General features: G+C 44.5%; 3 protein-coding genes, 1 long non-coding RNA gene and 1 pseudogene across 6 annotated transcripts; 3 read left to right on the forward strand and 2 right to left on the reverse strand.

Annotated features, from left to right (window-relative positions):
* Window positions 1–14,146: 14,146 nt before the first annotated feature.
* Window positions 14,147–14,847, forward strand: LOC123076708 (defensin J1-1-like). Its single transcript, XM_044498822.1, has 2 exons — window positions 14,147–14,242; window positions 14,448–14,847. The coding sequence occupies exons 1-2, from the start codon at window positions 14,176–14,178 to the stop codon at window positions 14,723–14,725; spliced, it is 345 nt and encodes a 114-aa protein (XP_044354757.1). The 5' UTR covers window positions 14,147–14,175; the 3' UTR covers window positions 14,726–14,847.
* A 1,742-nt stretch (window positions 14,848–16,589) lies between these two features.
* LOC123076490 (transmembrane protein 120 homolog) lies at window positions 16,590–19,173 on the forward strand (annotated as a pseudogene).
* A 26,191-nt stretch (window positions 19,174–45,364) lies between these two features.
* Window positions 45,365–51,050, forward strand: LOC123080439 (uncharacterized). Its single transcript, XM_044503366.1, has 13 exons — window positions 45,365–45,703; window positions 46,531–46,714; window positions 46,792–46,860; window positions 46,971–47,069; window positions 47,817–47,896; window positions 47,973–48,255; window positions 48,380–48,778; window positions 48,905–49,566; window positions 49,912–49,996; window positions 50,078–50,129; window positions 50,223–50,272; window positions 50,341–50,388; window positions 50,468–51,050. Exons 1-13 carry the CDS (start codon window positions 45,435–45,437, stop codon window positions 50,642–50,644), a joined length of 2,457 nt encoding a protein of 818 aa, XP_044359301.1. The 5' UTR covers window positions 45,365–45,434; the 3' UTR covers window positions 50,645–51,050.
* A 1,188-nt stretch (window positions 51,051–52,238) lies between these two features.
* Window positions 52,239–55,111, reverse strand: LOC123080440 (uncharacterized). 3 transcript variants are annotated; one of them, XR_006438428.1, is made up of 6 exons: window positions 54,855–55,111; window positions 54,611–54,770; window positions 53,849–54,268; window positions 53,117–53,760; window positions 52,790–53,029; window positions 52,239–52,718 (listed from the first exon to the last, which is right to left on the reverse strand). It is a non-coding gene; the product is annotated as an uncharacterized lncRNA (long non-coding RNA). The 3 variants fall into 3 exon arrangements; XR_006438426.1 differs by having other exon boundaries at window positions 54,611–54,761; window positions 54,831–55,092; XR_006438427.1 differs by having other exon boundaries at window positions 54,831–55,087.
* A 10,748-nt stretch (window positions 55,112–65,859) lies between these two features.
* On the reverse strand, window positions 65,860–67,458 carry LOC123075373 (3-ketoacyl-CoA synthase 5-like). The gene has a single exon (XM_044497997.1). It carries the CDS (start codon window positions 67,452–67,454, stop codon window positions 65,985–65,987), a length of 1,470 nt encoding a protein of 489 aa, XP_044353932.1. The 5' UTR covers window positions 67,455–67,458; the 3' UTR covers window positions 65,860–65,984.
* Between the last annotated feature and the right edge of the window lie 4,631 nt (window positions 67,459–72,089).

Raw genomic sequence — 72,089 nt, forward strand, 5'->3', positions numbered from 1 at the left:
GTTAGAGCTATTAGGGAATGCCTCCATGAACTGCTCCTTGTCCTTGCGGTTGCGAACTGCCAAGATATGCTCAGCCAGATGGCGGTGATACTCAAGCCTGTATCATGTTGCCGCAGCTGGCCTCCCCCATATGCTCTACTGATCTTCTTCCCTCTCTCTGCAAGTCTCCCATGTACACCTCCTCTTCTGCATCTACAACCTATCCAGGGTCCATGCCCACTGAGCTACGGATCTAGGGATTTCTCTGGCAGCTGTGGGAAGGAGAAGGTAGGGGCTTGAGTTACAATAGGGTTACTAGCTTAGGGTGGGATTTATAGGTGGACACTGGGTGCTGGTAGGCAGGCTGCAAGTTTGGATAACGGCCCGGTTCCAGGCCCACCTTGGATAAGTGAAACATTTAGCCCAACTGTCAAATAAAATAGCACAAGAGCACAACAACACTTATTCACTGTAATAAAACAACTATAGAACTAATAAAGCAACTAGAACTAATAAAACAGTTCTTCACTGCTTTACTTAAGATAGGTTCTGAACACTGCATCATTTAACATAACCATAACTTATACATTGGCACCTCCGTTCACTCCAGTTACCATAACTTAAGCAGTTCATATAGTGCTGCACAAAATATACAACTACCACCATCAACTTGCAAGGTATGTTATATATAGTAGGCCAACTTACTTACTTATCAACCATAGTCTGATGTTCATGACTCTATTATGGCCTTGATTTGCTCAAGTTTTTCCTTGCTCCCATGGCCAGCATTGAGCAGATCAGCTACAACTTTCTCTAGCTCATTCTTCTCTTGTGCAAGAAGATCCCTATCCACCTTGATCTCTTTCATAGACTTCCTAGTATTGTGAATTATGTATGCCTGGGCCTGAAGGATACACCTCGGCTCCTTTGCAAGCCTAAGCTTCTCCATCTTCATCTTCATCTCTAGCTCTTCCTTCTGCTACTCAAATTTCTCAGCATCCATTGCTTTTTGGTAGTCAATCTTGCCAAGACCATCCTGCCAGTCAAACATCTTGCTAACATCATCAACCATTTTATGATACTCAGTGCAGAGATTATCATACTCCTTCTTCAACTTCGCAACCTCATCCTCATATGCCGCTTGTCTTGAATCCTGCCAAGGTTTTGCTCATGGAACATTTCCCACAGCTTGATGAGGCAGTTCTTAAGTACATTAGGCCAAACAGGATCAACCCGCTGAACTACACCACAGTTCACACCTCCATGTTCAATCAAACAAAAGTTATAAATTCAGAAATAACTTAAGTTTGATCAGACAACACATACTTAAGAAAATGCATAAATTCAGTACTAAATTCAGTTAAAACAGAGTTAATATACAAGGAGGAGATGTACAAATTCAGAAATCTATGCAATTCAATACAGTTAATATACAGAGGATATATAGACATTTATAACTCAATCCAGTGCCAACTATTTTGAAATAAAGATAGATAGCATTTCTGCACTACTATAGCTACAAAGATAGAGCATTTCTGCTATGTACTTAATGCAAACAGAAACCAACACTTAGCATAATTGAATCACGGACTTCCTGCAAACTTCAAACCACTACACAATAACTAAATCCATCCAGCAGAACTGAATCCACTAAGCATAACTGATAACCACAAAGCATAAATGAATCACTGACTTCATATATGAAGTAGAAAACCACTCTCTGCAAATAAGAACATTGACTTCACCTAACAATGAGCTACTGATTTACTACATTACTAACCTGAATAGGGCATCCGTAGAACCTCCTCCTAGTGTTAGCACCTTCAAAAGCAACACACTTCCTAGGCTTCATCTGGTGCAGAGTGCACTTGGCAACTTCCTCCATGGGAGCACCCCACCACAGTGGCTCAGGGACGGTGTCAGGTGTGTCTTACATGCAGTACAAGGTAAGACAGACAACCAATGCATCCAATAAATCCATACATATGTGCAGTTCTTCAAACCTAATTCCCAAACCGATTGAACCCTAACCCTAACCCTAAATAATGACAGAGGCAGGAGGATGAGGCTTACAAAGTACTCCATATCCATCAGGTTGCCCCCCATGCTGTCGTCGTCGGAGCTCTCATCCCCATCATTCCAATAAGGCATCCTGGCCAGCGACGAGGAAGGGAGGTGGTCGGCGATGATGGCGAGCTCTCAGGCAGGGGAACAGAGCGAGGGGGGAGAGAGTGGGAGTTGATGGGAGAGAGTGAGGCGGATCGGATAAGGCACCTGGTCGGGACGGCTAGTTCACCCTAAGAGTCGTCCGCGCGCGCGCCGTCAGCCTCTGGCCGACAAAACCCTGACGGGCAGGCCCCACGTGTCATAAACACACTTAAACTATAACCGTTCGACCACTTGGGTTTTTTGGAAAAGCCCACCACTTTTGTGATAGTTTTTTGAAAATTAAAAAAAAGCGGTAGTTTTTTGGAACGATAGCTCATAATGTGGTAGTTTTTCGCTATTCACTCGAGGGATCAGGGGCGCTCGTCCTTGCTGATGGCAGACACCCCCTGCAGCGTTAGGCGAAAGAGGATCAGGATTAGGGGAAGGAGCGGATAGGTTGGAGAAGGCAGCGAACCAACGTGTGTGTGTGGTGAAACCGACTCTGTGTATGATTCTTTCCATTACAGATGGGGCCTGGAGCACCGCCTAAAGCCTCGATCAACCACAGGGCAGTAATTTGTGGGAGCTTAGTAACTCTAGCGATTAGGAAGATGAATTCGAGGGAATACAGCTCTGTTTGCATTGATTTCTTGCGATGACTATCCATGGTGGGAATAACATAGATGACACCTAAGCAAAAAATATGATGTGACAGCTAATTAATAAGGAGAGAGACAAATTAAGTAACATAGCTAGTTAGTTACACTATGAATAACATCACACATACCAAGACAAGATGAGTCTACAAATCTAATAAATAAAGTGTGGCATGACACCACACACATGTTACTCTCCACTATAGAGGTAGCAACATAGGCTTGTAACATATGCATGTTTCTAGTCTAAGTTACTCCCCACTACGGGAGCAGCGTACAAACACATGGTGAGAAAAGCAGAAGAATGGAGCGGTGGTGGGCGCTAGACCTGCAGGCTTGCTCGCGATGGCGGGGGCACACCATAGGCAACAAGAGTTGAACGGCGGGCACAGGACACCAAAAGCCAGGCTCACCCCACCAGCGCAGCCGCCATGGTGAACGAACCTGCCGACGCCAACATTGACTCTGTGTTGTGGACGGAGGCGAGATTGCCAGGCGGTTCATGGAGGTTGCCTCCAAACTTGCCGATGACCTCCAATGGCGGCGTGGGTGGGGGATGCGGGGATGACGGCACTAGGCGGCGGTGTGGGTGGGGGATCCAGAGCGACAGCACTGGGAGGAGGTGGTGCCTATTCTAGCGCGCCGATGACGGTGATGGGGAATTGGGGATGGTAAGTGCGGCGGCTGGGGAAAGGAAAGGTGGGGACTGCATCTGGCGAAGGGGAAATAAATTAGGGTTGTGTGGTGCTTCCAGTGACTTTTATCGTTTCGCGTCTCCCCAGGCTCGCGCGCTTTTTGGGCTCAAATTTTTTGAGCCCACCAACGTGCATACGAACAATGATTCTGCCCTCATTTACTTTTCAGGGCAGATGGGTTGACCGTAAAGATGCCGGCAGATAGACTACCCTTCAAGGTTTACTATTGCCGGCAGATAGGATGCCCTATAATTATTTTTCCTGGCAGATGAATCTTTGCCGGAAGTACAAGTGCGGATTCTTAACCTTTCCCGGCACTTGATTGCCCCTAAAGTTTTGTCATGGTGTAGTGCAAGTAGTATAAATGTGGATGCTCCACGTTCCACTTGCATCAGGGAATCCTACAACCATGATGGAAACCATCCTTTTTGTTCCTTTAATTGCTACCGTTTCCAATTCTGAAGATATGTAGATGACTAGATGTGTGTCCCAATCTCCTCTATCATCTCCCCTAGTTTCTCTAATCTTTCCCTTCACCATTCTCACAAGAACCCTCCTCGAAGAAATGGTGATCCATGGACGCCAGTGCTCGATCCCGGTGGCGCAGCATCCCCATCCGAACCCTTGCGCCCGAAGGTCTTCCTTCATCCCGTAAATCCATTCAGATAAGAAAGAACATGATACATTGACTACACACGGATAATTTCACATCTGCTTTGACTCTGTCCATTCGAGTTCATCGCATTGTCCCATCGCTCTCTGGGAGTGTTGTTCCAGACCCTTTCACATCGGCCCTAGTGGCGTACCCTTTGTAATTGTTACCGCTGAATCGGTGAACCTGTCTCCGACACTCCTCCCAGTCGTCGTAGAGTCCGGGAACCTTACCCTTGTACACGACATACCACGGCATCGCTATGCAGTAGCCAAACGAAACGTTAGTACCAATTCACAGACAATACATAAGCAATATATAAGTATGCAACAGAACGATCGGAAGAGAAAAGCAAGACATTAATAGCATCGATTACATCTAAGTTGAACGACTCTCGAAACCAAAGAGACATACTACAAGTTCATTAAAGTTTAATTACAACATGAGCCAATCGATGTTTCAGAACTAGACATAGCATCACTGCTTTCGACTCGACTCAAGGGACCGGAGCATGGATGAAGCCGCCGTCTATCGTGGGAGTCATGAAACAACGGGCGTTGTCAGCCTGCATTTGTAGGATTGTGTCGATGTCACTGTTGGACGGTTGATTTCTGAGGTAGAACTGCCCCGAGGTACGAAGGACATCTTGATGGATGATTTCCGCAAACTCCGACTGGATGCGAAAGAATTCTTGTCTGATGTCCGCGTCCTGGATTGCCGACACGCTCGCGGCCCAATCTTTGAGTCTACTCGGTAGCAGAAGTTGATGATGGTCCCGTACGATCGCCCACATGTGATGGATGGCGTAGTAGGCACCCTTCTGACCGCCAGGCGGCTGCTTGACGCAGCAGAACGTCGTATTGTGAAGGTGCCTCCAGATTTGACGTAGCCGGGGAGAACATCATCAAGAACCTTCTTGACATTTGTGTAGTCTACGTTCGACTGACGGTCCGGGTCGAAATACGTGGCCATGGAATATTTGGGGCTTAGGAGGATGAGCGTGCAATGTGTGTCACTGCAGAAAACACGGAATGTTAAAAGAAAAACGATCGAAATCTAAGAATTCATATGTTACGGGGCGGTTGAGGGGAGGAATTACTCGGGAAAGTAAGGCACGCGGGAGTGTAGTCATTTCCGGTCTTCTTGGCCTTTTTGCCTTTGCGACGACTTTCCGTGTCCTGCTTCGCCTCATCATCATCATCATATATAGCGTGAAGCTCCTGCCTGATGCCCATTGATTTCAAGTCTGCCCTTGCTTTCGGCCCATCTTTGGTCCTCTCTGGCATGTTGAGCAGGGTACCAAGCAGACTCTCGCACACGTTCTTCGTGATATGCATGACATCAAGGCTGTGAGGCACACGGTGGATCTTCCAGTACGGCAAGTCCTAGAAAACAGACCTCGTTTTCCATACCTTCAGCAGCGGCTCTGGCGCCTTTCGCTTCTTTCCCGGCTCTGGCGCCTTTTGCTTCTTTCCCGGCAGTGGGCAGTCTTTCCAATTTTTCAACAGCTCGTCTATTTCCTCGCCGCTCCTCGTACGCGGGCGTCCTCGGGGTTCGGTTTCACCATCGAATAGATCCTTGCGTTTTCTCCACGGGTCAACGTCGCGAAGCCACCTTCGATGTCCCATAAACACGGTTTTCGAAGACCCGGGATCTCTATCTAGCTGGCGATACGTTGTGTCATCCATGCACCTGACGCATCCAGAAAATCCGTGGACCACCTGCCCCGCGACATATCCGTAACCGAGATAGTCGTGCACCGTCGTGAGCAGCGCGGCTCTCATAGGGAAATATTCTTTCTTTGCGGCGTCCCACGTATTGGCTGGCGTTTTCCACAGCGTGTCAAGCTCCTCTTTGAGCAGCCCCAGATACAGATTGATGTCGTTCCCTGGTTGTTTCGGTCCTTCAATTAGCATACTCATGTGAATGTACTTCCTCTTCATGCACAACCAGGGGGGGAGGTTGTACATCCACACAAACACAGGCCAGGTGCTATGTGTGCTTCTCTGGCTGCCAAACGGATTGACTCCATCGGTGCTCGCGCCCAGCACGATGTTCCTTGGATCGTTCCCAAATTCTAGGTCTTCGAAGTTCAATGCTTGCCACTGGCTCGCATCCTTAGGGTGACTCAGCATCTTGTCTTTTTTATCTATCTCCGGATCATTTGCGTCATCTTCTCGCTTCTTCTCCTCCCTATCCGCGTGCCAACGCAGGAGCTTTGCTACCTTAGGGTCCGCGAAATACCGCTGCAGACGAGGAGTGATCGGAAAGTACCACACCACTTTTCGAGGAGCTTTCTTCCTCTTCTTGTATCGAGTGACGCCGCACACCGGACATATGGTAGACTCCGCGTGGTCGTCCCGATAAATGATGCAATTGTTCATGCACACATGGTATTTCACGTGCGGTAAATCCAGAGGACACACGATTTTCTTCGCCTCCTCCAAACTGGTCGGGCACTTGTTCCCCTTGGGAAGACGTTCGTGCCAGAATGACATGTTCTCGTCGAAGCATGCGTCGGTCATTTTGTGTTTTACCTTCATCTCCAGAGCCATGAGCGTTACTTTCAGGCGGGTATCCTCGGGCCTGCATCCTTCATACAATGGAGTAACCGCGTCTAACTCAAGTTAATCCACATTGGCTTTCTCTCGGGCGGCAGCTCTTGCGTTATCCGTCTGCTTGAGAAGCAGCTCTTGAATATGAGGGTCCTGCACCCAGCCCATCGATGGTCCAGCGTCGTCTGCTCCGCCGGCATCATCATCTTCATGATCATGCCCGTCGTCTGCTCCGGCATCTTCCTCATCATCATGTCCTGCATCTTCTACATGATGACTGTGTACAGCATCACCGTCGTGATCATCTCCTGGGGATTCTTCGTCTTCTCGCCCGCCCGAGCCGCGGTGGTTGTCTTGCTGCCCTTCCTCATTTCTTGCCCGGCCCCCATGGACGACTTCGTAGTCATCTTCATCACCTTGCCACCGATAGCCATCCATGAAACCACGCAAGAGCAGGTGGTCCCGCACCTGCCCGGATTCCGGGTCCGCAATAAGGCTCTTCAGCTTGCATCTTCGACACGGACATCTTATCTCCGTCTCGTTCTTTTGAAGCATCTCGGCCTTCGCGGACCTCAAAAACCTATTCACGATGCCTTTGGTCATCATGCGGACCATGGTCGCCTGCGGGGTAGAGCAAAACGATATTTTAGAACCAAGAAAAAATTTGGCATGACTTTCCCTAAAAATAGGACCAAAAAGAATGCTTAATGCCAAAATTCTCGCCGAAACGGAAATGAATCAACATTCCGGCAAAATATTGGCACCTATCGCATTTCAAATACCGGTACACCTCCAAACACAAACACATATGCAACACCACAAACATATGCAACACCACGAACATACATAGATCTAGCTAGGCCATAAAAAGTGCATGTGCACATTGTTGTAGGGAGAACAACATAAATATAGCTTCCCCCCTTACTTACCTATCAAAACAAGGTAATTTAACCACTTAAATTGAATCAATCTATGGTGGAAATGAGGTGAAAAAGAGGAGGCACCCGAGACAAGGAGGAGGTGGAGAGAATGAAGTGGGGAGAAAGTGAGTGTGGGTAGGAGAGGCTGTCCAAAATATCTTGTTGCTGCCCACTTACTAATGGCGCACCAACTCTAAATGCGCCATTAGTAATCCAGGTTACTAATGGCGCACCTTGTGGTGGTGCGCCATTAGTAGTTTTGCAAAAAAAACATACTAATGGCGCACTGTTCCACAGTGCGCCATTACTAGTTTAAACTAGTAACGGCGCACGGTGGAAAAGTGTGCCATTAGTAGTTTTGCAAAAAAGGGAATAAAAAATATAATAGAAAAAACAACATTAGTGGCGCACTTTCCGGCAGGTGCGCCATTACTAGTTCAACTAGTAATGGCGCACTGTGTCTGGATGCGCCATTAGTATGTTTGGACAGGCGCACTAGTTAAAAAAAATTGATACTAATGGCGCACCCTGGGCCAGGTGCGCCATTAGTAGTTTCAACTCTAATGGCGTATCAGAAGGTGGTGCGCCATTAGTATATACTAATGGCGCACCGCTTGTCTGGTGCGCCATTAGTGTCAATCCCATCTATAGCCCTTTTCTAGTAGTGTTATTTTGGTAATGTTGTTATTGTTAATTGTCCTATGTTAAGATTGTGTATAGATTTTGGTGAGTTGTTTCCATGCTTAGGACTTTGTAGAACTATTTGAAGCTTCGCTTGATTTCTTGAGTTATGGAATACTTCATGTTTGATTATTGTTTCGCATGAAGATATCTTAGTTATGTTTTACATATTCATTTTTATCCATGTTGCATGTGTTTATTATATTAAAATCATGCCATGCTCTTGGTTGTTGTTTATCCAAACTCTATGTGTTATCTAGTTGATGTTAGGTATTAAACTAAGCACCAATGTTTGTTGCGTATATTGCATTGCTTAGCTAGTTTTTATAGTATTGATTTAGCTCACTCGAATAAAATGTTTGCTACCAGGTGATATGGTAGTTGCACATACTTATTTGTTTAACCATTATAAACTTTAGAGTTATCTAAGTGTTTATTTGTTGTTGATTAACAATTAATCATACCATATCTATGATAGTTGTGTAGGTATTTATTATGTGTGTTTTTGCATAGTTTTCTTTATGCTAGATGTCAAATGAAATGCCTTTTTGTTTTGGAACTAGTACATTGTAGTTACTTACTGCATAGAATATTATTGGCTAGTTGGTCCTCTTCTTTTGTAGATGTTTATTATCCAAGATACATGGTTGGATGCATCATGTCATGGTTAATAGTTGTATTGCTATATATAAGTTATTCTTGTGGCATAGAACTTAGTTTATTACGTATTGATAATTATCATGTGTGTTTATTTACATTACCTTATTACCATGCCATGTTAGCAATCACCTAAAATAGAGTCTTCTTTATTGAATGTCCCCCATGTGTTATAACATTGCTAGTATGTACGATATGACGACACATATTGTTAGCCTTTACTGGGAGAGATACATGTTAGTAGTTTCTCGATCTCATATTTATATAAATAGGATTTTCTTTGCTTCATTGATATCATGCCATGATGTTGTGTGGTTGTATAAGTAGAATGCATAGTGTGAGTGTACCAATTCATGTCTAGCATGATGCCTAAGTTCACTACTACATAACCGAATACTACTGACCCCTCATTACTGACCAGCCTTTGGCCAGGCACTACTAGAAATAAGTTTTTTCTTCACACGGGGTGTGAACTCTTGACAGCTACAACGACACCGTCAAGAATCATACACTATTTCCTCTCGGGGTGGCCTAAGTTGACGGTCGTGGGCTAACCATAATTTTTTTGTCTTTCCTCATGTTGATAGTGTGCACGTCAAGAAAGGACTGGCCTAACATCAGATACATCACCGTCAAGAATCGCTAATTTTTTCTTCCGAAACACGCATGAGATTTGCGTGTTGATTCATTAACGTTGAGGAAAACAGTACGGGGTAAGATTTACAAGGAGATAAGCTCAACTATCCACCACCACCGACGCCCTAGGCTATTGCTCACTGACCCCTATCATCTGCCTATTCCTATCACGATCCTTCCAAGCGTTCTTCCAAGCTTGTCATTCCGATAGAATTTTTCCTACTGCCTCTGTCTTCAGCGCTGAAACATTGTCAACAGTTCTACTGTTGTGTTCCTTCCAAATGAAGAACATGACAAGATTAATAAGTGCATTCCTTTCCTTTCTTAGCTTGCCTGGTGTGGAGCTGTGCACCAGTTCCCACCATTAATTCCACGATGTTGGAGTCCAGCAGGGGGTAGGCAGCGCTAGTCCGAGAGCTTGAGCCACCAAGTGCCAGACCATATGGGAGAAAGAGCATTGAACTAGTAGGTGGTTCAGTGATTGATGGATTCGTTCTGCTGTGCACATGCTAATGAGCCAGGGATGAAAATTTTAGCTATAGTGCACTTTGTCTAGCACTTGACCGTGTAGAATCTACTACCCCTATGAAGTGCGGAGAAATGCGGAGATCCAAAACCGCGTCCTATCCATCTATTAATCCTAGTACGGTCCAGTGACGTCGTTAAATGTGTTTAATCTAAAACGCATGTTTAGCAACCGCCACACTAACCAAGACCATGTCCCCCGGTATACACAACCCCTATAGATAGGAAGGTAACAATGGCGTGGGGTAAACGGGCCGCGCGACTGCTACTTAGTAGTAGCGCGGGTAAAAACTGTGTGCTATTACTAGAGAATAGTAGTAGCGCGGGCCTACCATCCCCCGCTATTACTAAGCGATCCTGACCGTGTTCCCCGAGACAGGTCATAGTAGTAGCAAGGGGTATAAAAGCCACGCTACTACTAAGTTGATAGTAGTAACGCGGGTGGACCACCCCGCGCTACTACTATGTATAGACGGGGTCAGCTAGTGTACCCCGCTTACTAGCAGCATGGCACCCGTGCCCCGCGCTACAACTAATCAGCATGCGCTACCATCGCACCGCACCGCAACTAAGTATGGGTTCTCTCCCCTCTCCCTTGTCCCTCTCCTCCCTTGATAATTTTTTGTTTTTGAAATGGTCAAACTTAACTACAAAAAGATTAAGATAGTATATCTATAAGCTACAATTATGAATTACTAAGTCAATACAGAAACGTACCTTCTCTTGACATTGTTAAAATTTTGTTTTATTTTCTCTTTTGCACGATCAATCTCATCATAGATGAACGGCATTGCTGGCTTCTCATCTGAATCAACCAATCGAAGAACTTTTATAATTGGGAGTGCAGCCTTCAGACATGTGGCAACATTAGGCCAAACCCCACGGATATCCAAAACAATTCCTTGAACGACCTTCCCTTCTGCAGAATTAAATCTACTACCGCTCCACTTTGTTGAAGTGAACATATTGATCAATGCGCCCTTGTGCTCATGCAGACAACCCAAAGTCAAATAGGCAGTAGCAAATTTTGTCACTGCTGGCCTAACCAAATCCTCCCCTCCAGTGAATTCTCTCAACCAAGTAAGAACCATTGTTCTAGAATAATTATAGGTGTTGATTTTTCTGCCCTTTGTAATTGTTGTCTGATGCATCTTAATTTTCTTTTCAAAATCCTCAAGAATTAAATCAATACAATGAGCTGCAGATGGAGTCCAACATATTTTTTCCTCTTTTCCATCAATAGCTCACCAGCTGCTTTATAGTTAGTGGCATTGTCCGTTCCAATTTGAACAACATTATCTTCTCCTACTTCCTCAATAATATCATCTAACATTTCAAACACTTTGTCCGCTTTCTTGGAAATGTCAGAAGTGCCGATTGAGGCGGAAAGATAGTACCTTTGGGGCTATTCACTAAAAAGTTGCAGATGGACCTTTTCTTTTAGGAAAATTTTATTTTTTGCCACTCTAGATTTTGCCAATTTTCCTTATGCCACTCTAGATTTTGACATTTCACTTCTGCCACTCTTAGTTTTTGACAATTATCACAATTGCCATTCCCGTGGCAAAAGCAAAAAATTTAGAGTGGCAATTGTGATAATTGTCAAAAGCTAAAAGTGGCAAAAATGAAATAAAATTATTTTGCTTTTGCCACAGAATGGCAATTGTGATAACTGTCAAAAACTAAGAGTGGCAAAAGTGAAATGTCGAAATCTAGAGTGGCATAAGGAAAATTGGCAAAATCTAGAGTGGCAAAAACAAAATTTTCCCTCTTCTTTTTATCTATCCATCCATCAGACATAATTGTATATACTGTCTTTTTCCACTCTTATTTGTATTCAGTGAGCAAATTCATTGTTCTCTTAACTTCCAGCTTAAGAAATTTTACCCTCGCTTCATGAGGCACACATCTCCGCGACAAAATGTCAACACCCACAACAATAGATGAGCTCACTCACACACAAAAACTCGAGTCATCTTCCATCTTTCTTGCAATGTACTTGCACTGTGAACAACAGATAATCCTGTTATTGTTCGAAGTGGGCATCGCATACTCGAGTCTTATAGTCTTTTTTAGTGTGTTGATATTTGAAAGGGGAACAAGGCAATGTGTTGCACTCCTGATGTTGTTAGTGTACTATATTTTATTGTTAATCATGCTATGTTTCAAACTCATTTTTATTCTGCTCATATGATATTGCTCATCTTTTGTTTTCTGTTCTGATGCCTCACGTATTTACAGTAGCAATGTTCAAAAATTTATGATTCTTGAACATGGTCAGGGACTCAGGGCAATGGATAAAATCTAGATGCTAAGTTGACTTTTTCCCGTGGATTTGCTTATCGTGAAGATGCACAAAGGGTTAATAGCTCAAGCATTGGATGCTGGCAAAAAAAAAAGTTCCTTCACCAAAGGAAGAAAGTAATTCCACCGATTCGGAAGCTGTTACAGATACTGAAAACTTTGAAATTAGTGACGACGACGATGATCGTAATCACAAGCATCGAAGACCACTGCCATGTTCCTGCATTTTAGTGTTATCTCAGTCGCAGCATTGAAATAGTATGATCTATTACTTCACATTTTTTGTATCATGAGGACCACTGCCACGTTGTGCCAATATAACCGTAGCCTTGAAAGGTACTCCCTCCGTTTTTATTTACTCTGCATATTACTTTTGGTCAAAGTCAAGCTTTACAAACTTTGACAGAGTTTATAGACAAAAATATTAACATATACAATAACAAATCAATACCATTAGATTCGTTGTTGAATGTACTTCCACATCGTATAGATTTGTTGTGCTAAATATTTATATTCTTTCATATAAATTTGGTCAAACTTTACAAAGTTTGACTTCAGTCAACTCTAATATGCGGAGTAAAAAACGGAGGGAGTATCCTCTTAAGTGCTGTTACCATTGATGATTTGAGACGCAATTAATGTTCTTCCCACTACGTCCAAAATCCTAACTGAGTGTCGGATTTAGATCCCACTATGATGTAACACTTGCTTGCCTGGACAATTTTCTGTACCGCAGCATTTTATTTTTATTTTTTTAATTCCTAATTAGTTAGTAGTAGCGTGGGAAAAAACTGTGCGCTACTAGTATTTAGGATACTAGTAGCGTGTGGTATTATAGATGCATTACTACTATTTTGCGCTACTACTAACATTATAGTAGGAGCGCATGGTGGCATCTGCACTACTACTAACTTTTTAGCTGTAACGTCGTAGTAGTAGCACGTGGACCCATACTACTAGCCAAATTACCCATGCTACTAATACCCTTTTTCATAGTAGTGTGGTCTCCCTCGCCGCGCGCATCGTGAGAGGAGATGGGCAAATAGGGAGCGGGAAAGTGGAGGTCCATGGCCATGGGGCCGAAACCCAACAGGCGATGGCGCTGGCGATCTGCCTCGATGTGGCAGGCGGTGGCGTGATCCGTCCGTTCCGCCGTGCGGCCCGACGCCCGACGGCTTCCTCACTACGACAACGTCCTCGTGGGAGTGGGGCGCGGTGTTATACAAGCACATGGCGGTGCGGCTACATGTGGTCTTCCTTGGGTCCACGCCGTGCCGGACACTGCCGATCGCCCTCAATCCGAGTCCGTTGCATTTATACACGAGATATAAATACATGTATATCTGGCATTTTGATATCATGTATTTGTAGTGTTAAAGCACTTGCATTTATAAGATACCAGTATATCCAACACTTTGATATCATGTATTTGCAATATTAAAGCACTTGCATTTATACACAAGATAGAAATGCATGTATATCTGACATTTTGATATCACGTATTTGCAGTATTAAAACACTTTCATTTATACATGAGATAAAAATACATGTATATCCAACACTTTGATATCACGTATTTGTAGTATTAAAGCACTTGCATTTATACAAGAGATAGAAATACATGTATATCTGACATTTGTATTCCCACATCGACCCATCTTGGACATTCAATGCAAGATCAAACGAACATCTATATAAAGAGCAAGCACATCGGTTACCATCAATCCCATCAAAGCACTAATAAAGAAAAGATTAATCGTCTTAGCTATGGCGTTCAATAGAGCACAACTGTTGCTTGCTGCCTTCACTCTGGGTTTGCTCCTCGTGTCCCACAGTAAGTTCAAATACTATCGTAAGCTCAGCTAAAAAAAATACTATTGTAAGCTCATCTCACTAGCTCCAATCTATACATATCATAAGCTCATGGCTACACAATTATATGAAGTTTCTATCAGTGTAAACATTTGGCCGATTGACCATGGTGGTATCATGCAATTACATATAGTAATAAATTCTTGGGTGTTAAATTTTGTATGCAGGTGCAGAGGCTTACCATGGGTTTTGTCACTCCATTAGCAAGACTTACAAAAGAATATGCACTGACAAGGAGGACTGCTCGAAGGCGTGCATACGCGAGAACTTCTATGATGGCTTCTGCTCCGACATTGAGATTGATCATCACGTGTGCGTCTGCCGCACAGAGTGCATGAATGCACTGCCGCCACAATATAACGTACCAGAGTTGGCGCCATCCAAAGGGCGATCAGAAGCAAAAGTCATGCCCGCAAGAAAAGTCTCCATAGGCATGTACAATTGATTGAGTGGTTAATTTTTACGTTTCAGTAGGAATGTTCAGTTTGTAAGATGAATCACCGAAGAGTAATAATAAGAAGGAAAAACATCTTCAATTTAAGTCGTTGCTTAAGTGAACTGTGGTTGGTTTTTATAATCTCCTTTGTTGTCATGTTTTGAAGTCATTATTACTTTGGTCATCTCTACATCTGCTACAAACACAAGCTAGTACTCAATCCAACAATAAACACCAACATGAAAGCCTTTAGGAACCGGACTCAAATCAACGAAACTATCAAACTGAAATTATGTTGTCAGTCCAACTATTCGTTGATTCTCACAATTCAATAGTAAAGATAGTTTGAACAAGGTGGGCGATTGATTTGTAAAAGGAGATCTCGGTTTTGGTCATCTCCACAACGAGGATGCCTTGTGGGGTGGGGGTGGGGGTGGGATAGTGGGGGTGAGAGTGAACTTAACTATCGTATCATTAGGGGATGTTTGTTTGAGTGTAACTTTCTGTCGGGACCCGGGGTCTACGCACGTAGATCTAGCATGTAACAAATCATATAAGCAACACGAGACCTCACACACCATTCAGAACTGCTGCCACCTTACCTTGGTCGGACCGTTTGCGTCTTTTGTCTCGAACTTATATGAATATGTCGCTAGCAAATACATGACAAAGTTTCCAGTTCGACATGGTTAGTTGTAAACCAGGACGGGCTCAATCATAAAGAGGTTGAAGCAGTGCCACTGTAGAGCACATGTTGCTCGAACACTGTGTTCGTGAGCCACAGAGAACTACAAGGGCTCATCGAAGCACAACAATACATTACTCTATAAGAAAGAGTGCCAGCGAGTGTACAACTAGGTGTCGAACCCCACACATACCGTGCATTTCAATAATCATACACACATTATGCACGTGATGTGTTGATACAACAAGGTATCATAACATAACTCTACGACTCAAAAGTATTTATTCAAAGCTCTGAAGAGCCATACATAACAGAGTATTACAAGCAGGGGTCACATGATCCAACACTCAAGCATTCAAGCAACAAGGAAAGCAAATATGTCTAAGTACAGACAAGTTTAACAAATGGCTTAAGAAGCCTTGAACTAAACAAACAACCCAGGCACCAGATTGCCACCCTCGGACCTCCAAGCTACTCGGCGATGTCAACAACGAACTCCACGTAGAAACCGCCATTGAGTTTAGTGGTCTCCTCTACAACAATATTGAACATATAAACCTTGAAGAACTGCTAGACAGGACCGAGCCATCCACGTCGCCCTATAAACTCTGGTGCCACCGCCTGTTAATTCCGTGCCCCGCCGAGGGCATATTCGTCATTTCGCATACAGGAGTATAAAAGGCAGCCGCTCCGGTGGAGATAACCTACCCTTCTGCCCATCCCGCACTCACGCCGCGCCTGTCTCCTCTCTCTCCCGACCGCGCCCGCCTCCCTGCCCCGCCGGCGTCGTCTCCTCCACCCGGCCAGCCGCCGCCGCACCTCCTCCACCCGACCAACCGCCGCCACTCGCGCCCGTCTCCTCCGGCCAGCCTCCGCCCGCAAATCGTGCTAGCGAGACGAGCAGAGACCCCGCCTCCCCCCCGCCCCCCGCCTCCTCTCCTGCCGCCGCCACCTCCTCCCCGCGACCCCGCCTCCTCCCCTGCCGCTGCCGCCTCCTGGGCCTCGCCCTCCCCGGCTCCCCGTGACTCCCGCCTCCCCCCTGCCACCGCCTCCAGCCCAATCCCCTCACAGGCGCCGCCCCGACCTCCTCTTTCCCTCAACTCCCCCAACGCCGCCACTTGTGCTTGGCAGAAGGAGTGGCTGCGGTGATGGCAGATGTGTGAGGAGGACGGGGAGGAGGCCGTGGTCATGGCGGCGCGATGGATATCGTGTTCGGGCGGCGCGGTTGGTCGAGGCGGAAGTGCCAGCGCGCGGGGTCGCAGTCGAGCTGGGCGTGAGGAGAGGGAGGAGAGGGATGGGAAGAGTGGGAGGCGCAAGGACAGCGGCGCTCGCCATCTCATTCCCCATCTCTTCTCGTTGCACGTCCCCCGTGAGTTCCTCTTTCTAATCCCCTTCCTCTCCACAAGTTATCTTTTTACTTTCTGAAATATGTATGTTCGCTCATTGGGCGGCCATGGATGCTAGAGATGGAGGCCCGGCTCATTGGACAAGATGCGATGCCCCATCTTCAGCTTGCAGGTTGCTGATTTTGGTCCTCTCCTCTTGCTGGTTTGCTTTGATTAGTAAAACAAGCTGCACAACATGTGTTTGTGAAGATGTTTCTCACGGATGAAACCTTTTTTATGCCTAGATCTGCCTTCTTTCTTAGGAGCATATGCTTGCTGAGACATTACGGTCCAAATTTCATAAATAAGGTCGTGCATTTTTCTGCTTGGGTTCATTTCAATATCTGGAACGTGTGTTCCTTGTGTATGCACACTATTAGTCTTGAATCTCTACCAACCGAATTTAGGACTTGGTATCTAATATAGGAAGGGTAATTTGTTCCCAATCTAGGCCTCGGATGCACAACTTCTCCATCTTGCTCATTTTCTTATGTTCTGGTTTGTGTTATGTTGCCATATGTGCAGGTCGAGGAGGACCAATCCTAGACAGCCACGTGGCTGCATTTCTCCCAAGCAAAGGAAACGGTCAGTTACATTTTGTTTCCTCCCTGCCCCCCATTTTGTCTGGGCTGAAGTTTAGTTGTTTCTTTATGAGTTGGGGTTGAAGCCCACTATGTCTGAACCTTTAGGGAAGTTCCTTAAGAAATTTGTTGGCCCTGTGAATGTGTGGGTGGCAAGGAAGGAGGATAAGCTCAAAGTGAAGGACGAGTACATCAATTATATGGTAATAATCTTATGTTTTTCTTTTAGCTATTGTGTGTGTATTTTGTTTTTCTGGCATGGCATCACAAACTGAATAAATTAAAAATATCTGCGTATATTCTTCACGACCTCTGATATGATGATTAATGCATTCTGAACTCTAATGATTTTTGTGGTGAAACATAAACTTCTAATGGTTGTTCCTATTTGTGTTGCATAAATTTTGGTTTATGTTAGGCATTTATAAAAGCGATATGGCCTAGGTCACTCTTGCCCTGACACTGCTGACAAGTATGTAAGCTAAATTTGAACTATCAAGATTATACGTCTGTATGTTCAAGCTCAGAGTCATGCAAGATTATACGTCTGTATGTTCAAGCTCAGAGTCATGCAAACTGAAAATCTCCTGCCTGTTTTGCATGTGATAAAGTTGGCTTAGTTGATACAGACAAATACAATGTTGGACTGTACGCTGGTAATTATGTTTCAATGTTCTGTAAGGTTACTATGCATGTTCAGTTCAAATTGTATTTTGTTAGTGAAATATTGCAAGCTCGCTAACATTTTTTATCTTCCAAATCTTTAAACCATGCCATGCCTGACGATCTAGATGGTTTAACCTTTTCTATTGGCAGGATAGGTCTGCCTATATGTTCCTGCTGTTTCCATCCACTCTCCTCTTACTGAGATGGTGGGTGTGGATGGGTGCCTTCCAGCATTGACAGTTCAGGTGTACCAGGTATTTGTTGAGTACTTTCACATACCCTGAGTATATTTCCTCTTCTCATCACTTCATTGTCCAATAGAATTGATCAAAAGACTATGTTTCCACATTGCAGGCTTGGTTATTATTCCTCTACACAAGTTTTGCTTTGCAGGAGAATGTGTTGCTTGTAAATGGAAGAGATATCCGTCCTTGGTAAGGATCAAAACTTTCATCACTTGATATATAAAATTGTAGACTGCAGCATTCAAGCAATTCTATTTTTGAAACTTGTCCAGTCAAGTGTGCTCAAATTTTAATAAATGTCTTTATTTGGCTCTCAAATCTGGCATCGACGCATCTGTTTGTTTTGTTCCGGCAAGGCCGTGTTTAGTTTGTTCTCTAGCTCTGGCAAAATCAATTTCTTCTCCAAAGCATGCCCATCTGATCATAATGTGCTGCTATATTTTCAGGTGGATATACCATCACTATTTAGCAATGCTAATGGCTCTTGTTAGCCTTACTTGGGAGATAAAGGGATAGCCTGATTGCTCGAGTAAGCAGGTATATGATATTTTTATAGAAGTTGGTATGTTGCTTTGCTGTTAATCCCAAATTTTAAAGACTATAAACTCACAGTCTGGCATTTTTGCAGAGTGGGGTACAACTTTTCTTGCGTTGGGCAATCATGCAAGGAATTGCAATGCATCTACATAATAGGTACCAGCGTCAAAGATTACGCACCCAAATTGCTCTGGGAAAGGTGAGGCCTTCCTTTGATTTAACAAGTTCAGGTTGCTTTTCATCCTGTGAAGATTTGTCCTTCCCTAACATTCTTCAGTTTCCGGTGTTTACAGTTGTTGAGGAAAATTTTGTTACTCACTTTTTCAGGTATGATCTTTTGATAGTAGATTTCATTTAGGGTTATACCATAATCAATTTGTTGAAGGACCGAAATAACCTATATTTCCATAGAGATTGTGTGGTAGCTTAAATTGAACCATTGTTTTCTGTTTTCGTTCACTCATGCAATATTACAATTTTTTTCAATGAGTCGTATTGACCAATGTGGAAAATCTATGACTTTGCAATGCCGTATGATTCTTCTCTTGCCTTGTGGTTACTTCTTTGCCGAGTAGGCAGTTAAATCGCCGAAAGAAATTCTTGGTGAGCTTTCCCACCACTTGTTTGTTGTAATGTCTTGCTCAAAGTAGAATTCCTTACTAATTTGCAGATTTCCCTCAAATGATTAAATGATTCTCCCCTAACATAAATGTGCCGACAAAAAATGTTCTTTTCCACTTCACTACTTTGTAGATGTTGAGGTATGGCCTTGGAAGGTAGGGAGAGGCTTAAAAGATGTAACGACAATTGAGCTGTCCGTTTAGTGAATTCGGTACTGCTGTTCCATGGAATGTCCAGTGGGATGTTTGAATTTTATGGTTATTTTTTTTGCCATGTTGAATAGCCGATGCAGTGCATCAGTATTTTCCATCTACTAAAATTTTGCTTTATCGTTATGCATGCTTGTTGATGTTCTGCTCGATTTTGTGTTTGGATTATAAATGTGACGTTTCTAAGCTGTTAAGGTAAAGTTGCCTTGATTTAAGTTTGTGTCCAGAATACATGGTTGCTTTACTGAAGATGTATCACATATGCTACATATTACTGTGTCCAGTACAGTTTTCCTGTAGCAAAGCTTGTTAGGCAATTCCAAAAATTGACTTCCAATACAGGATTTATTTTGTCTTTTCTTGAGGTCAGTGCATATTGCACACTTCTATGTAGTGTCTCCGACAAAGGTGTGGAAACATGCATTGACCATTTTCTGGACATAATATTCCTGTCAGATGCTTCATATACAGAATATGCTTCATGCTGAGATGATTTTTCATACAGGTGCACGCTTAAAAATTCAGAGTTGTTACATGCTTGAACCATCCAGGGCATCGAAGTTCAGTCAAACCATCAAGGTACCAAAATGAATCTTCTGCTATCATTTTTGTTATTCCTAAACCTGTAGTTACGGAGATCCATGAGTTTCATAGAACATATAAACACTGGTGGGCAACCCGCCGTTCTGGGGGCCTTCCCGCGCGCACGATCGCTAGCCGTTCGATCAGCTTCTTCGATCGTTTTTCACCCTCGATTTTTACTATTCACTTCTATCTTTTGTTACAACTTTGACTGCTTTACCGGGTGGCTGCCATTGGGCCCATAAAATCATTGGTCCACGCAGCAGCGGAGTGCTCGTCAACTCGGTCTGTGACAAGCAGCAGCAGCAGCATCATGGTCTACCCCCTTCCACCCTCTCTCAATTTCCTCTCTTCGCTTCCCTGACCACGTCTCATCTCTGTTGGGTCAAGGTTGGGTTGGAGCTACAGCGGCCAGCCACCAGGACGACGCTGACGGCCAAAGAAAGCTCCTTCCCCATCGCTGACAGCCAAAACCGCTCTTGTGCTTATCAAGGTCCCTTTCACCTCTCTAACCTCTGTGTTAAGTCCGTCTGGTTCTAGGCCGATTAAGGTTTTTCGTTTTGTTTTTGCTTCCACTCTGTTTGATTTAAGCGTGGTGGTCAGATCCTCTTCAGATGTCCAGTAGAGACACCTACCCATTTCTTCTCTTTTTTCTCTTGAGAGGAGAGGAGAGGATGCTAACTAGCGAAGTACTATACTACTATATTTCAAACCATAATAAGGTCCTTCGGCAAAAACAAAACAAGATTTGCAGCATCGCAGTAGCAAAATTCCAGCATCCACTAGCCACACAAAAAAGTATGTGTCCAGTGGTAATATAACGAGAGAGGAATTCAAGGATTAGTTTATTATTAACCTATGTAGTGTATGCACTGGTAGTTGATGGAGTTTCAAGCAACAAGCATGGAGCACCTTCTTCTTTCTATCATGTCACTTACCTGATAATTTGGTAATTCTCTCTGTAATGTCATTCATATACCTGATAAATCCAATTTCTTTGGGGCTCTCTGTCATTCATATGTTCAGTGATGCAATATGAATTATTATGTAGAGGTTACTCCAGTCCTCACTATTCTTCTATTTGTCTCTGTTTAGTGTTTTTACTTTTTTTTATCAGCGGCATAATAGATAACCATATCTACATTTGTCTCTGTTTTCTGTCAGGTTAGTCAATGTATAGGACTGCGCTTTTGTGTGTCCTTTTCTTCAAGCTGTCATTCAAGAGAAGAGAGGAGCAAGGCCTTGATCCAGACTCGGGAGGAGGAGGAGACAAGGAGCAACACCTATTTTTATTGTCCGTCAAGCCCCATTATACTTTGCGGTTCCAGCCACCTAGTCACTAACTTGAATGAGTAAGTAGACCATTATATATGATGGTCTTGCTTCCTTTTGTGATCATGTATCTATGTTAGATCCGGTGAGAAAAGGCGGCTTCCAAGCAGAGGATGCGGCAGTGTTGGCCACGTTTGGTTTTCATAAGCTAATAATGTATCCCTTCCTGTCTACTTCCTTTGTGCACAACATTGTAACTAAGCATCTATGTACCAGCAGTAAAGACTTGGGTGTCTGAATATTCTCACAATAGTTGTCTCCCTCTCGCCCTTTGCGCCATTGGCACAACGAGTCATCTAGTATTAAGAAAACGTCAGCACAAAGGTACTCAACAAGACTTACATCCGAACTATCTACTCGTGCATTTAGGTATCAATGAAAGGGGTTGTGGGTTTTGTTGCAGAAATATCAGCTTTGACTCTTGGCTAACATGAACTATGACTCAGGAACACAGTGTTCAAGCAACATGTGCCAAATAGGTGACACTCTTGGCTAACCAGTAGTTTGATCAAGGTAAGAGAGCGCACAAGAGTCCTTCATCTAGCTAGTCACCACATCAAAACACTACCCTGGATTATCTCTTGTCTTTCCTACAAGGCAATCCAAAGTACTCACACTTATCTGGACCATTTTAAAGTGTCTGATAAAGTTTTCGATGAACAGTATAAGTCTCCAAGTAGTCCTTATCCATGGACATGGCTATTCAAATAGATTGATAACCCTACAGGGGTATACTTCTTCACACATGTGTCCACCACTTACCACTATGTACTCGGTGCTACTTGTGAGTTGCGTTGGGATTTCCTCGAAGAAAAGAGGATGATGCAGTTCAGTAAAGATAAATATTTCCCTCAGTTAAGAACCAAGGTTATCAATCCAGTAGCAGAACCACGTAACACCTCATGAACATCACCTACACACAAAATAACAAATACATGCACCCAACGCAAACAAGGGGTTGTCAACCCCTTGGTGGTTAATTGCAAGGATCAAATCTCGTAGTGATAGATAGATTAAAAAACACAAAATAAAATAAAAGTAAATAAAGTGCAACAAGGTATTTTTGGATTTTAATATATGATAAAGATAGACCCGGGGGCCATAGTTTTCAGTAGAGGCTTCTCTCTTGAACATAGCATACGGTGGTAATCAAATTACTGTTGGGCAATTAATAGAAAAGCACATAGTTATGATGATATCCAAGGCAATGATATATATAGGCATCACGTCCGAGACAAGTAGACCGACTCCTGCCTGCATCTACTACTATTACTCCACACATCGACCACTATCTAGCATGCATCTAGAGTATTAAGTTGATAAAGAACGGAGTAACGCCTTAAGGAAGATGACATGATGTAGATAAAACCCAATTAATATGAATAAACCCCATCTTTTTATCCTTAATGGAAACGATACAAGTATGTTTCATGTCCCTTTTCGTCACTGGAATTGAGCAACGTAGGATCGAACCCATCACAAAACACCTCTCCCATTGCAAGATAAATAAATCTAGTTGGCAAACCAAACGGATAGATCTGAGAGAAATATAAAGCTATAACAATCATGCATAAAAGAGTTCAGAGAAGACTCAAATAATATTCATGGATTATCTAATCACAAACCCCCAATTCATTGGATCCCAACCAGCACACCGCAAAAAAAGGATTACATCGAATAGATCTCAAAGAACATTGAGGAGAACATTGTATTGAAGATCAAAGAGAGAGAAGAAGTCATCTAACTACTAGCTATGGACCCATAGGTCTGTGGTAAACTACTCACACATCATCGAAAGGGCAGCAAGGTTGATGTAGAGGCCTTTCGTGATAGATTCCCCCGTCGGCGAAGTACCAAAAAAGGTCTCCAGATGGGATCTCCGAAGAACAAAAACTTGCGGCAGTGAAAAAAGTATTTGGGGTGGCTCTCTAATGTATTGGGAATATTTTTGAATTTATAGAGCTGAAATTGGGTCAGGAGGTGCCACGAGGGGCCCACAAGCCCAGGGGCGCCCCGCGGGCCATGCCTAGCAGGCTTCTCGCTGCCTCGTGGTACTTCAGGTCTTCTCCCAAAACTTCTAGGGTCCCTTCTAGTCCAAAAAAATCGTCAAAAAGTTTCATAGCATTTGGACTCCGTTTGGTTCTGATTTTCTGAAAAACTAAAAACAAGCAAAAAAAACAGCAACTAGCACTGGGCACTAGGTTAATAGGTTAGTCCCAAAAAATGATATATAATTGCATACAATTGCATAATAAACATCCAAGATTGATATTATAATAGCACGGAACAATAAAAAATTATACATACGTTGGAGACTTATCAGCATCTAATTCTGCTCGTCCTCGAGTAGCTAAATGATAAAAACAGAATTTTTGATGTGGAATGCTACCTATCATATTCATAATTTAATCTCTTTTGTGGCATGAATATTAAGATCCGAATGATTCAAAGCAATAGTCTATAGTTTGACATAAGGACATAAATGCTCAGGCATACCAACAAACAATCATGCCTTTCAAAATATCAATGCTAAAGAACGTTCCTTACAAAATCATATAGCCTTGTCATGCTCCATCTTCTTAACACAAAATAAAAATCATGCACTACCCCAGTGTCAGCCAAGCAATTGGTTCATACTTTTTAACGCGCTTTAACTTTTTCAACCCTCACGCAATACATGAGCGTAAGCCATGGATATAGCAATATGGATGGAATAGAGTGTGGTGGTAGATATGATATGGAAAAGACAAAAAAAGAGAAAGTATCACATCGATGAGGCTATCGACGGGCTATGGAGATGCCCATCAATTGATGTCAATGAAAGAAGCACTACTGGAATCTGGCATTTTGCCGTCTGCCTCCTCTTTGTCGTCTGCCAGTTAACGGCAAAGAGGCTCTTTGCCGTCCGCTTTGTATAAGCGGACGGCAAAGGTCCAGCAGGCGGACGGCAAAGAAAGGGCCCAGCTAACGGCCGTCTCCCCCTTCTGCTATGCGCACCCTTTGCCGTCCGCTAGCGAACGGCAAAGAACTTGCCCCCTCTCTGTCTCTCCGGCCCCACCCCCCCTCTCTCCCCTCTCTCTCACTCCACCCCGCGCCCCCAACTCACCCGCGCCCGCGCCCGCACCGCCACCGCCGAGCGCCGCCGCCCCACCCCACCGTGGCACCACCCCGCCACCTCGGAGCCCTGCGGCCCCGTCGGCACCACCGCCCGGTGCCCCCTCTGCCCGGCCAGCGCCGCCCCGCCGCCGCCCGGACACTGCCGCCGCCCCACCCCGCCGCAGCACCACCCCGCCGCCCCGGAGCCCCCGGTGCCCCCTCCGCCCGGCCAGCGCCACCCCGCCGCCCCGGAGCCCTGCGGCCCCGTCGCCACCACCGCCCGGCGCCCCCTCCGCCCGGCCAGCGCCCCTCCGCCGTCGAGCAACCCCACCGCCTGGCGCCCCTGGGCCCTGCCGGCCTGCCGCAAGCCGTCCCACCCCTGCCGCAGGTGAGCCCCGGCCGCACCCCTCTTCTCCTCTTTTTTCTGTTTTTTTCTTCTGTTTTTTTAGTTTAGATTACTTTTAATTTTGTTTTAGATTTAGTTTAGTTTAGATTACTTTTAGTTTGGTTTTATATTTAGTTTAGTTTAGATTACTTTTAGTTTGGTCTTAGGTTTAGTTTAGTTTAGGTTTATGTTTAGTCATGAAAAAAACTAAGAATAATTAGAAGAAGAGGAGGAGAAGAAGAATAGCTAGGTTTAGGTGTAGTTTTTTCCTGTTTTGTTTTAGGTTAATTAGTGATAGGTTTAAGAAGGGGAAAAGGAGAAGAAGAAGAAGAAGAAGAAGAAGAAGAAGAAGAAGAAGAAGGAGGAGGAGGAGGAGGAGGAGGAGGAGGAGGAGAAAGAAGAAGAAGAAGAAGAAGAAGAAGAAGAAGACGAAGAAGAAGAAGAAGAAGAAGAAGAAGAAAGAGGAGAGGAGGAGGAGAAGAAGAAGAAAGCTAGAGGAGAGGAGGAGAAGAAGAAGACCACAGACACCCCGACCCCGACCCCGACCCCGACCCCGACCACTGACACCCCGACACCTGACACCCCGACCACCGACACCCCGACACCCTGAGACCCCGACAATCGACACCCCGACCCCCCGCACCCCGACCCACACCCCGACCCCGACCCTGACACCCCGACCCCGACACGACACCCCGGCACGACACCCCGACCCCGACACCCTGACACCACACCCCGACCCCGACCCCGACCACCGACACCTGACACCCCGACCCCGACCACCGACACCCCGACACCTGACACCCCGACCACCGACACCCCGACCACCGACACCTCGACACCCTGAGACCCCGACAATCGACACCCCGACCCCCCCACCCCGACCCTGACCCCCGACACCCTGACACCACACCCCGACACCCTGACAGCACACCCCGACCCCGACACCCCGACACCCTGACACCCCGATCGACCCCGGACATGATGATGATACAAAAACATCATATATATTTTTGTTGATCGGGTGTATTTTATTATGTTCATGATGATGGTACACTTAAATTATATACATATTATTATGTTCATGTTAGGTATCCAAATTTTTTATGTTGTACTAATTTCGTTTACTTTTTGTCATTGCAGGTGTTAACAGGATGGTGGGCAAGGGTCCAGAGCGCCCCGAGCCTCCTGCGAGCGCTACTGGGAGGGGTGGTTCCATTATTCCAGCCCAGCCCCTCCGAAGAGCGCTGCTAGACAGTATGCAGACAGCTGCGGCGGGCGCTTCTTCTTCGGCTGGGAGAGGTCGGGGGAGGACGAAGAAGGCTGGTAGAGGTGGACGTGGCAGCGGGAGAGGTAGGAAGGCTGCTACGCCTTCCTTGCCGCCACCCTCAGCTGATTCACCCGACCATAGGACTGCTCCATCTGACGTGGACCCGTCTCGGACTCCGGTCCATGAGCCTCCGGTCGCTGATCCTTCGCCCCACCAGACTCGGGTCGCCGATCCTTCGCCCCACCAGACTCGTGTCGCCGATCCTTCGCCCCACATGAGTCCGGTCCCAGAGTCTTCGTCCCAGAAGACTCCGGTCACGGGGTCTTCGTCCCAGAAGACTCCGATCCCGTAGTCTTCTTCCCATGAGACTCCGGAGGCTAGTGGCCCGGAGGATGGTAGCGAGGACACCTTTTTAGATGATAGCTACAGCGACGACGAGCTGGTTGAGAAGGGCAAGAAGGTCTACAAGCGTGGTTGTACAAAGCTCTCGCCCGTGCCGACGACCCCCGACCAGAGGTGGTTGATTGCGCCTAAAGGGTTGAAGTAAGTGCATTTACTATTTTTTAACCTTTTGCCTTCATGTTCCTTCAAATTAATATCTAATCGTTGGCCTTGTCATACTGCAGGGGCTAGGTACACCCTCGTGGTGTCCGCAGGCCCAACCAGGTCCTTGGTGTGCTTTGCCGGCAGCACTTCCCTGGGTGGGTCACGTTGCCCGGTGAGGGTCAGGTTGCACAGCTAGCACTGACCTGGGAGCTGTACTCGGTTGCCCCGGCCCCGCCGGAGGAGAGGGTCGACGGTGTCTTGTGCGAGACGGTGGCCGACATTGTGTTCCGTCGGTTTTGGGGAATTTATCCTTTACAAAATTAAAAATCAACACTACCTAGTGATTGTACTAATCAGTGTTGTCTTGTTTGATTGCAGACCTTCTATAGGGTTTCAGAGGGAGAGCAGGAGGCCGCGTGTATGGTTGTCGAAACCGAGTGCAAGCGCCTACTTCAGAACTTACGGCACGAGGCTCGGGTGCAGGCCGTTTGAGACTACTACGCCTCGAAGGGTATTAGAGGGCCAAGAAGAAGTGTCGCGGCAAGTTTCTGAGTAAGGAGAAGTACATGCAGGTAATTACCTATTCTTAAGGCCTTGAAATTAGTTTTCTTGATTTGATTTGTAGGCGTAGCGCTGAAATTTCTCTTGACTCACTTAGGTGCCCCCGAGATGGTGTGTGGATAAGATGGACTGTTGGGAGGCGTTGGTGGATGCGTGGTGCTCTCCCCAATGGCTAGTCGAACACCATAGGGCCAAGGATAAGCGCGACCAAATGGAAGGTGTGCCACACCATCAAGGGAGCTCCAACCTGTTTGAGTACGGGGATAACTGGGTATGTGGTTTGCTATATGATTCATGCAATTTCATTCTTCATGCTAGCATTTATCCTTCCAAGATGACTTAATATGCTTAGTTAGTTAAAAAAAGGCATAACTACCTTGGATAGTTCATTTATGACATATTTAGCTCTAAAATGACATAATAACCTTTAGATAGCTCTATAAAATGACTTAATATGCTTTAGTTAGTTAAAAATGGCATAACTACCTTCGATAGCTCAATAACGACCTAATTAAACTAATCTTAGCTAGTTCATTCATGACATAATTAGCTCTAAAATGACATAATAACCTTAGATAGCTCTATAAAATGACTTAATATGCTTTAGTTAGTTAAAAATGGCATAACTACCTTTGATAGCTCAATAATGACCTAAACTAATCTTAGCTAGTTCATTCATGACATAATTAGCTCTAAAATGGCATAATAACCTTAGATAGCTCTATAGAATGCCTAAATATGTTATAGTTAGCCAAAAAATGGCATAACTACCTTGGATAGCTCAATAATGACATAATTAGCATACTTTGGTAAAAAAAATGGCATAATAATCTTAGTTACCTCGAAAATGACCTAAACTTAGCTTATTTTCCTCGAAAATGACATAATAACCTTTCTTAGCTCCAAAATGACCTATTTACATAGCAATATCATTCTTCATGCTAGCTTGAGCCCTTAACTAATATTTTGTTCCTCTCTCTCAGGCGCACCACCACAAGAAGCCTGTGCCAAATCTGTTCGACCTCTATGGCATGGCCCATATGGCCCCGTACAAGAAGGCCAAGCCATTCACGGAGTCTGACCTAGATCATCCAGAGAGCTTCACCAACATCTCCTCCCACCACAAGCTTGTGAAGTACAGAGACGAGGGGAAGGCGAGGAAAGGGGAGGACTTTAACCCGAGCCAGGATCCTTTTGATACAGAGCTGGTGATGATATCTAGTGGCGGGAGGTCCCATGGCTCTCAAGCCATTGGTGATGGACTGATACGTTGTCCTAGGACTCTCCCGCAGATCAAGAAGCGCCTGAGTAGCTCTGATCCTGAGATAGCGCCTCGTGCACGGCCCGCGGAGCTCGCCATGGCGGTTAGTTATACGGACTCTCTCACCTTTCCTCCATTACATTGTGTGTGCATCCGTCGACGATTACAATGCTAACGAGGAGTGGTGTGTTGCAGGCATTGGTTGAGAAAGAGAGATTGAAGACCCAGGCGCTTTTGGAGGAGGCAAAAAGGGAGGCGGTGGAGAGGGAGAGGGAGATGGAGGAGAGGATGGCTAAGCTGTTGGAGGAGGAGAGGAACCGGAACGAGGTGTCTAACCGGGCCCTATACGAGCTCATCGTGGTACGGTTCTCGTGCATATTAGCCCAATCATGCACGTAATGTTCGCATTACTAACTAATATGACTGACTCGTGAGAACCAAATGTGCAGACCATGTGCGAGAAAAACGGTCAGGCCCCTCCGCCGATGCCCCAGATTGCTCCGGCGACCACGCTGAGTTTGATTTGAATGGTCCTTAGTTACTACTATTCACATTTCAGTTTGCATCATGCTAACGAGACATTATTGGAAATGATCTTTGGTTCAGCATGGCTCCCGACAAGCATCGACCAATCCTTCTGCGTCTGCCAATGCCGGAACCCCGACCGGTCCTTCACCTCCGTCTGCCACTGGCGCAGCCCCGACCATTCCTACACCTCCGTGACAACGGTATTTTTCTTCTTATTTAGCCTGTTTAGTCCATTTTTACATAATTTAGCCTATTTAGTCCACAAATGACATAATAAGATGAAGAAAATCAAGGAAGAGGAAGGAAAGAAGGAATAGGAAGAAAAGAAGAAGAGAAGAAGAAGAAGAAAAGAAGAAGAAGAAGAAGAAGTTTCTTCTTCTTCTTCTTCTTTTCCTCCTCTTACTTATTTTTATTCGTAAATGGCATAATAACCTTGCTAACCTCATAAATGTCATATACTTAGCTTGTTGTCCTCTAAAATGACACAATAAGCTTAGTTAGGTCAAAAATGGCATAATTAGCTACGTTAGCTCAAAATGGCATTTTTCTTCTTATTTAGCCTATTTAGTCCATTTTTGACATAATTTAGCCTATTTAGTCCACAAATGACATAATAAGATGAAGAAAATCAAGGAAGAGGAAGAAAAGAAGGAATAGGAAGAACTCCTTCTTCTTCTTCTTCTAGTTTTCTTCTTCTTCTAACTTTCTTGTTTCCCATTTTGCAGATTTAATTCACTATATGGAAGCTTGCATGGATGGAGTGCTTGTTTCCCTGTTCTTCTTTGCGTTTGTATCGATGAATAATGTGGAACTTGTTATATGGATGCATGGAACAATGTGTTGGATGAGCATTGTGATATTACTGTAAGATGTATGGATGGAACTGTGTTTCTTATGTATGTATGTTGTCATGGATGGAGCTATGTGTTGGATACATCATATGTCTGTTGTGCCTATGATATATATATATATATATATATATATATATATATATATGTGTGTGTGTGTGTGAATTCCTGTGAAATTAAATGGATATAAATAAAAACAGGGGATATATAGCCTCTTTGCCGTCCGCTAGCAAACGGCAAAGAGGACATGTGGCAGCTACCTGTAGAAACTGGGAACACTGGCTGCCTATTTGGTCAGTTTGTCGTTTGCTGGCGGACGGCAAAGACCTTTGAATCTTTGCCGTCTGCTGGCAGACGGCATAGCTGGCCACATTGCAGCTTCCCAGTGTTGGCCTAGTTGAGCTCTTTGCCGTCTGTCAGCGTATGGCAAAGAGCGACGTTAACCCCCTAACGGCTCTGACCCCACCCCACTGTCGTCCATTGTCTTTGCCGTCTGCTGGCCTCGGATGGCGGACGACAAAGAAGGCCTTTGCTGGCACGTGTTAAGACGGACAGTTTGCCGTCTGCTGCCAGACAGCAAAGAAGTTTGCCGTCCGGGATATATGCCTTTGCTGTCTGCCATGGCAGACGGCAAAGAATATGATTCCAGTAGTGGAGTAGGGATTGCCATGCAATATATGCACTAAGAGTTATAAGTGTATTAAAGCTCAAAAAGAAAACTAAGTGGGTGTGCATGCAACTTGCTTGCTCTTGAAGACCTCGGGCAATTGAGGAAGCCCATCATAGGAATATACAAGCCAAGTTCTATAATGAAAACTTCCCACTAGTATATGAAAATAAAAGCATAGGAGACTGTCTATATGAAAAACATAGTGCTACGTTGAAGCACAAGTGTGGAAAGGATAGTAACATTGCCCCTTATCTCTTTTTCTCTCATTTTCTATTCTCTCTCTCTTTTGTTGGGCTCTTTTTGGCATCTTTTTTTCTTTTTTTCGTCCAGAGTCTCATCCCGACTTGTGGGGGAATCATTGTCTCCATCATCCTTTCCTCACTTGGGACAATGCTCTAATAATGAATATGATGATCATCACACTTCTATTTACTTATAACTCAAAAAATTACAACTCGATACTCTATATGAATGCCTCTGGCGGTGTACCAGGATGTGCAATGATCTAGCATAACATGTATAAAAATGATGAACGGTGGCTGAGCCACAAATATTATGTCAGCTATATGATCATGCAAAGCAATATGACAATAATGATGTGTGTCATAAAAACGGAACGGTGGAAGCTGCATGGTAATATATCTCGGAATGGCTATGGAAATGCCATAATAGGTAGGTATGGTGGTTGTTTTGAGGAAGATATAAGGATGCATATGTGTGATAGAGTGTATCATATCACGGCGTTTGGATGCAACGACGAAGTTTGCACCACATCTCAAGGTGAGAAAGGGTGATACGTTTCCAACGTATCTATAATTTTTTATTATTCCATGTTATTATATTATCAATCTTGGATGCTTTATATACATTTACAAGCAACTTTATATCATTTTCTAGGACTAACCTACTAACTTAGTGCCCAGTGCCAGTTGTTGTTTTTGCTTATTTTTTACTTTGCAGAATATCAATACCAAACGAAGTCCAAATGCCACGAAACTTTTTGGATTTTTTTCTGGTAATAAGAGACTCTGGAAGCTTCTGGAGGCCATGAGAAGATGGAAGAGGGGCCCACTAGGCACCAGGGCACTCCAGGGGCCTCTAGCGCGCCCTGGTGGGTAGTGGGGCCCACGAGCATCGTTTTGACCTACCTTTGCCTCTATAAATACTCTGAAATCCCAAAACCCTCAGGAGACTCCACGAAATACTTTTTCTGCCGCCACAAGTTCCAGAACCACGAGATCCAATCTAGAGGCCTTTTCCAGCACTCTGCCGGAGGGCAAAACGATCATGGACGGGTTCTTCATCATCCTTGCTGCCCCTCCGATGATGCGTGAGTACTTTACCACAGACCTACGGGTATGTAGTTAGTAACTAGATGGCTTCTTCTCTCTTTTTGATCTTCAATACAATGTTCTCCTCGGTGCTCTTGGAGATCTATTTGATGTAATGACTTTTTGCGGTGTGTTTGTTGGGATCCAATGAATTGTGAGTTTATGATCAGATCTATCCATGAATATTATTTTGGTTTTCTTTGAACTCTTTTATGCATGATTGTTATAGCCTCGTATTTCTTCTCCGAATTATTGGTTTGGTTTGAACTAGATTGATTTTTCTTGCCATGGCAAGAGGTGCTTTATGATGGGTTCGATCTTGCAGTGCTCAATCTCAGTGACAGAAAGAGACATGACACGCATGTATCGTTGCTATTAAGGGTAACAAGATGGGGGTTTATTTCATACGTGAGTTTATCTTGTCTACATCATGTCCTCTTGCTTAAAGCATTACTCCGTTCTTCCATGAACTTAATACACTAGATGCATGCTGGATAGCGGTCGATGTGTGGACTAATAGTAGTAGATGCAGGTAGGAGTCGGTCTACTAATCTTAGACGTGATGCCTATATACATGATCATTGCCTTGGATATTGTCATAATTATTTGCTTTTCTATCAATTGCCCAACAGTAATTTGTTTACCCACCGTATGCTATTTTCTCGAGAGAAGCCTGTGACGCCCCCGATTTGACCGTACACTAATCATGCACGCAAATGTGTACGATCAAGATCAGGGACTCACGGGAAGATATCACAACACAACTCTACAACATAAGTAAGTCATACAAGCATCATAATACAAGCCAGGGGCCTCGAGGGCTCGAATACAAGTGCTCGATCATAGACGAGTCAGCGGAAGCAACAATATCTGAGTACAGACATAAGTTAAACAAGTTTGCCTTAAGAAGGCTAGCACAAAAGTAGCAACGATCGAAAAGGCAAGGCCTCCTGCCTGGGACCTCCTAACTACTCCTCGAAGCCGAACTCCATGTAGCATCATCCTCGGGATCTCTAGCTCCTGGACTCCAGCATCTGGTTGCGACAATCCGGTATAGAAAAAGGGAAAATAGGGAGAAAAGCAACCGTGAGTACTCATCCAAAGTACTCGCAAGCAAGGAGCTACACTACATATGCATGGGTATATGTGTAAAGGGCCATATCAGTGGACTGAACTGCAGAATGCCAGAATAAAAGGGGGATAGCTAGTCCTGTCGAAGACTACGCTTCTGGCCATCTCCATCTTGCAGCATGTAGAAGAGAGTAGATTGAAGTCCTCCAAGTAGCATCGCATAGCATAATCCTACCCGGCGATCCCCTCCTCGTCACCCTGTTAGAGAGCGATCACCGGGTTATATCTGGCACTTGGAAGGGTGTGTTTTATTAAGTATCCAGTTCTAGTTGTCATAAGGTCAAGGTACAACTCCGGGTCGTCCTTTTACCGAGGGACACGGCTATTCGAATAGATAAACTTCCCTGCAGGGGTGCACCACATAACCCAACACGCTCGATCCCATTTGGCCGGACACACTTTTCTGGGTCATGCCCGGCCTCGTAAGATCAACACGTCGCAGCCCCACCTAGGCTCAACAGAGAGGTCAGCACGCCGGTCTAACCCTATGCGCGCAGGGGTCTGGGCCCATCGCCCTATGCACACCTGCACGTCCATTATCATCTGAGATAGAAGTTTCATTATCATTGTCAGGAGGTTTCTCTGTTTCGGGTTTACTAGAAGCATGCAAAGTCCTATTATTTTTCTTCTTCTTTTTCTTTTTAGAAGGACTAGGTGAACTAGTGTTATTTCTTTGTGAGTCTTATAAAATTATTTTTGGGTGTCCCTCAGGATAAAGTGGTTCCTGAGTCATTTTACCTCCTCTAGTTGCAACTCTGACAGCAAAGTCATGTATATTATTATTCAATTCATCAAGCAATTCTCTTTGAGATTTAGCAACTTGTTCTAACTGGGTTTGAACCATATAAGCATGCTTTCCAACACCTCTAACATCATTTGATATTCTAAATAACAAGTCACTCAAGCGAGCAATCATATCAGAATTGTATTTCAATTGTTTCATAACATTTGCATTGAAGTGATCTTGTTTTCTAATATAGTTTTCAAACTCATAAAGGCATTGGATAGGGTGCATATTGTGAGGATTGACATTATCACTGAACTTCATTAGAGCATTTACCTCTACCACCTTAGGCAGTGGTGGTGTATCAAGCCCATGTATTTCTTCAATAGGAGGTAAATTTTTAACATCCTCAGCTTTAATACCTTTTTCCTTCATAGATTTCTTTGCCTCTTGCATATCTTCTGGACTGAGATATAATATACCCCTCTTCTTTGGAGTGGGTTTAGCCGGTGGTTCAGGAAGAGTACAATCATCATAATTTTTCAATATGTTATTCAATAATTCTTCAGCTTGCCCAACAGTTCGTTCCCTGGAAACACAACCAGCACAACTATCTACGAAGTCCCTAGAAGCATCGGTAGTCCATTATAGAAGATATCAAGTATTTCATTTTTCTTAAGAGGATGATCAGGCAAAGCATTAAGTAACTGGCAAAGCCTCCCCCAAGCTTGTGGGAGACTCTCTTCTTTAGTTTGCACAAAGTTAAACATTTCCTGTAAGGCAGCTTGTTTCTTATGAGCAGGAAAATATTTTTCAGAGAAGTAATAAATCATATCCTGGGGACTACGCACACAACCAGGAGTAAGAGTATTGTACAAGCTTTAGCATTACCCTTTAATGAGAAAGGAAATAATTTGAGAATAAAGTAATAGCGCGTTTTCTCATCATGAGTAAAAAGGTGGCTATATCATTCAACTTAGTAAGATGTGCCACAACAGTTTCAGTTTCATAACCATGGAAAGGTTCAGATTCAACCAAAGTAATTAACTCTGGGTTGACAGAGAATTCATAATCCTTATCATTAATAAAAATAGGTGAAGTAGCAAACTTAGGATCATATTTCATTCTAGCATTCAGAGATTTTTCTTTATACTTGCATAATAATTTTTCTAGATCATCTCGATCCCTACAAGTAAGAATATCTCTAGTTGTCTCCTCATTCATAAGCCTTCCGGTACCTTTGGCAATTCATATCTAGGAAGGGTAGTTCTAGCAGGTGTTTCAGGAGTTTCAGTTTCAAGCTCATCATCAGATTCAACAACATCATGTTGTATTACTCTAGCAATTTGTTCATCAAGAAAGTCACCAAGTGGCACATCATCATTATCAAGCAAGGTACTAGCATTATCATAAGCATCAACCATAGCAGAAGTAGCATCATCAATAACTTGCGACATATTAGAATTGATAGCATGTGGTGGTGTTGCAAGTTTACTTATAACAAAAGGTGAATCTAAAGCAGAACTGGATGGCAGTTCCATACCTCCCCTCGTCTTAGAGGGAAATATCTTAGTCTTAGCATCCTTCAGATTCTTCATAGTGAATAATTGGTAATAATCCCAAGTGACTCAACAAATATTGCTATGCTCCTCGGCAACGGCGCCAGAAAAAAGTCTTGATAACCCACAAGTATAGGGGATCGCAACAGTTTTCGAGGGTAGAGTATTCAACCCAGATTTATAGATTCGACGCAAGGGGAGCCAAAGAATATTTGAAGGTATTAGCAGCCGAGTTGTCAATTCAACCACACCTGGAGATTAATTATCTGCAGCAAAGTGATCAGTAGCAAAGTAGTATGATAGTTTTGATAATAGTGACAGCAGTAACGGTAACGGTAACAGTGATAGCAATAATTTTGTAGCAAATGTAACAGTGATGATAGCAGTAGTAACTTAGCATAAACAATATAGGATAAATTCGTACGCATTGGGTCGGTGACTTGTTGGATGATATTCATCATGAGACAGTTATAACCCTAAGCCAGTTCGTCAATATATTGTAGGCATGTATTCCGTAAATAGTCATACGTGCTTATGGAAAGAACTTGCATGACATCTTTTGTCCTACCCTCCTGTGGCAGCGAGGTCCATATTGGAAACTAAGGGATATTAAGGCTTCCTTTTAATAGAGAACCGGAACAAAGCATTAACACATAGTGAATACATGAACTCCTCAAACTATGGTCATCACCGGGAGTGGTCCCGACTATTATCACTCCGGGGTTGCCGGATCATAACACGTAGTAGGTGACTATAACTTGCAAGATCAGATCTAGAACATGGATATAATTGTGATAACCTAAACGGTTCAGATCTGAGTTCATGGCACCCAGGCCCAAAGTGACAAGCATTAAGCATAACAAAGTCATAGCAACATCAATCTTAGAACATGGTGGATACTAGGGATCAAGCCCTAACAAAACTAACTCGATTACATGATGAATCTTATCCAACTCCTCATCGACCAGCGAGCCTACAAAGGAATTACTCACTCCTGGTGGGGAGCATCATGGAATTGGCGATGGAGAAGGGTTGGTGATGATGAAGAACGAAGATCCCCCTCTCCGGAGCCCCAAACGGACTCCAGATCTTGCCTCCCGATGAAGAACAGGAGGTGACGGCGGCTCCGTCTCGTGGATATCGATAATTCTTTCTCCCTGATTTTTTCTGGAAAAATAGGATTTTATAGCATCGGTTTCAGGGTCTGCGGGTCCACCAGGTGGGGAAAACCCACCTGGGCGCTCCAGGAGGTGGGGCGCGCCTTGGTGGGTTGTGCGCACCCAGGTGCCCCCTCTGGTGGGTCTTGGCTCCAGAAATTCTTGTTTATTGTATAAAAATTCCTCGCAAAGTTTCATTCCATTCCAAGAACTTTTAGTTCTGCACAAAAACAACACCATGGTAGTTCTGCTGAAAATAGCGTCAGTCCGGGGTTAGTTTAATTCAAATCATGCAAATTAGAGTCCAAAACAAGAGGAAAAGCGTTAGGAAAAGTAGATACATTGGAGACATATCAGACGACGGGACAGGGCGGCGGGGTGGAAGGCAAGGCAGCCGTCGACGGGACAGGGCGTCGGGTGGTGGCAGATGACACACTTTGACCGGGCGATGCGTGTCAGTTTGACCGGACGACGCGGTTGGACGCCACAAGTCACGCCGGGTACATGGGGGTGACGTGTTGAAGCACGTTATGCCGTCAGCAAGCAGACGGCAAATCCTCCCGTTAGCCACCTAACGTGTCTAATGTCTCTTTTTTGCCGTCCAAACTCTTTGCCGTCTGCCACCGATGGCAAAGGGCCTTTCCCGTCCGCTTTGAAGAAGCAGACGACAAAGAACCTGTTTACCGTCACTCTCTTTGCCGGGCACGTTTGCCGTCGATGGCAGACGACAAAGAGCTTTGTCGTCCGCTTTTGGTGCCTTTGCCGTCTGCCATGGCGGACGGCAAATAAGGTGATTCCTGTAGTGAAGCCATCTAGGCCATCTAGGGGACCAACCCTAAAAATCACCCATCCACATAAAACATTATTTCATTCAGAAAAGTACATAGATCATTCATACATACAAATACGCCATCATTTTCATTCAAACACATAATACTAGATAGATCATTCATGAGTTCATTCATACATACAAATGAGCCATCCTTTCATTCAAACACATAATACTAGATAGATCATTCATACGTAGATCAGTTCATATAGATAGATCCTTCAATACATATATCAATACATATAGATAGATCCTTCAACACATCAGGGAACTCTTCATACATAGATCTAGGATTAATATAACATAACCAGAGCACTCCTCATGGGTACACAATCCTGGTCCACCTTTGCCTAGTTACTTGAAATGGATGAAAGTTGGCCCTCCTCCTTGCCCAGTAGATGGTATCATCATCACTAGGGTTAGAGCTATTAGGGAATGCCTCCATGAACTGCTCCTTGTCCTTGCGGTTGCGAACTGCCAAGATATGCTCAGCCAGATGGCGGTGATACTCAAGCCTGTATCATGTTGCTGCAGCTGGCCTCCCCCATATGCTCTACTGATCTTCTTCCCTCTCTCTGCAAGTCTCCCATGGACACCTCCTCTTCTGCATCTACAACCTATCCAGGGTCCATGCCCACTGAGCTACGGATCTAGGGATTTCTCTGGCAGCTGTGGGAAGGAGAAGGTAGGGGCTTGAGTTACAATAGGGTTACTAGCTTAGGGTGGGATTTATAGGTGGACACTGGGTGCTGGTAGGCAGGCTGCAAGTTTGGATAACGGCCCGGTTCCAGGCCCACCTTGGATAAGTGAAACATTTAGCCCAACTGTCAAATAAAATAGCACAAGAGCACAACAACACTTATTCACTGTAATAAAACAACTATAGAACTAATAAAGCAACTAGAACTAATAAAACAGTTCTTCACTGCTTTACTTAAGATAGGTTCTGAACACTGCATCATTTAACATAACCATAACTTATACATTGGCACCTCCGTTCACTCCAGTTACCCGGCGATCCTACCCGGCGATCCCCTCCTCGTCACCCTGTTAGAGAGCGATCACCGGGTTATATCTGGCACTTGGAAGGGTGTGTTTTATTAAGTATCCAGTTCTAGTTGTCATAAGGTCAAGGTACAACTCCGGGTCGTCCTTTTACCGAGGGACACGGCTATTCGAATAGATAAACTTCCCTGCAGGGGTGCACCACATAACCCAACACGCTCGATCCCATTTGGCCGGACACACTTTTCTGGGTCATGCCCGGCCTCGTAAGATCAACACGTCGCAGCCCCACCTAGGCTCAACAGAGAGGTCAGCACGCCGGTCTAACCCTATGCGCGCAGGGGTCTGGGCCCATCGCCCTATGCACACCTGCACGTTGCGTACGCGGCCGGAAGCAGACCTAGCCCCCTTAATACAAGCGCGAGCTTACGGTCCAATGCGGCGCGCGCCACTCAGTCGCTGACGTCAAAAGAGCTTCGGCTGATACCACGACGTCGGGATACCCATAACTACTCCCGCGTAGATGGTTAGTGCGTATAGACCAAATGGCCAGACTCAGATCAAATACCAAGAACTCGTTAAGCGTGTTATGTATCCGCGAACGCCGACCAGGGCCAGGCCCACCTCTCTCCTAGGTGGTCTCAACCTGCCCTGTCGCTCCGCCATAAAGTAACAGTCGGGGGCCGTCAGGAACCCAGGCCCACCTCTACCGGGATGGAGCCACCTGTCCTTTCAGCCCCCTCATCAGAATCACTTGCGGGTACTCAACGAGCCGACCCGACTTTAATCACCACATGTGTCATATATATAATGTATATAGTATATACCCGTGATCACCTCCCGAAGTGATCACGGCCCAGTAGTATAGCATGGCAGACGGACAAGAGTGTAGGGCCACTGATGGAACACTAGCATCCTATACTAAGCAGTAGGATAGCAGGTAAGGGTAACAACTGTAGTAACAATGACAGGCTATGCATCAGGATAGGATTGACGGAAAGTAGTAACATGCTACACTACTCTAATGCAAGCAGTATAGAGAAGAATAGGCAATATCTGGTGATCAAGGGGGGGGGGGGCTTACCTGGTTGCTCTGGCAAGTAGGAGGGGTCGTCAACTCCGTAGTCGAACTGGGCAGCAGCAGTGTCGGTCTCGTAGTCTACCGGAGAGAAGAGGGGGAAGAAACAGTAAATACAATGCAAACATAAACATGACGATGCGTGACATGACAATGAGCAGTGCGAGGTGTGTCCTAACGCGACAGTAGGTGGTACCGGCGAAAGGGGGGGAACATCCGGGAAAGTATTCCCGATGTTTTGCGTTTTCGGACTGATGGACCGGAGGTGAAATGTTACAGGTTTGCTATGCTACGGATGTGTGGCGGACGAATGGGCTGCGTATCTGGATTCGTCTCGTCGTTCTGAGCAACTTTCATGTAGAAAGTATTTTCATCTGAGCTACGGTTTATTTTATATGATTTTTTAAAGTTTTAATCATTTTCTGAATTTTAATTAATTATTTAATTCAACATTATCCAAAACAGTGTTGCGATGACATCAGCATGACATCATGCTGATGTCAGCAGTCATCTGACACGTGGGTCCCACATGTCATAGACTGATTAGGGTAATTAGGGTTAACTAATTAATTAACTATTAATTAAACTTATTAATTAAACTAATTAATTAAATTAGATTAATCTAAACAGGGTTAATTAACTTAATTATTTATTTATTTTTATTTTTATTTTTATTTATTAATTAATTTATTATTTTTATTATTATTTTTTTAATTCCTTTTCTTTTTTTTATAAAAACTTTCTGGGGCGGGGCCCACTAGTCATACTCAAGGGGGTTTTGTTTTCATCATTTTTTTAAGAGGGGGAATTAGCCCCTAAACTAATTAGGGCCGGCCCCATGTGGCGGTGACACAGCCGGCTCTGGCCGCGGCTGTGCACGCACGCACAGAGGCGCTGGTGCCGGCGGTACTCGGGCGGCAGGCAGCGGCGGTGGTGGCCGGCCGCAGGAGACGACGGGCGCGGCCACGCGTAGGCAGGCGCGGCCACGCGAGGCCAAGGACGGGAGGCGAGTCGGGGCGCAGACGGGGCGAGGCCGTGGTGGTGCGCGGGCGGCCGCCGGAGGCTGTGCGGGCGAAGGTGGCGCTCGGCTGCGGCCCAGCGGGAGCTGCGGCAGTGGCCGCCGAGAGGCTAGGCTGGAGCCGCAGGGGGAGGCGGGCGGTGAACGAAGGTGACGGCGCACGGGACAGGGGCGGCCAGCAGTAGGAGCAGGACACGGCCACCACAGGAGGGCAGAGAGGGAGCACGAGGCGTGCTCACGTTCGTTGTAGGGAAGAGGGCGGCGTGGCTTGATGGTGTCCGGCGAGGAGGAGGATGGGGACGAGCGACGTAGACGGGGAGGCGGCGCCAACGACGGCGGATGGCGGGGTGGCTCCAGCGGGGGTCGTCCGGCGTCGGCGCAGTTCGTCGGGGGCGTCGATTGCCCCCGACCGGATCCACGCAAGAGGGGGTTGAGGAGGCGGGCGACGGCGGGGCAGCGCCGGGCGGCGGCGACGTCGTCCAGCGTTGGTGGCGGGGCGATGGCACGCGATGGCGACGGGGGGCGACGAAGCGACGGCGTCGCGGGCGTCGGGCTCGATCCAGATCGAGCGAGAGGGGGACAGGGGGAGTGGGGATCGGTTAGGGTTTGGGGTCGGGGGGTTAAGCAGGGGTGAGGGGCCGGTTGGGCCAGTGGGCTGGCCGGCTGGGCCGTTGGCCCAGTTGGCGGGGGGCCTTTTGTCTTTTTTTTTTGTATTTTAGTTTCCTTTTGTTTTTTTTGTATCTTATTTCTTTGCTGTTTTATTTTTTTCCTCATTTTATTTTAGTTTTGTAAAGTACAAAATGATCGCTAAATTAGTACTACCACTAAACCCACTGCGATAAAAAGTTTAACACCTAATTAGAATAGTTTAACATTTTATTAATTATAAAAGGCATTTCGATAATTGTTTTGACTACTGTTTTATTCATTTTAGAGTATTTAAAGATTTTATATAAGTGTGGTTCCCTCCATCATAATTATCCATCATTTATTTGAATCCACCCGAACATTTTAGTTTTAATATTTGAAAACTTTGGTTGTTTGACAAAAATTCAAATTTCAATTCGAATCGTTTTGAACTAACGTGAGATTAGCGACAGTAACAGAGGCGACGTGGCATCTTTAGCAGAGGTTTACTGTAGCTTAATTATCCGGGCGTCACAAAGCCTCTAGTGAAAACTATGGCCCTCGGGTCTATTTTCTATCATATATTAAAACTAAAAATACCTTGCTGCAATTTTCTTTTATTTATTTTATTTTGTAATTTAGTTAGATCTATTTACCAAAACCTATACAATTTAATCTTTCTCATAACCGTGGAGGGATTGACAACCCCTCTACGCGTTGGGTTGCAAGTATTTGCTGTTTGTGTGCAGGTGCTGTTTACATAATGTTGCTTGGTTCTCCTACTGGATTGATAACCTTGGTTTCATAACTGAGGGAAATACTTATCTCTACTGTACTGCATCATCCTCTCCTCTTTGGGGAAACCGCATCGTAGCTCACAAGTAGCAGGAAGAATTTCTGGTGCCGTTGCCGGGGAGACATCATCAACATCTATCAAGTACCTACGCATAAACTTTCATCTCCTTGCATTTACTTTATTTGCCATTTGCCTCTCGTTTTCATCTCCCCCACTTCTAAAAAGTATTTACAGAAATACAAAAATACTTTCTGTTTGCCTTTTTCTTGCTTGATCTTTTGCTTGCTTGTTATTTGCTACTTCTCGAGATTGCATTAGTTTTTCCCTTGAAGAGGAAAGGGGGATGCAGCAAAGTAGAGATAAGTATTTCCCTCGGTTGAGAACCAAGGTATCAATCCAGTAGGAGGAACACACAAGTCATCAGTGGTTGCACCTACACAAACAAGCAAATACTTGCACCCAATGCGATAAAGGGATTGTCAATCCCTTCACGTTACTTGCAAGAATGAGATCTGATAGTGATAGATATAAAAGATAAGTAAAATGCAAAATAAGATAAAAATAAATAAATTGCGGCAAGGTATTTTGTGTTTTTGATTTTATAGATCTGAAAATAATATTATAAAAATAGACCCGGGGGCCATAGTTTTCACTAGAGGCTTCTCTCTTGAAAGAAAGCATACATGACAAATTACTATTGAGTAATTGATAGAAAGGCGCATAGTTATGATGATAACTAAGGCAATGATCATGAATATAGGCATCACGTCCGTGACAACTAGACCAACTCCTGCCTGCATCTACTACTATTATTCCACACATCGACCGCTATCCAGCTGGCTAGAGGAAGGGGATGCCTGTCACTGTGGGCTGCAATAGTGCTGGGCTGCGAGTGCAGGCCAAATCAGTTTCTCTCTTTCTTTTCTAATTATTTTCTGTTTTCTATTTATTCAATGGGTTTTGAATTTGGTTTTCAAACCAAACCAACTTAGTTGCTTATGAAAATTATTCTATGGACTAAATGGATTAATTCAAAGCCCCCAAAGAAGTTTCGGAATTATTGGAGATATAAATAATTTATAGGAATTTATAACCCCAATTCAAATAACTTGGTGACTTAATTCAAAGCCCCAAATAAATCCTTAAAAATGTGTATCATTTTTGTTAGAGGTTTTTATCCTGTGGCATAAATCATTAACATTTTTAAAGGGCATTTTGGGTTCATTAAAAATATCTGACTTTGAACCTAGTTGGGTTAATTATCTTCCAGGGTTTGATCAATCTCCATTTCAAGTTTAAATGAAATTGAAACATGATACAAGCAAGGAATGCTAGCCTACTGCATTACCAGACTAGAGTTGTGACACTTTGGTTCATAAGTACAAAGTATCTATTTATAGGCTTTTACCTTTGGCTTTTAGTTTATACCGTCATACAACAACATCCAATCATAACCCAAAAGCCAAGACTCCATAAATAAGTGTTTTTGCTTATAAGGCAAAGTTAAGTCAAGCCATCAAAGCGATCATCCATGGGCCAACCCAATTAGACGCGCACGGATGTAGTCCCAAGATGCTTTTTAAAATTTTCTTCTAGGTTTCGTGTGGCTTTCTTCCGGTTTTTTTTTCTTTTTCTTTTTTCCTTTTTTCAATTTCAAATTTTTGAAAAATGTAAATTCCACAAACATTTTAGTAAAATTAATGAAAATTTTGTAATACACAACCATTTTATGAAATATGTGAACATTTTCCTTTAAATTTATGACCATTTTTCTTTACATAGTGAATATGTATTTTGTAATGCATGAATTTTTCTTTGATTCTGAGATTTTTTTACAATTGTGAGTACTTTTTAAAGTTAAGAACTTAAAGAAATGCTTGAACATTTTTTTTCTCTTCATGAATATTCTTTTAAATTTTTGTCCTTTCTAAAAGAAATCATGGACATTTTCTCTCAACATTTTTAATAACTGTGCACATTTTCAATTTTGTAATAAAATCATGTAGCCGGTTTCGGAAAACCCTTTCTGAGCCACTCCACGTTCTCGTTGCGTACCTTCTCATGACCAAATTTTAGATCCATATATCCATTGTAGGTATTTTCTATTTATAAATATTGTAATAAAAAATATAAATCTTAGAGTTCTTTGAATATCAAATCTTATAAAAAATAAAAAAAATTAAATAGAAAACTAGGAAACATGCCCGTGCGTTGCAACGGGAGAAAAAATACCACATGCCCGTAGCCCGAGGTGGTTATGGTGTTTACTAGGGCAATTTAGAGTAATAAGGCGATACGTACCCCAAGGAGAAGACGGGGGGCGACGCCAAAGCCAGCAGCGACCGGGGCCGGGAACACGCGGTGTAGAGGAATCAAAGGTTGACGATTCGTGGTGGGGGTGGGCCCTGGTGCAGAAAAAGGGTGGTAATTGGTTTTAGAGGGGCAGCATGGGGTTACAGAGTGGCGAAGGTGGCCGCTTGAGGAGGATGGGGCGGTGGGGCAGGCGTAGCAACGCCGTCGTGGCAGCCGACGCTGTAGGGTAGTAAGAGGAGGAAGATGAAAGGGAGAAGAAAAAAGATATGGCTAGCCGTTGGATTTTAATCCGACCAGAGAAAAAGTCGAGTGATACCAAAAATAAATTCTAGCTCCTGACTTATGGTCGGCCCCTGTAAAATCATACTATCAATCAACAGGTTCAGCTAGCCCCAATATGTTTGACAAAAGAAAAGCTAGCCCAAATACATGTACCAAGAAAGCACTATCATGTAAGGCGTAAATTCTTGGAGCAACTTTACTTTTAGCAAAATATTCTTCTTTAGTAGGAATGGAAATCCAATAACCATAGTCCATATCAATTTTTGAAAGTCGATTTCACACCCAGGCAAAAGCATGGAAATCCTTTATGGTTAATTTTTTTTGTCTGGGCATGGCAACTTGGAACATTATTGAACACATTTGTGCACATGAAAATGCATTTAGGCCCTCTAACATGCACAGGCTGGAACATTCGGTAACTCACGAATGATCAAGTTCAGCCGAACAATTATCTTGAAGACTCCCAAACACCTAAAGAAAATCACAAACATTTCAGAGGCTGAAACTATTCAGTTGTACTTCACCCGGAATACTCTGGGCTATCACTCGAGTTGCAATTCAGTTGTACACAAGCATGTAGGAGTACAACAGATGCTCCAGTTCAGAGTCGGGAGAGCTTCCGAACAGCCTCTTATTAGCAGGTATAGATTCGAAATGAAAACACAAAATCTATGCGAGTCGTGACGGACCGACGGTAACCGTAACGTCAAAAAAAAAAAAAGTTACTGCGAAGCCCCCCCCGGAGCACGCTTTCTTCCTCCTCCCGATCGACTCCGTCTCTCTCCCCCACCCCATTCCCCGCCCGCATCCCCATCGCACCGACACCTCTCCAACTAAAACCCTAGCCCCTCGCCCCCCCCATGGCGGCGGCGCAGCAGCCGCACCCGCTGCCGCCCGTGCCGGCGGAGGGGGCGGCGCCCCTGGCCGCGCCGGCGGGGGCGCCGCGGCCGTACGAGCTGGCGGTCGCGGCGGCGGAGCTCCGCCCCGTGGACTGCAACCTCGCGGCGCTCTGCGACCACGTGCAGGCCGAGGGCTTCGGCTCCGGCGCCTTCTCCGATGTCGTCGTCGAGGCCATGGGCGCCACCTACCGCCTCCACCGCCTCATCATCTCCCGCAGCACCTACTTCAGGTCAGCCTCCTTCTCGAATGCGGATGCGGGGACCTGGGGCCAGTTCCCGTGGGAGTTTGCGCTGTTGCCGACTGAGCATGTAGGATTGTTTCATAGAGTAGAAACACATTTCTACTGGTCTGCGCGGTGGGGATGTTTTGGTTCCTCTGAAGTGGAAATTTCTGGTGGTATGATTCCTGTTGATGATGTTTAATAGAGTGAATTGAGCGGAATTGCGTGTGTAGGGACCAATTCTGTTGCTGATTGCAGCAAGTTAGTTCAATCTTTTTGGTTTTCAACAAAAAAGAAAGTTAGATTTCACCTTTGGGTTCGAAATGAAACAAGGTACTCCTTTATCATACAAAGCTAAATGGAAGCCTGGTGGGTAGTTAGCGGTCTGTCGCAAAATGAAGACACCCACACATCCTAAGGTTGACATTTGACCAACAATTAGACTAATAAAAATCAAATGTTGGTCATGTGACACAAGCATCACTTCAGATTCATAATCAAAAGCATTTTCGAGTGATATCCCTGGTATGTCACATCACATTTTATTATTCCAATGGTTGGTCAAACTTAAATCATGGGATGTGTGGGTCCCCCGCATTTTGCACCAGAGGAAGTAATCCACAAAGTGTGATAGAACTCCTCAATGCAAAATACCTTTCAGTGCATATATCTCCTATATAAACCTTCAACATAGAAAGGAACCTTCGTATGCAACTAAACCTCTTCATTTCATTAGATTATTGTCTTTTCTTATGACTGACAGTCAATTTTGTCCAGATTAATACTGTGCGAATATCTGAAACTGATAAGCCGGCTCTGTGTAAAAAAACTGCCAGGAATATGTTGCATGGTCCATGGAGAGAAGCAGGAGCACCTACAGTGGTCTTGCATATAGATGATTCTAATATTGATTCAGAGGCAATTGCAATTGCGTTGGCATATCTTTATGGGCAACCCCCCAAGCTTAATGATAACAATGCGTTTCGTGTACTGGCAGCTGCATCATTTCTGGATCTTCAGGTTTCTTCTATTTGAGAGAGTTCTTATTGTCCTCAACTGTTTGCTATTGTCTTGTGCTTACAAATAGACTATTGCAGGGCTTGTGTACAATCTGTACAGATTTTATTATTTCTGAGCTTTGGACATCAAACTTTTTACAGTATCAGGTTTGTCCATCAGCTTATCTTTGGGACATATATATACACGGTGTTCTTTGTCAACGATATTACCTCCCCCTTCTTAATCTATGGCATTACTTTTCTCTTATTGTTTTTAGTTGTTTGCGGAAAGCCAAGACTATGGTAGTCATGGAGAGCGTGTCAGAAATGCTTGCTGGGGTTATCTTTGTCAAAGTGCCACACTGGAACTACGAGAGGTAAGGACCAAGGATCATTCATGGGTATCTTGCTGTCTAAAAAGCTACACTTGTCAAATATTTTGCTCAAGTAGGAAACTTGGTAACTGCCAGCTTTCAGTATGCTCTTTATCAATAAGTATTATAAAATAATAAACAATCCAAGACAAACCCTTTTTTTTGCATATAGGTCAATTTATGTATTTTCGCACAGATTATTAGTTGTCAAGGTATTAAAAGCTGACCGCATGCACCCCAGGTCGACCTGCATTTCTGAACAGAGGAGTTGTTATTGTGACTTTAATTTTGGTATAGTGTTATTGGATCTGTGTTCGATATTCTCCATAAAGCTCATTGTGTTAATTTTTTTTAATGTAAAGACTATAAGATTATGTTCTGGTGAATGGAAATTAAGCCTAGCTCACTGGTTTCGTAGTGAATGTTCAATCTGCCCTCCTATATTGTCGTGGCTTTCATTACCATTTTCCTTCGTCAAAGAAAGAATACAGGTTGCAGTACGAATGCAACTCTGGTGTGCCAGAAATGCATAGAAATCTTTTGAATGTTGAACCGTTTGATTTTATTTAGCTTTTACTTTGATGTGAATGCGACATGGATGCTGAATTATGACACGTATGGTTGGACCTGGGTGAATTTCAATCTTGAATATCTCATGCATGCTACATTGCCTTTTGAGCATAAAGTTTCCATGCCTGTTTTCGTACATAATATTGATAACTGATTTTCAATGTTTGTTTTTGCTGAAAGGTGCTTCCAAAACTTTCTTCACAAACTTTGCATGCTCTCCTTACATCTGACGAACTGTGGGTACCTAATGAGGAGAAACGGTATGCATGTGTTGTCTACTTATGACATTAGAATTTGAAGCCCAATTATGATAACTGGTCGTCTTGCAACTTGAAGGTTTGAACTAGCATTATTTGCTCTACTGGCAAAGGTCACCGTTTCTGATGTAGAAGTTAGCGGAAATGAAAATTTGGACCTTATGGCAAGCTCATTAACTGTCGATTGTTCCATTGGAAAGGGAAAGGGTCTGATGAATGAAACTGGTGAGAAGCAGCTAATGGAATCTGAACTGCAGAACTTGAAGTTGCATGATAACATGGCGAGTAAAGCTGCCAATAACATTATTGATGTTCCAAATGTTGTAATTCCGCAGGATAGCACACCACAATCCATTCCACAAGTAAGAAGATTGTGTTGGCTTATTTTCAATATGCTATGAACTCCCCTTTTTTCGTTAAAAAGAAACACTTCACCAGAAATATGAGAATTACACTAAGATTGTACTGTTTGTTCTGATCATTCAGAATGCTGAAGCTTCCAAGAGGATGGAGAATGATATTTCTACAGGAGGACCATCTGCAGAGAGCACCTCTTATCAATTTAACGAAAATATGTGGCTTTCCAGTGAGCAAACAAAGAATTATTTCTCAAGAACTTCTTCAAGTAATGGGTTAGTTCCATGTGAGTGGGGAAGACCCACTGCACCTCTTTGGGGTGGTAGGGTTGTTGGTCGACGGCAGGTTAGATGCAGCAGGGGAAGTTCTTCTTTGTCTGCTGATGAATATAATACTTTCATGAATATATTTGAAAGGGGTTCTCTTCTCTATTGCAATATGTCATTTGATGCACTGTTAAGTGTTCGAAAGCAACTTGAAGAATTTGAATTTCCTTGCAAAGCTGTAAACGATGGTCTTTGGCTCCAGGTTTTAGTCTACCCCTCCCTCCTAAATACTTTAGTCTATCCCCCCCCCCCCCCCCCCCCCCACCCCTCCTAAATACTTTGTTCCCTGTAAGACCATCTCTGAAATTTTGCTTATCTGTTAATGCAGATGCTCCTGTGCCACAGAGTGCAAGCAATAGTTGCTGATACTTGCAGAAACTGTTGCCTTACAAGTAATTCTTGTGCTTGTAAGCAAGCATATGTGAGTACACACAGCCACTACAGGCAGGAGCATGATAGGACAAGTGCTTCAGGAACTGCAGGTAGTATCTACCTTGCAGATGGCCAAGGCGATGGGAATGGTATGTTTAGTCCTGTGCGTGTTAATGTAAGAGGAGCAGTTGATGGACTTGCTGGCATTGGGAGAGGAAACTCAAATGTGCCTGGCGCTGCTTGGGCTCCTACACGTTATGTCTTCTCTCGTGTTCCCTATGGGCTTGGTTCAAGGAATGGTCAGCAATCATTTGCCAATGATGAATCAGAACCTAGAGTTGACCACAATGGAGATATTCCAGGAGATGGTCTGACTGCATTGGTCAATCTTAGCCAAGAAAGCAATGCTTCTCATCATCAGGCAGAAAGTATTTTTGAGGCAGGCATGCAAACTAGATATTCTGGTGCTGCTACTGTTTCTACACCAGGTGGTTCTTCTCTCCAGATGCAAGAGTCAAAAGAGCACGAACATGGGTCCAGTTGGGAAAGTGCAGATAACACAGCTATATCCTTGGACATGAGAACACCGCTTAGTCATTTCCCTCCTTTCCGCTTTGGGTAAGATCCCTATTTATCCTGCCTGTGCTCTTACAACACACACCACCTCTTTGGACATAGTTCCTGAAAAAAAATAACCCGATTTGTTCTGTATGGTGTTTACTTGATTGCCAAATCATCTGTTTCAAGCAATCTGAGTGTTCCTGTTGGATATTAATGCCTTCACCAAAGGCAGGCGGGAGAAACAACTTCTTCTAATTTCTTATTAGTCTAGCCAACCAAGACATGCTCAAAACTTCTGATGTCAATTTCTTTATTCCCTACAGATCTCATTAACTTAGAACTTGGTGTGCACACTAATATCATGTTTGTATTAAGCTCTGACCAGTCTATACCTAAACACAGGGTTGAATTTGAAGATGTGCATAGGCTTTCAGATGGTCAAGTGAAACACTCAGCTGAAGTATTTTACGCTGGCTCACTATGGAAGGTTTATTACTTTCTGGTCTTCTACCTATCCATGCTTCTGACAGCCTAAATCAAGTTTAGTAATAAACATGATCGTTTGCAGGTAAGTGTCCAGGCATTCAATGATGAGGATCCTCATGGGCGGCGCACCCTTGGTAACATATTTTGTATCTGATTCTGTAATGTTTGCCAGTCACCTTTGTTGTTTGCCGAAAAGCATGTTAGCATTTAACAAATCAACAATGCAGGGCTTTTTCTCCACAGACGCAAAGCTGAATTGTTAGACCCCTTGAGGAAGGTGCGTAACTTAATGGGTTGATTCATTTATCACAAGATAACAAGGTCACTGATGCACTTCTTTCTCAGGCCCACATGTATATAGACCCCCGGGAAAAGGTCACTGCTCGGTATCAGGTATCTACCTCAATATGTTTCCAATTTTTCCACTGATACTTTATATGGTGTAATTTGCCCTCTGTCTTGTTGCCGCTAGCTCATCTGTCCGTCGAAGAGAGAGGTGATGATATTCGGAAGCCTGAAGCAGGCCGGCACTCTCCTGCCCAAGGCTCCAAAAGGGTGGGGTTGGCGCACGGCCATACTGTTCGATGAACTTGCTGATCTTCTCCAGGGTGGAGCCCTGAGAATCGCTGCAGTAGTCCAGCTTGTGTAAGCCAAAAATCGCCCCATCGTGCATCTGGAAACAAACGATGGTACTATATATAGTAGCGTGGATCTATGCAAAATAGGAGAGACGATAGTACGTAAATAATGCCTTCAAGGTTGGTAGTGTAACTATCACCGTAATGTAATGTATTACCTCCGTCCCAAAATTCTTGTCTTACATTTGTTTAGATACGGAAGTATCTAACACTAAAACGTGACTAGATACATCCGTAGAAAAATCGAAGACAAGAATTTTGTGGACGGAGGGAGTATGTAGATATTCCAGCATGACTTGTATTCCGCGAATGAGGTACATTCGGTGCCTTGAAGCAGTGTAATAAGAGTCCTGTAGCGTCATGTAATTCAAAGTAGTTCGCCGCAAAAGAATTGTACTAATTCAAAGTAGTTCCTCCTGTTCCTCCTCTTTTTTTGTCTTGCTGCTGGCAGGTTGTTGGTTTGAATGAACTGCTATGCCATGTAGAAGGAATGTTTCTTGAGGGGTTATTAGCTATCGGATGACGGATGTTTGCAGGTCAAAACTACAGTAGTACATTCGAAGAAATAGCAATCGTATTCTAAAATGAAGCTTGCTGGATGGAGGCTTTATTTTTTTTATTTTTGTAGTTCCATATTTTTTTTTCTCTGCTCTTGTTTCTGGAACGTTTGCTTTCCAAGTAAAATTGGGCGGGGATCCGAACTTCCAAATGCCTCATCTTGATTATATAATTGATGATAATCTCGCATCTACTTCCTCCGTTCCTAAATATGTCTTTTTAGACATTTCGAATGGAGTGCAACATATGGATATATGTAGACATATCTTAGAATGTAGATTCACTTATTTTGTTCCGTATGTAGTCATTTGTTGGAATCTCTGAAAAGACTTATATTTGGGAACGGAGGGAGTACCTGCTTACGATCATATCGTCCATGGATGGGCTTGTTTGTGTCTTAGCCAGTCACCCTTCCATTTTGCCTTAGTTTTATAGTATTTGTTTTAGTCTACTGATGAGAAGCGAAGAAAGAAAAAGTTTCAGGACCCTGGCCAACAGAGGACCCATACGTTTACACTGCATCGCACTCGTCAGACCTTGATGAACTGTCAGCCTGTTTTTTGCATTCAGAAGCCTCAGTACAGCTTCATGGAAGAAATACGTAACGTCATGGAATAAATTCTCAATAGTTGCATGCCGACCGAAAATCATATTCTGAGCCCGTGCTCAGATGCTTCCTATATCACAGCCATGCAGCTTCATGGGGATTCGAGCCACAACATGTATTACAAGGAGTATTCCGTTCGTATCTCTATCAAGAAAAGGGAGGCACCCCAGTCATTATGTCGGGCAGTTGGCATACCGGCAAGGACGGAACAGAATTTCAGTTCATGGTCCAGCACCTTTTCTGGGCCTCCCTGAGCTGCTAGCCTGCCACCCACGGACATCCCTACAAACGGAGCCCAATGTGCCCGGTAAGCTCATACCACAAGCACACACCCCTTCTTATTATGCTGCAACTCCGTCAGCCCCTTGCACTGCACCCAAGTTCAAAATTTGGAAAACGCATTCACTGCACTAGCTATCCCAATTTTGAACCGCAACCCAGACCCAAAGCAGAGGCACTGTACTTTCATAAATATCTCCCCGGCAGCTGCTGCCCAGGCACACGAGCTTACACGTGGTAATCATGTCTGAACAAATGACACTTATCAGTGCATACGGCATGGTGACATGCAGTCAATTTTTTTCCAAAGTCCGAACAGATGGCAAACTAAATTAATGCCACAACATTACCGGAATTCAACTACAGTCTACAGAGGAACAAGCGTGGAGCAGAGCTCACCGAACACACTAGAAAATCCTCAAATCAAATCGCCACAATACACAAATGCACTTCAGAACAGAGGCCCTCCAAGAGGCCTGGTGTGGTGCAGGTGTACCGGCAGTGACCTTCAAGGCTGCTGTTCTTGCATCTTCCAGGCTTCCAGGCTGCTGTTCTTGCATCTTACCCTGCTCAGCGGTGACCGGAGGCACAACTCAGTGAACTCGCGGCCGTAGTGCACAATGTACACGCCACTGTCCTCCCTGCAGTAACAATAATTATTTTACCATTTGTTGACTATTTTCATAATAAGTCAGATAATTAGTTGTTTCACCTTTCACATGACAACATAGCATGCCTGTGTGTTCAAAATGCCCGCACTCGCACTCGAATTGGGAACCTCTGTCCTTACTCATGAACTCGTACACCACCCTGCTCAATCTCTCCCGCTTTGAAGCATTATTGTGGGTTGTCAGATACTGTCGACCTTTCTCAAGCTCAGTAACATGGCTCTTGGGTACAACTTGCTCGCATGTCTCTCGATCTCAAGGTTTGTACTCCTCACAACACCACCCTGGAAAAAACAAAGAAAAGATTGTCAGTATGTGTGGCAGAAAACAAAACCCTCGAATATTGATCATACTCAATTGCATAAACCTACAATCATAGTTTTTTTTCTCCTCATAGCTCTCCTCTCCCTCCCTGTCAAACTGAAGTCTCATATACTGCCTGACAAACATGTGCATCGGGCTGGCAGGCGGCACGCATATCTTCAGCATATGGTTCACCCTCTCACTCCATTGGGTGCTTGTCATCTTCGCAAAGAACACGGCCATTTTTTAAAAGTTTCACTCCTGTTTTATTCATTCATGACAGTTCATGCGCTACATAGCCCAGAACAGAACATGTGAATCAAGTCCTCTGGAGCTGAGTCTACCCAAATACTAGGAGGGGCAAATATGGCCCATTTTGCCAGTTCATGTGCTACATAGCCCAGAACATAACACACCCTTGAAATAAGGCTTCGCCCACTTTTCTCTCATATCATAAATCTGTGTCATGTACAGGTGCTACCTGAGGTTATATTTATCAAGCAACATAGCCCAGGCTGACTTGAACTCATCTACAGATATACTGTCAGCATGTGGTTCGCCATTTTATAGAACTCAGCTCTGAACTTGTTCTTCTTTGTGCACAGTGTCCTCATGCACTCCTTAGCCTTCTTCAAGATGTGCCACTTGCACTACATATGCACAGTTTGTGGAAAAATCCGGCTGATTGCCACCTCCATTGCTCTGTTTTGATCTGTAATAACAACAAACAGTAACTCAGCTTCCAGGGATTACCAGCAAGTAAGGGTTTTTATGCTTCGCAACAGTAAGCCCATACATACCAGTCAAAATTGTCGTAGGAACCGATCCTCCCAACATTCTTAGGAACTCAAAAATCAAAAAAGTGATGACACATCACCTCACTCAAAGCCATTTTTCCGAACCAAAACTGCACGAAAAAGAAACCCACACATAGTATCTCGTACGACAGAACTAAGCGAACAACCACACACTATCTCCTGCGTCGACTTGGTTCTTCCTGCATTCAGTCGGCTTTTCCCATATCTAATACCGAATCCAACTTCTCATGAATACAGGCTGTAGAAGTCGTATGGCTCACCAACGAATCGAAACTTGTTCCTATTTCTGGTTTAATCACACTCTTCGTCAGTTCCTCGTCAAACTTCCGTATCGATTGCTCCAGTGCGCTCATCCATGAAGCGCACAAAGTTCTGTCCGGCGGTGCATTCCTTAGTCTTAACCTGCAGCAATAATGCTTCGTCTAGTTAATTGACACAAAACCGGTGTGCTGCAGACAGTAGAGTTTTCTCAGGAAATCGTGAACTGCTTTTTCAAAACATTTAATCCATGCACTCCTGATATGCAGCCTGGTTCGCGGCAACGTTTCTCTTATCTGAAATTCGAAACACCTTACGACATCTAACTACCTGAAACACACCAAAACCAAATACCCGCTCCAATGATTTCGAATTAACTAAATATATTGTTTGGCGAATCAGCATTAGAGTCCTTGAACTTAACTAGAGTCTACAAATGCGCTCAAATTCAATATACAATCAGACCATGGGGACGAGACGGCTCACCTTTTGGTCCATCCAGGTGCCTCCCGATTAACCAGATTCACCATTTGAATCCTCCGGGCCAAGAGCGCCAACCTCCCCCCGGGGCAGCAGCCTCAGCGGCATCGGATCCGGGTGCTCAAGGTTATCGGCGAACGCTTCCCGAAGTGGGAACCTACGGACGCTGGAGTTCAAGAAAAGGTCTGTGAATCAATAGAGGGGCGGCGTTAAAAAAAGAGCTTACTTGACCACCAGATTGAGGACGAACTCGATGCCGCCCTCGATCCACCACGCCACCGTTCTCCTCCATCCCACCACGCCGCCGGCCGTCCTCGATGCCGCCCTTGTTCCCTCGAGATCCAAGAGCAACCCCGCAATGACGGGGCCACGACGATGGGATGACGGCTCTGGATTTCCACGGTCCCTGGATTAACAACCTGTGCCATGGCACAGCCCATCCCCGTGATGGAGCCGTCCGCGGACCCACGCACGGCGACGCATGCCCATGCCGAAAAGGACCACCTACGACACTGTGCACCGCGTATTCGCTACCGTATCTTCCTTTTCGGCGGGCCTAAACTGCTGCGCCAGCTGGACTTTCTCACATCCCGATGGCTCAACAGACGACCAAGATTTAGGGTGCAGCTGAGCCTGGGCACCGAAACACCCTGTCCCATGTCGACTACCTTCCCAACCATGAGACACTATGCTATATAATGTTTTCACACGAGTACCATACGTACCATGTCAGTGTCCCATGCATGTTTTTCACATGCATGGCATGGGATTGAGCACTCTCCTTCAGCTTGTGCCACGGAGCTTCAACTCTCCTCTAAAAAATCAGGACTGTAGATCCTCAAAAAAAAAAAGGATGGTACACGGTAAAAACCAAGCATATTGATGGTTCCGCCACTGTGTCGTGTTAAGCCATCAAAGAATCAGTTGAAAGGAGCTCACGAATGTAGTGCATGCTAATGCTATGTTTTTTTTTTCGGGAGCTAATGCTATGTTTTTTTTTTTTTTGCGGGAGCTAATGCTATGCGTGTGCTCCTGCAAAATTTCCTCCGACCATGCTTGATAGTATGTCGTATTGATGGTCCTCCATACTGTGTCGAATGGAGGCACCCTAATCATCTGACTGAAATGAACTCATGAATGACCTGTATGCCGAAATTCTCTCCAAAGTACGAATATTCTGGGCTTGAAAATGAAGAAACAAGGAAAAATGACCATATTAAATTTGATTTTTTTAGATAAATATGTTTTTTGAATGAAAATGCTTAAGTTCACGTGTTATTATATCACGCAATACATCCATGATTTTTTCAGAATGTTTTAGAAAATTTAGGCGCCTCATCTCGGTACGAGAGTGATTCATGAGAGCACTTTTATGGTAACAACAACTCCGCGTACCGTTTTGGAGCTTTTGAGGTACAACCTGTATGTTTTTTAAGTTGGAGGATGAAACCCCACACCTCGATTAGTTGACAGTGTAAGTATACACCTTTCCTTTTTCTTCTTCCTTCCTCTTCAAATAGTAGCTTTATCTATATCTATACCTAATAATAAAGTATGTTGCATTTCTTTGATTTTTTGGATGTGTTTCTTCAATTTCTTGGTCCGTCCAACTACCCCAAGCTGCCCATCTCTATCTCTATCTCTACCTCTCTACGTCTCTACCTAATAATGAAGCACAGACGGTCCGTCATGTCTTTTTGCAAAAAAAGTCCCTGCAGTTTATTGAAATCAACCCGCGCTCTATGTTTTAGTCATAACCGAACTGTTTTTTTGCATTTTCTCAGAAAACCCTCTGAAGTTTCAGGTAATCAATCCGCCGTCCATATTTAAGTTGGACGAATTATTTTTAAATCATCCATATCTTTTAAACCGTAACTCCGATTTTAACATGTTATATATGAAATTTGATTAGAAAAATGTGCAGAATCTAAATAAGATGTTATTTTTAGATGTTACATATTTCTAAAATATTATTTTGGGTGCAAACTTAATTTATCGTGCATTGTCTGTTTTTCTTTCGTACCGGCGGCGATCCGAATTACAAATAAATACCCATTAAAACCAGATTGGGAGGAAAGAAAATATTGATAACCACGCCTGCACACCACTGAAAAACCTCTTGGAGAAAAAGAACGTATTTGTCATCATATTCCGAGTGAGTGCTCGGTCGAGTGCAAGGACTAACCACATTCACTACAAGGATCTGGGTCTATTCCAACAAAATTGGTCGTCGCAATACATGTCGATTTGTGGCGATAAGTGCCTATTGCCACGAAACAACATTCGTTGGCAGCCGTTGCAACTGGACGCATGGTAATAGGTTATTGCCACAAAAAAGCAATTGTGGCAATACAGTCTGCTATAACAACCACCATATGGGAAGTTGCCACATGTTTTCCCGTGGCAACACTCACCTGATGCCACAATTTGCTTTGTGGAGATATCTTTAATGCAACATGTAACAAATCATGGCGACTAATAGCTCGTGGCGATAGACATTTGTGGCAACAGCCTATGCCAACGACGCTCATTTTGTGGCGCATACTCTTCCGTGGCAATAGTCAATTGTGGCAATAAACTATGGCAACAATTCTTGTTTTCATGGTATTAGGTATTTTGCCACAAACCACTACGCTTGTGGCCTTAGCTTATGGCAACAAATATTCTGGTCGTCATAACAGGAAATTGCAACATACTAGTTTTGATGGTGATAAATAGGTATCACAACTGGTGAAATGTTTGTTGCAAGAAACTATTGCGATAGTTTATACTTTTCGTGGTGCTAACATGTGGCAACCAAAAGTGGGTTGTGGTAATAGCCTATTGCAACCGTAAAAAAAAATACAGGCATTCAATTACAATATTCAAAACCATACATATAATATGTAGATTCATAAAATTCATAATTCTCATAGCAAATATCCATCAAATGATACTCAAATGTAATTTAGCCATCCTAATTAAGGGCCAAGACTAAATTGTCCGTGATCTACAGTCCAGTCGAGCTAGATCTTTGTATCCTGCAATCAAGAAATAAAAAAAATAGTTCTAGTTAATGAGTCCAACATAACATGTCAGTGCACTACAAACAATATAACATGGACCCATGCTTGTAAAAGATACAGAAGTTGTGATTATTGACCACTGATTTGTTCTGCTGTGTACCATATAATTCATGGCATCACCTTTGTAGATAATGTTCAGTTTTGAACATATAAAAATGTGTAGAAATCGCACGAACGATTATGAATGGTCATTTACCTCAACAGCAATGGAGAAATCATCTTTGTTACAGATGAGTAGAAGGTAAACAAAAATTGAGCCATTTATGAGAGTGCCCAAGCCTAAAAATATCTAACAAATTACCACATGAGAATTAGAAGAGGGAGAAGTGGAAGTGCGGTTATATGTAAATCCCAAGTTCAGTGAACCCATGTATTCATGATACTGCATATTTGTAGGCAAAACTTAATACCTTTGTGTAAGTAACTGCCTAGCTGCTCCTTCGTACCTACATCCTCATACCTGCACATAGAAATTAGCTCAAATAACATTTATAAGGTCAACCTAGGCCTAGCAGTTTTACTGACAGAGTTTTGTTAAACTTAGAAAGCATAACAGTGTTCATATTTTGAGCTTAATTACTCCAACATCAGTTCTATTTAACACACGCGTCACCTTAAATCAGTGAGGCCACCAGCTAACTGGGGCTCCAAGCGTCCAACACATGAACACGAGCAAAGTGGTTGTGACAAAACAAATCGCTTGACAACAATAATCACATATATAGATCAACCTCTGATTCTTAGGCTATGGTACAGAACTATGCATCAAGAAAAGCTTCGCATATGCGATTTGGCCGGGTAAATAGACGCTAAAATTGACACCTTGTACGGGGAGGCGATGCACCATTTTTACCTCGAATCAAAGGCTGGACAGTGAGATATAAAAGAGTAATTATTCCATAGCGAGGGTCCTGTATTGCACTTCATTATCCAATTTTGTAAAATCTGGGCAGAAGGCCAATTACATTATCAGCCTGCGATGTTCATAGTCTATATCTCAATCTCGTTTTCCCCCAAATAAAATAAACACACAAAGGCCAATGGCACATGGAGGCAAAGGCCATGGCATATCTGCCTTTCCCTGTTGCAATATGAGTCAATCGGATGACGTGATTCGCCGCTAAATTGATGGAAAGAATCAGGGATATATGCTGGGAAACAGATAAATTATAAGAACCAATAAAAAAACTGCATGCACAGCACTGTTTGCATCTTACCCGTACAAATCCTTCTGATCACCATGTTTTTTTATGCCTCTGCAGACACATCTAAGCTCTTAATTAGTCAATCTTCTTTGTAAAATCCATAGATTGGCAATGGACATACATTATGGGATTCTGTCGTCGGCATCATAGGAAAACGATCTACGATCAAAGAAGAACCTGAGGCAATCGATGGACATATCTCCCTTGCAGCCCTTCATGACGTGCCTATCCCATTGCTTCGCCTCCTCCGAGAGCCCTAGGTGGGCGTAGGAGGGGAGGAGGACGTCCTGCAGCAGCAGTTTCTCCTCATTAGAGCAACACCTGCAAAAAACAGAGCCTTCAGCATGTCTAGATCGGGAAGAGAAACAAAAAAATTTAAAAGAACAGAACTAGGACAAACTTCCATGGCGTCCTATACTAGGAGCAGCTCCTCTCTCTCCGGCCATGGCCTTGAATTCCTTTCATTGACACAATACATGCACACATCAAGAGGAGAAGAAGAGAAGTTGTAGAAGAAAGGAGACAGCGGGAGGAGGCTCCATGCCCGGCGATGTGCTGGCCCAAACCCTAGCTGCTGGGCAGGGTCGCGCTTGGCCGCTGGAGGACGCGCGCGCCGGATCTGGCCCGATGGGAGGAAGGCGCGTTGGGAGGGGGGCACGGTGGTGTGCTGGGCGCCGCCAGAGGACGCCGGAATCAGACGGGATCGGGCGCCGTAGGTGGTGGCGGCGGTGAGGAGTGATGCGGGGAAGAGGGAGAGACGAGCGAGAGATTAGCTCAGGGGGGTGGGTGGGTGGGATTTCGCGTTCACGGCCTGGGTCTTCTTGATTTATTATTCGCGGGCTATCAGATTGAAAACCAAACGAAATCGTTCGCGGACTTACACAAAACTCTGGGCGCCAAAATATGAGTCTGACCTCACCTAACACCAAACGATCCTTAGGGAAATTCAGTTTAGTAGAAATTTATTTCATTCTGTTACTTTCCGTTTCGAATTTAGGGAGAATAATTTTGAGGCCCACTCGCTAGCTAAAGGAGTTGCGTCTCTTGCGGTGAGTCGCCATGTGTGGCTAGGGGTTTTGCTCGACATTGCTTGAATTCCTCAGATTTTGAATCATGAATAAAGCCCCTAGTTTACCCTAAAAAAAGACCTCACCTAACACTTGTCTAAAAAAAGACTTTACCTCACACTTTTTTTCTTTCTTATTATTTCTTTCTTTATTTTTTCCTTAAAAGAAAGGAAAACTGTTAGAATCAACCGACTGATTTCTAGGAAGAAATATGCCGGCTTGTTCGGCTGCCACGTATCCTGGCGTGTCTCTTCCATCTCCCTTATGCTCTAATCCATACGTCTGCCTTCTAACGTGTCTTTGTCGTCTCGTCTCATATCTCCTTCCTCTCCCAGCGCGTGGCCTCCATCTCGTCTCATCTCTCCTCGGCTCTGCGCACTCCCTCATTCTGCTGCAGCAAGTTGTTGTCTCTAATACATCCTTTGGACCGCCACCGCTACGACCGATGGCCACCGCCGGCGGGCACACATGACCACCACACAGTGAGCCGGGGTGCTACAATGGCATGACCACCACCAAGCGAGATACGGTGTTGCAATGGAGTTTCGCCGGGCCGCGGGTCGCTACGACCCATGGCCACCGCCGCCGGGCACACATGACCACCACGCAAGGAGCCGAGGTGCTGCCATAGAGTTTCGTCGGGCCGCAGGCCGCTACGACCCATGGCCACCGCCGCCGGGCACGCATGACCACCGCAATGAGTCGAGGTGCTGCCATGAAGCTTCGCCGGATCGCTCGAGCTGCCGCTATGACCCATGGCCACCGCTGCCGGGCACGCATGACCACCACGCAGCGAGCCGGGGTGCTACAATGGAGCTTCGTCGGGCCGCCAGAGCTGCAATGGAGCATCATCGGTGCTGCGATGGAGTATCGTCGGGCCACCAAAACCTCGTAGGTGCTGCAATGGCGCATCACCGGCCTCCGAAACCTCGCGAGTGCTACAACGGAGCATCTTTTTTGTTGTTATGGAGCATCGCTGGTCGGCGAAACCTCGCGGGTGCTGCAACGGAGCATCGCCGGCCACCGGATGAAAAGCGATGGCGTGGTCCAGGAATCGTGTGGCCAAAATCAACGCTAATCAACGACTGGCTAGGCGGCTGATCTTTTCCTAAGATCAGCCGGCTGATTCCTAGAAAAGAAACTACTATAAAAGGAAAAGAAACTTAATTCCTGTCTCCATACAAAAATTTCCTTCCCGGCAATTTGTTCAGGTGACCCAATATTGTGCACATTTTTGTATATTAGGATGACAAACAATGTTGGTATTGGGAGTTTCTATTTTCTTTGCAAAAAAAACCATTTTTCTATTTTCGGAGTGCCCAAAATAGGATTTTGGTGAAGAACCTACCAAATAATGGTTGCAAAATGGCACCACTTCATTTTTTCAAAACTATTAGACCATATTTTATGTACAATCGACCAAATTTTTGTATGTCAAATGCTTTCGATCCACTTATCAAAAAGATAAAAATTTCGCCGATCCAATAAGATCCGAGTCAAATTTGAACTACACTTGCGTCATAGTTTGCTATTTATTTTTGAAAAACCATTTCCAGGTACATGAATAGTCATTTCATCAGAGATTCGACAAAATTTTCACAAGATTCCATCCCCAATTACGAACGGTCATGCCTGCCATTTTGAAAACGACATAAGACATTTTAAAATATATATATAAATGGAAAACCTTCAACATCGTGTCATTATATGTGACCTTCCAGGAAAAATAACAATCTTGAAATACTTCAAATATCTTAAAAACAGTGCTCTCAAAAATGAACACTCTTCGAACTCATGAACATTTTTGGAATCAGTGATTTTTTTTAAAGCGATATGTTTTTCTGGAATTTCGGACCAATTTTCGAATTTGTGAACAATTTTGAATTTTCTGAACATATTTTAGAAATTCATGACTTTTATTTTGAATTCAATGACATTTTGTTCGAATTCATGAACATTTTTTGGATATGCGAACTATTTTCAAAATCATGAAAAAAAATCCCAAATTGTTTTCTCAGATTGTGAAGATTTATTCAATAAGCGATTTGTTGTAAAAATCGTGAACATTTTTTATGATTACTCAAACGAAACCATGTACATTTTGAATTCTTGTACACTTTTTTGGACTTGGAATTTATTTATATTAAGAACTTTTTGAAATCCAGAATTATTGTAAAGAAGAAAAAAACGAAATAAAAAAAGGGGTTGTCCGAACCGGCATGTGCCAGCCGAAAAGGCCGCGCTGGGAAATGAGGTCCCTTACCCTCTCCACCCAGGCCAAGCTCACTCGGCACCTCATGTTAAATAAGATAGACACGTTTAAGCAGCAGTAAGTTGGTATTGGTGCGGTGGTTTCACAAGCTAGTGGAGACCGGCAACATTGTTTATTTTTTCTGCTTTAATGGCCATTCGGTGCGTGGCCCAGTTGTCAGCAAGGCAAGTCCAACTTGTCTGAATGTCAAGGTCCACCGCACCAGAATTTTGTTGTTTTAAGGGCTGCACTACGCGTCCGCTACTGGAAATTAAGAAACATCGGCCGCCTAACCAGCCGTGTGATCTGTAGGTGCCCAACGGTTTGGATTGTTTTTATTTATTACCTCGGGTGCAGAGGCTTAAATGCTCTAATCGGATCAGCCCAACGCGCACTAATCGAATCGGCCGGCTGGCTGCAGAAATGATTAATGAATTTCCTGCGGAACACCTAGAGCAGTTTGTTAGCTCAGACGGGAAGAAAGGTCGTCTTTTACCTTTTTGCAACATCAACGATGGTGCGGAAGGATTTTTACAACAGAGGTTGTGTTGCAGAATTATTTTTGTCTTCACCATTTTCAACATTGGTGAAGTTATGATTTTTTTTGCAACATAGGTAATGCTTTGGAAATTTTTGCAACAAAGGTCATGTGGCAGATTTTCTTGCAACAGAGATTGTGTTGCAGAAAAAAAAAATCTTCTTTCACCTTTTTGCAACATAGACGATGTTGCGGAATGTTTTTTGCAACAGAGGTTGTGTTGCAAATTTTTTTTTGTCTGCACCATTTTCAACATTGGTGATGTTACGGATATTTTATTTTTGCAATATAGGTAATATTGCGGAAATATTTGCAACAAAGGTCATGCTGCGGATTTTTTGCAACAGAGATTGTGTTGCGGAAAATAAGATCGCCTCCCAGCTTTTTGCAACATAGACGATCTTGCGGAAGGATTTTTGCAATAGAAATTGTGTTGCAGAATTATTATTTTTGTCTTCACCATTTTCAATATCGGTGATGTTATGGTTTTTTTTTGCAAAATAGGTAATGTTGCTGAAACTTTTGCAATGAAGATGATGTGCCGAAACTTCAGGGCATAGTTGTCGCTTGCCACCGTTTGCAAGACCGTCGAGGTTAGCCTCCGCCACCGGGCCCCTTTACTATGGCCCTTTGCAACGACATGTCGCATCATATCATCAGCATTACGGTTGCAACATGACCGGCGTTGTTGTCACAACATCAACGGAATTGCGATTGCAGGAGCGTCCTCAACATCGCCTCGTCGTCGTTGCAGCATCACGGGCTGGCTCGCCGAACAACCATCCACGCGCTCGCAACATCAATGACTCTTACCGGCCATGGCAGCAGCAACGTGTGGTCGGCCATGGGGAAGGAGCAGGAGCTACTTCTGTCCTCAAGTTCACTTGGTGTCCTACTAGCTTACTAGTATTAGCTGGCTAGTATCATGCGAAGCGCTGAAATTCAAAGACACAGTGGCGTAAACGCTACGTGCAGGGCCATGTAACTGAAAAGGCAGTATCCCCGTGTGAACACACGCCCAACATAAATGTTGTGATCAGTGTCATGGGACGGTGTAGCGCGTGACGGACAGATGCGTAAAATCGGCCGGCTGTTTGAAAGCTTTTCCCTTGTTTTAATGGCCATTCGGTGCGTGGCCCCGTTGTCAGCAAGGCAAGTCCCACTAGTCTGGACAGTATGGCGCCAGGGTCCACCGCGCTAGAGTAGGTCCAACATAATCATGTTGCTTTTTCTTAAACAAAAAGCATAGAGATTCAACTACGTAAATTATCAACCAAACCAATTTAGTTTTGAGATTTACTTATTGGCATATCACAGATTTGTTAAAAACAACCTATTCTTTAATTTGCTATAAGAATACAAGTAAAATTTGACAAATACATGCACAGCCCAGTGGTCTGAACCTTGATCTGCAACATGGTGGATGGGCATTCGAATTCCTGCCCAAGCGAAAGCTTGCAAATTTTTTTGGGTTTACTACGCGCTGGCCGGCCCCACTTGTCATCGCCCCTGGAGGTTGCCGTGGATGTCACCCACGCCTGTCAGCCCCAGTGAGTCCCCGGGCCCGCAGTTCAGTGGCTGCGGCTAAAGAAGTCCCCGGGCCCGCAGTTCAGTGGCTGCGGCTAAAGAAGTCCTCAGTCAGATTCAGCTCCAGATCTGGATCCGGCAATTTTCAAACCAGGGACCCTCTGTCCATGTTTTTGGCAGAAAACACTGTAGTTTTAAAATGGCAACAACTTGCCTATTTTCAAATCCAAATTTAACAAATTAAATATGTATTCCTATCAAGAAAGTGTGTTCTATCCATTTATAAACTTTTCCACTGTTTTGGTTAATTCAAATTGGTACGATTAAAAATATTTAATTACTCCTAAAAGCTTGCAAAATCATAACTTAATATCTATAAATTCAAATAATATATTTTCCCACTATTTAACTTGTAACTAATGCAAAGTCACACCGGTATTGCAATATATTCTGAATATTACCACAAATAGTTATTCTGTTGAAACACCTAGTCTCTATTACAACAAAATGACTATCTCGCGCAATGGAATTTGTTTGTCGCAATATCGCTACCATATTGCAACGCCGATGCAGTTTGTTGCAATAGGTAGCCACTTTTTTGCAACAATATGTGCAACTAATGCAACATCACACTGACATTGCAATATCTTAGTCTATTACAACAAAATGACTGCCCTCGTGCAACGGAATTTTTTCGTCGCAATACCACTATCATATTGCAACGCCGACATACTTCGTTGCAATATGAGGCCCCTATTGCAACAAATTTAGTATTTATCGTGACCAAACTAGGTTATGGCAATATGTGCGGCCTATTACCACAACCGGAGAATTTGTGGTAATATTGCGTTTTATTGCAACAAACCTTGGTTGTAGCAATAAATTTTGTTGCAATAGACCAGAATCCTTGTAGTGATTCAAACGTGTTTTTGTTGTGTGAGCACTGAGGCCAATAAAGGACATCGACATATTAGGGTCTTGAGACATGGTTATTGGGCTAAGAGCGTCTGTTATTTTCTCTCCCGTAGCAACGCACGGGCTCTTTTGCTAGTAAAGTTAAAGTAAATTATCCATCATGTCATTCGTAAGTGAAAAAACTCTTCGTTAATTATTTTTCCGATTTTTCCGTCCGTCATCGAAACTGCCCCTAAAATTGAAGTAGATTACCCACCCCGCCTTCCACAAGTGAAGAAAAAACTCTTCATTAATTGTTTCTCTGAATTTTTCGTCTGTCATTGAAACTGACCTTAAAGTTGAAGTAAATTACTCACCCTGCGTCAAGGATCAAGTCCAACATTGACCCATTGTGAGCATGTTAGAATGAACGTGTCTTACGTCCGCACGTGTGCCGGTTGGTGCATAAATATTCAAATACATGTATATACATGGAGTGCGAGTATTTGAAACTTGATTTGAAGACCACGATTTTATTATCCCATTGCAACGAACGGGCCCTTTTGCTAGTTATAAGCAAACGATGGCTTTACCTCTTGAGTGCCTGTTTCAAGTGTATCCACTATTTTTTGGAGAAAGACATTCATCCGGCTTTATATGTAAATCACCAAAATGAAGCAAAAATGACAACACCAGTGAGTCATTATCTTTTACAAAACACATGTTGAAATATATTGTCTGTCGAGTTTAAACTTTGTAAATATTGGTTGGAGCATGAATTCAATCACATGCACACACATTAAGAATATCCAATTTACCAGTGTCTCCACTACTTATTGCCGCGGCTTTGCTTTTGGAGACTTAATCAGCACTGGATAGCGGTGGATGCACCCAGCCCATGGTCCATTGCTGTTGGGGGCTGGGACGATGCACTCCCACACCGCACTGTTGCATTTGAAGCCAGAGCCAAACCCGATCATCCATACGCGATCACCGTCATGCATACGGCCCTTGGCCTCGATATATGCTAGCTCATACCAAACTGAGCTGCTGGATATGTTTCCGAAGCGGTGCAGCGTCATTCGTGATGGCTCGACGTGCTTGTCCGACAGGCCGAGGCTGCGTTGAACCTCGTCGATGACCGCTGACCCACCGGCGTGTATGCAAAAATGCTCAAACGCCGTGAGGAAGTTGGGGACGTACAACCTAACACGCCCGCTGGACAGTTTTTGTGCCACGAAAGACATCGCAAACAAAAGCTGCTCAGAGATCGGGAGGACGATGGGCGCAATGGCGGTGATGTTGGCTTTCAGAGTGCGACCGGCGACGGCGATAAGGTCCATGGAGAGACCGGCACCCTTGTTCCCCTTGCCATCCTCCTCCTGGTATATGGACCGGTAGGACTTATCATCCGCCGCGGTGGTCGTGCGCACGGTGGCCGTGAGCCGGAACCGGGCATTTGCGGCGGACGTGGACAGCAGCACGGCCGCCCCGCCCATGCGGAACAGGCAGTACGGCAGCAGCATGGGCCGCTCGTTCCCGACGTAGAGGTGGGGCGACAGGGTCTCCGTGGACACGACCAACGCCCGTGCGCCTCGGGGCGCCGCCCGCAGGAGGTTCCTCGCGAGCTCTACCGATATCAGCCCGGCGCTGCACCCCATCCCGGATAGGTGCACGCTGCGGATGTCGCCTCGCAGCTTGTACTTGTTTACGATCATGTCGGTGAAGGACGGCGTGGGGTTGAAGCAGCTGCAGTTGACGACGAGTATGTCGATGGCGTCAAGAGGGACGTTCGTCTTGGAGAACAGTTCATCCATGGCCGAGAAGACGACGAGCTCCGCCTCCTCGCGGGCGGCGTCCAGCGTGCAGTACTTGTGCGGGGGGATGTAAAGGGCCGGCGTGGGTCCGCATGTCTCCTCCCCGAGGCCCGAGCTCTGGAGAAGCCGTGACATGAAGCGGATGCTCCCCTCGTTGAAAGTGGGTACTTCGCGTGCGTGCTCCACGAATGACGCAAATGGGATGCGGTAGTGATGAGTGCCATGGAAGCAGGCGTAGTCGACGAGGTACACCTTCCGCGGCCGCGATATTAGATACATGGTGAGTGCGGAGACAAGGAGGAAGCCGAACAAGAAGAGGTGCGCCGGCGTAAGGGCTCGGAGCCGACCCACGACCTCGTCGGGCCCGAGCCTTCCCGCCACAACCACGGTGGATGCGGCCATTGGTATGGTCATGATGGCTAGGAAGTTGTCTACCACCAGCTTGTAGACATATTTGAGGTGCTTGCAAATTCCTGATGAACTCATGGTGTCGAATCTCAAACATGTGTTTCTATGCGTGTGAATGTGAGGAGAGACCGGTCTTAGATATAGCAACTGATTCTATTGCTACCAACTACCAACTACTAATTATAAAATGGAATATGGTACATGTTGTAGCATTATGCGATCACATGTTTTTTTTCTATATATACCACTCAACTAACCATATCGTGCCAGATAGCCCCAAAACCAATTAAGGCACCCAATCCCTTCCAAAAAAAATAAAAAATTAACGTGCACGCCATGCAAACTACAGTAGACATTCTGGCGCTGCTACTGTTTCTACACCAGGTGGTTCTTCTCCCCGGATGGAAGAGTCACAAGAGCATGAACTTGGGGTCCGGTTGGGAAAGTGCACAACTACTAGCTTTGTTTCTAAATATAAGATGTTTTGGCAGTTGAAAGAGTACATCATTGGACATGAGAACAACGATTAGTCATTTCCTCCTTTCCGCTTTGGGTAAGCTGTCCATTTAGTCCTTACTATTACAGCACACCACCTATTTGGACACCGGTCATCTCGCATCTTTTTGTACACGATCATGTCGTCCATGGATGGGTGACACGCGGCAATTGGTGACGCCCGGTAAGTCAACTATTCAAACTGTTATTCGCAAAAAAAAAAAATTCAAAATGTTGTCTGGCTGCGGTCTGGCCTGACTGGGCTGTAAAGCTTTGTGAACTGGATCATTCTTGTCCAGGTTAATTAATGTGCCCCTTCTCCCTCGTGGAAAAAGGTAAGACAATTGTTCCCTTTTCTGCGTATATTTATCTAGTTGGCCCTTAGGCAACTTCAATGCGGATCATCAAACCCTCTCAAAATATCAGTCCAAACTTTTTTTTTACCGTTCAACTGTGGTCATAAATTTGTTCGAATTCGTCTAGGTATCCAAAATCCCATAAACTGGAAATAAATATAGAGGAGGGTTATAAGTGTCCGGACATCCGCCATGTACGTCTCTGACAACATGGGCCCATGTTGAAAACCCTTGCTCTGCTCCGTCTAGAACCCTCCCTCTGCTCTTGCATTGGTGCTATTCATGCTGGTCAGAGTGGTCAAGATTGGATGCGACGACAAGACTTTTCCGTACACGCATTAATGCCTGCTGATAGGCTAGCCTCCTGCCTGACATTCACACCAGTGCGTTGACCAAGAAGCCTACTCCTGCCAGTGCTTGCACTGAGGCAGAGTCGATCCGCCTGCCCCAGCTATTTAAGCCCGCCGGCTGCGGATGTAAACCCTACACCGTCACCTCTCCTCTTCCCAAATCCGCTCCGATGGGAAGTCGAACAACTCGAAATGGATCTCCGCGACCCCCACCGGCTCCTGGTGCCGCTGAATCATAGAATAAATCCAAGGCACATAGTTGATCTACCGAGGACCAAGCAATCACACGAGCACGACAGCGAGATTTGTTAACGAGGTTCATCGATATGACACCATCACCAGACTCGAGCAAAATTACTCTAGTTTGCGCTCCCAACTTCCGAAGTATCGGTTCAATGTCATCACACACCGATCATTGTCTGTATGAAAATGAACAACTCAAATATTGAAGACGCCAAATATTAGAGTTACTCGAACTCAACATCCTAACTCTTTCTTGTCTGCCGTCTAAAACTTCAAGGAATTTCACCATCGCCCCATATCATCCGGAGTCAAATTCATAGTTGTTTCACCCCTTTTGGATAGTCTTTGACATGGCGCACCGTTATAGCACTCCACTTCCTTCTGTACTTTTCATCCACACTTTTCCATGTGCATCGAACAACATGGAATATATGGCTATGTACTCTTTCAGCTTTTGACAATTTCAGACTTTCTGCCACTTTCTCAGATTCTTCATGGTCAACTTTCGTCCATCAATGGGCACGGATAGACCAGTCACCAACTTAAACCTGGTACTTGTCAACACTGCTTCAGCACCCTCTTGCACACTTTGTCTGAGCATATGTCTGACCACTAGTGCCTTGGTCTATCGTTGTGTCCTGGGCTTACCGCATGCCTTGCCACTATCACTGCATTGAGCCTCTGTTGTCCTGGTCGAGTCTCCTGGGTAGCTTGCCCACACTGCCTCAACCCCCACTGCAGAGAACCATCGATAATGTATCGCGTCTCCATCAGACCACTGTTACCCAGTCCGATCCACGTGTCTCTCGCTTACCCGTCAAAATAGGCTTTGACTCTCCATCGACTTATGTCGTAGCCCCTCCATCAGCTCAGAGTGAAGTCTTCCGCTAGACTCCAGCTCCACCTTCAACATAACTCAATGGTGGTTGTACGTGCCACCTCGCGCACATCAACTCCAACATCTCATGCGTACTTCATCTTGAATCAATCTCGCGTCATAGTCTTGTCAAAGCCGCACAAGCCCTCAGGCATGCGCCATAGTCTTGTAGGGCAATCTTGGCCTTGCCGTTGTCAATGGTGTCAGAGAACTCCCCGTCACGAGTGATGGTTTTGTTAGTGAAGGTCTCCACAAAGATCTGCATCTTGAGGTCAAGTCTTGACGAATATCTGCATACCACCATGTTGATGAAATACGGAATGTGATAAACAACTTTTGAGTTTTGAATGCTGTAGTCAGCCAGAGTGCTGCCATCCTCAAGCTGCTTGCCAACAAAGAGGAAACAACCACTTCTCTTGAGGTAGATTTCTTCTGTTTTGGATCTTGACAAACATTTGTGTGCAGGGGCGAAGCTAGCAATATGGTGAGGTTTGGCCAACGCCATACCTAAGCTGCCTTACAAATACTAATATACTATGTATATATAATAGAGCCAAGCATATTTTTTATGTTTTGGGCTGAGGTGTGCCTCCTCCTGGATTAATTTGGTTGCTGCCGTTGGAGTGATGGGTCATGCCATGGGCTGTCCACATATCGTTAAGGACGTGTCTAGCCGGCGGCTGTTTGCCCATTAGCGCTTCCGGGCAGCCCACCTTTTTAGGAAATTTCCTGTCCCCTTCTTCCCGATTAGGAAATCCCATAGCGCGTTATTTCTTTGCAGTTTTTGTGGCCTTCCTTTTCACCTGACAGGCTACTCTGCTGGTCCCCACGTACATGCATGTGCATCTAGCACCATGTACTCATCACTAGTTGGCATTTACACTATCACGTGGTCTTCCTCATAGCTATCATTTATTTTTAAGTTCAACTTCTTTTAAAAAGATATAACTTTTGAACGGAACATCGAAAATAAGATCTGCTTTCACCGTTGGAACCCTCGCGTCGTGCTCTTCAAAACTAGATCCCACATAAGTATGTTTCAACGAATTTTTTTCGTGCAATTTCAACTGGCTAGCCGTCGATGTGCAACTACCTGACAGGGATGTTCAACTTTTCTCGTACACCATAAACATGCAATTTTCCTCTATGAGACCTCCACCCCAAAACTACCTCCTTGCCGTGCCAACTGAGCAGTGCAGAGAAGTGCACATTGTCGCGCCAACTGAGCATATGTGTGTGCCAATAGTCCTGCCAACTAAACATCAATGTGTGTGCAACTAGACTACATTGCCGCGCCAACTGAGCATATGTGTGTGCCAATAGCCCGGCCAACTAAATATTAATGTGTGTGCAACCAGACTACATTGCCGCGCCAACTGAGCATATATGTGTAACTAGTCCTGCCAACTAAATATCAATGTGTGTGCATCTAGATTACATTGTCGTGTCAACTGCGCATATGTGTGTGCAACTAGTGTTCTGCCAACTAAACATCAATGTATGTGCAACCAGACTAGATTACAAGCCAACTGAGCATATGTGTGTGCAACTAGTCTTCCTGCCAACTAAACATTAATGTGTGTGCAACTAGACTACATTACAAGCCAACTAAATATCAATGTATGTGCAACTAGATTACATTACAAGCCATGACAATTCACATGCAACTATGCGGACTAGATTGTGCAACTCTGTGGCCATGCATGTCTCAACTAGGACTACCATGTGTGCAACTACAACTACTGTGGATGCCAACAAAAATTATTCGCATTTCCCAACAGCTACACACCATGAACCCTGAAGGGAAGAGGAGAAGAAAGCTGAAACTTGTGCAATAATGCTGAAGTTTGGTCACTTGTGGATCCAAACAACAGAGGACGAAAATGCAAAAGGAACCAAAAGATAAGGTTCCTCATCGTTGTGTGGTTACGAATCAATCGATTCGTTTGCTGCTGGTTCTAAACGGAGAAAACAACCGCTCTGGGGATCAAGCGACACTCCTTTGCTCGCCCACTGCTGAGCCGGAGGGCATCCTCGTCGTTCATCGACCGTGGCCGTCGTTGCTGCACCTTTTGCCGTCACACTGTGGAGCACGGTAGTTGCGGTTGGTGCCGCACTTCCGCGAGGATGCAGACTGAGCGCCACTTCAGTTGCTGTCGGCGAGCACCTTCATCCCACTCGGCTAGCCCTTCTTCTTCTCCTGTGGCTGTTCTTCGTCACCGCAGCTCCTGTAGCCTGCATCGGCATGGCTCCGTTGAGCCAATCCCACAACGAAGCGGATCTCAGCTAGCAGGACCCGATCCCATCAAGGAGCACGGGGTCCAACAGGATGGATACGCCGCGGTGTCCACCGGCAGCGGTGCCGCCGCGCTCGAGAGGTGGGTTAACGGCG

This window comes from Triticum aestivum, chromosome 3D, assembly GCF_018294505.1.
Source record: "Triticum aestivum cultivar Chinese Spring chromosome 3D, IWGSC CS RefSeq v2.1, whole genome shotgun sequence".
Lineage (NCBI taxonomy): Eukaryota > Viridiplantae > Streptophyta > Magnoliopsida > Poales > Poaceae > Triticum > Triticum aestivum.

What these genes read in the sequence shown, in the direction of transcription:
- LOC123076708 (XM_044498822.1), top strand. Translation starts at nt 14,176, where the DNA reads ATGGCGTTCAATAGAGCACAACTGTTGCTTGCTGCCTTCACTCTGGGT. An exon ending in TTTGCTCCTCGTGTCCCACA is followed by an intron (nt 14,243 to 14,447) that starts GTAAGTTCAAAT and finishes TTTTGTATGCAG; the next exon opens with GTGCAGAGGCTTACCATGGG.
- LOC123080439 (XM_044503366.1), top strand. Translation starts at nt 45,435, where the DNA reads ATGGCGGCGGCGCAGCAGCCGCACCCGCTGCCGCCCGTGCCGGCGGAG. An exon ending in CACCACAATCCATTCCACAA is followed by an intron (nt 48,256 to 48,379) that starts GTAAGAAGATTG and finishes CTGATCATTCAG; the next exon opens with AATGCTGAAGCTTCCAAGAG. An exon ending in TCATGGGCGGCGCACCCTTG is followed by an intron (nt 50,130 to 50,222) that starts GTAACATATTTT and finishes TCAACAATGCAG; the next exon opens with GGCTTTTTCTCCACAGACGC.
- LOC123075373 (XM_044497997.1), bottom strand. Translation starts at nt 67,454, where the DNA reads ATGAGTTCATCAGGAATTTGCAAGCACCTCAAATATGTCTACAAGCTG.